The 70377-nt window shown below is 42.1% G+C and overlaps 1 protein-coding gene and 1 long non-coding RNA gene across 2 annotated transcripts; both read right to left on the bottom strand.

Annotated features, from left to right (window-relative positions):
• Positions 1 to 13512: 13512 nt before the first annotated feature.
• On the bottom strand, positions 13513 to 36352 carry LOC136374708 (uncharacterized). Its single transcript, XR_010745962.1, has 4 exons — positions 36260 to 36352; positions 33703 to 33822; positions 13994 to 14070; positions 13513 to 13583 (listed from the first exon to the last, which is right to left on the bottom strand). It is a non-coding gene; the product is annotated as an uncharacterized lncRNA (long non-coding RNA).
• Positions 36353 to 47681: 11329 nt separating this feature from the next.
• ICOSLG (inducible T cell costimulator ligand) lies at positions 47682 to 61223 on the bottom strand. The gene is made up of 7 exons (XM_066314094.1): positions 61162 to 61223; positions 58018 to 58058; positions 55738 to 56106; positions 54967 to 55251; positions 53199 to 53375; positions 52107 to 52142; positions 47682 to 49833 (listed from the first exon to the last, which is right to left on the bottom strand). Exons 1-7 carry the CDS (start codon positions 61173 to 61175, stop codon positions 49823 to 49825), a joined length of 933 nt encoding a protein of 310 aa, XP_066170191.1. The 5' UTR covers positions 61176 to 61223; the 3' UTR covers positions 47682 to 49822.
• Between the last annotated feature and the right edge of the window lie 9154 nt (positions 61224 to 70377).

The following is a 70377-nucleotide window of genomic DNA, read 5'->3' as shown; positions in this document are numbered from 1 at the left end:
AATATTTATTATTATTAATTATTACAGATGGATGATTCAACAAGGAAATAAATGCTATTTTCCCAACAACAGCACAGTATGTGGACTCAAGTATAAAAAGTTTTTGCTACATGAAGCATTTTAAAAAACTTGAAAACATCAGTCTTCTTCATATAATGGCTTTACAAACAAGTTTCAATGGGCTTGATTTAAAGGTGATAATCCATTACCACAAATTTTTTCAGTAATTTACACAGCAGCCATAAAAACTTAGTTCTATTTTTTGGGGTAAAGTTGGTAGAAATTAAATAGTATATTATCTAGCTCATATGTTTATACTGGGCCTATTACTAAAACCTTTTAGTTCCATATGCAATACACTGGATGTGTCTGTGTTCTTGTGCAGTTATTACAAGGGTTTTATTTTCAAAATACACTCTGAGAATGAATACATTAGTCCATTTATATGACTAGTCTTCTAATATTTTTCAGGTTAAGACCAAGAAATTATGAAGCTGATAGAATAAATGCCCAATTCTGTGTAAAGCAGTAGCTAGAAAGTTTCTCCTGCTGCACAAAGCAAACCCCAAACAAAGTGAGAAATCTTGACTCAGGTTTTTGATCTCAGTGATGTCAGGTAGAAAAAACTGCCCTGCTTCAACTTTCTTCCCCTAAACCAGGAATGACTCTGTTCCACCACTGTGCAGGGATGGTGTTGGGGAGCTCCCTAAATTTATAAAAATGCTTTGAGCTGCCTGAATCAAAAGGGCTTTGTATGGCTTGGCTCTGGGAAAATACTACCACCGAGATTTCTGCATCAGTGTCTTCTGGGTTTAAAGCAATTGGGAAGTTTTCCTCCCTTTTGTGCTGTAAAGGGATTCCTGTAAAAGACCCTGGTTTGGGGCTGAAATTGCAAGGTTACTTTATCCATGCAGGTGTTACTGAAATGGATTTCCTCGTGTTTTAGTTTTCTTCTTTGTACGAGGGTACTGTGGAAAAAAGGCAACAGAAGTCCTCTCTTTATCCCAGCAACAAAGGTGCATCTGGGCTGGGAGCTGTGCTACCACACTGGATTCCTTAAATACAATTTTAACACGATTTGCATATTTGGTTTTGCAATTTACATAACCTATTTACACAACAGTTTACATTACAACCCTATTTGCATTACATCTTCAGTGACTTATCACTACCTGGTGGGCAGGGATGCCAATGGAGCAGGGCAGGTGAGAAGCAGCTTCCTGCAGTGTCCTGGGGGAATTACTTGGAGGAGGGCTGGAGGCTGGGGGAGGCTGCTGCAGGTGGCTCTTGGGGTTGCTTCTGTCCTTTAGCACTGAGCACAGCCCTGCCAGGGCTCCTCTGGGTCCTTGCAGCTCAGTTCCTGCTACTGCCTTTGCACCACTCGTGCCCTGGCTGTGTCTCTCTTTCCCATTTCTGGCTAAGAAACCCAGCACAGCAATTTTTGGTAGGCAAAACAAATTGGCATCAGGAAGTGTAATCATTTGGAAAACGCCATGAACCTCTTCACCTCCTCCCTTTCATCTTCATTTGTTTGCTCCAGATCCTCATTCTTAAAATTCTTGCTCTTAAGGAAAGAGGAACTGCTTAGGCTGTGTTCTTATGCCATATCCTGAGTGTATCGTATGTAGTGATACATTACTGATAGTCCTTTCTTCTCAAAAGGTGAGACAGAAAAAGAATTTAGAAAAAAAGAAGAGAAAAAGTAATTATAAACTAGGTGTGGGGATATTTTTGTTTTGGTTGGAGGTTGTTTGTTTTTTACTGTTTCAGCTTCCTTTTGTGACTCTTGTCAAGTGTCTTTTTGTACTCAAAAGCATGGAAACACCTTCTTAATTCATGTAAAAGTGGAGAAAAATGCTGTTCTTAATATGTAATTAGTATAGGCTAAATCATCTACACAGTGCCTATTGATCTAAGGGATAAAGGGCAGAGCTGTGTGAGTGATGTGGGGAGGAGAAAGGGAGGAATTGGAGGAGAACAAAAGGTTTTAGATGTCTTATGTACAGTGGAACTGGAAGACACCTGGGATGAGATATAAACCCAAAATCTGGCCATAGTTTAGAAAAGAAAGGCTAAGAGAAAAGGTTTAAGGAAAAGGCTGAAGGGAAAGGAGAAGAGAAGGGAAAGTAGGGGAGGATATCATTAAAGGAAGAAGAAGAACAGCCAAGTTGCACCTGCACCTCCGAAACAAAAAGGCTAAAAGATGTGAACTTGTCTTTTTTGATGTGGCTGTCAATGCTATGATCAAGGAATTTTATAATTCCAGTCTGGAGTGTTGCTACATACAGCACCATGTGGGAAGGCAATTAGCCTTCCCACATAGTGGAACAGCCTAGAGCAAATTATTTCAGGATGTGCTGTTTCAACATCCTTTTGCCTTGTGGCACCATTTGCAAAGAGAAAAATTTGATCCTAAGCTGCACTGGCTCCTGGTCCTGGTTTGTTTTCAAGTGTGATGCAAAACTTTGGCTTATAAATTAAATATGGTTTGAAGTCCTTGCTTCTTACAGACTTTTTTTTTTTTTTTTTTTTTTTTTTTTTTTTTTTTTTTTTTTTTTTTTTTTTTTCTGGCAGCCCTCTGGACAGGGGAACTGCTGTCAAGGGAATTTGTCTCTAATCTCTCTCTGCCTGCTGATCCATCAGAGCCATATCCAGACGTGAGCGAGGGGCCATGTCCTCACACACAACTGGCACCAAAATGTTGAGATTCTTTAACTGAACTGCAACCCCTGGGGGGATTTAAAAGATGTGAAGATGTGACGCTGAGGGACATGGTTTAATGGTGGACTTGGCAGTGCTAAGTGTTGGACTCAATGATCTTTTCCAGCCTCAATTATTCTGGGATTCTAGACTTCCTGAGAAATGATGGGCTGCTTACGTGGCTATTAGATTTTTAGAAGTCATAGAGTTCTTGAGATGAGGGCAGGCAGCCCAGACTTTTAGGGCCAACAAAACTACACAGATGTTACATTTTAAGCCTGCCGATGGCAGAGGAACCTCTCTAACCGTAGGAACAACCAGAATACAAATAGAGAACTCTTATAAACCAAGAGATTGCTCTCATCAGGGTTGTTGGTTTTATTTCAGGTTTTTATTTGTAACCAAATTGTATCTTGAAAAATACACAAAATCTGAGACAAGCATTTGAAGGGTGGGACACAAAAAGACAGTCACAGTATGTACAATTCTTATAGTCGAATCTCTCTGTGCAGTTGGACCCCAGCTGTTGCACTGAGCTGCTCTGTATACACAGGGTAGCAAAATATCAGCTGAGCTTCACTGCAGCACCAGCACAGGCCCTGTGTGGGATTTTGTTTCTCTTCCCCACTATGAGGAAAGGGCCTTTAGTTAAGAAATTCAAAGGCAACTGTCTCCTTTAAGTCCATTTTAAGCTCTGATTTATTCTGTCCCTTCATCGCAAAAACAATCTTGTCTCTCCGTTGGAAACAAAGGTGCAACTGTTCCTAATCAAAGTCACTTTGTGTGCATCCTCCTCCTCCTGAGTCATTCCCTGTGCCCGAGGGCTCAGGAGAGGTGTGTTCAATCACTGCTCATCACCACTTCTGTTCTCTGGATGTTTTTTTTGGTTGTGTAACGGGGTAGTTTCAGTTCTGAAAATACCTTCTGCACTTCCTCGGCATTGTTTGTATGCAGGATCCTTTTGACTCAAGTTTTGCACAGGACATCTCTGCTACCCAAATTGAACATTTGTAGTAATAAACCTATTTTACCTTGCATAGGTATCAGTTACAATGATTCTGATGAGGTTTTAATTTTTTTTTCCCTCCAAAGGTACTGTTTTTAAAGAAGTAACATTGTCACAGTAACGATTTCTCATGGCACGGTTCCAGCTTAAGAATCAAACTTTGCCATATTTAATGACCAAAAAAAAAAAAAAAAAAAAAAGAAAATACTGAATTCAGCCTTCTGAATTTTTTTCTGCTTATTTAGCACTGGATTTTGTAGTAGTACATCACTTCCTTCCTCTATGTGGATATTTTATGAACTTATACCCTCTTTCTCAGTAAGTTTCACCCTTCTGCTAAAGAAATACTACATTTGTTAATGGAAAAAAAGGGGCCATGACACTTTGGAGTGAAAACAGAAGCTAAAGTTCCACAGAATCAAGTTTCACATGATTTCCATCCTTACATTTCACAAAATGAGAGTGTCTTCCTACTTCCACATTTTGTCTGACACAGAGGGTAGTTACCCCCACTCCTCCTTTTGGCTATCTTGAAGGACAGCAGATGAGAGGCAAAAAATCTCACCAGGATCAACCATAATCTGATCCTGTGGTTTCTGTGAGCCTTTTATACTGTCATTAAAACAAACCCACACAACCCAAATTAAAATGTATATCCTGGCAGCATCAAAACTGGACTCTAAGAAACAAATGCAAAAGCAGATTTGCCACCTCAGAGTTTTGCCGCCCTTGGTTTTGTGGAACACCAGAATGTGGGACATAAACACCTAATGCTTGGTCTGTTCTCAGCTCTTGGTGCTTGTTTCCCCACGGGAAAGCAGGTGTCACACTGACCACACAGACCTGTCCTGCCCAGAAAGGTCCTTTGGTGAGGAGAACTTCCCAAAGACAAGGTTGGCTTCCCCTGTTACAAGTGCCAAAGCCCCAGGGGGACCAAGAGGAGGAAAGTGAGGGGAAGCATAGCCAGAGATGGCACATCCGTGGGACTTCTGGAGGGAATCTGATTCTGCTCTGAAAAATTAAAAAAAAAAGAAAGTCAGAATGGAAGCGGTGGCTTGACCAAAAAAGTGTATTAGAAGTTTGCATGACACATTTTACATGAATGCATTGATGGAGGATTGTTTTTAAAACAATGGACTTCGGTTTATTTTCAGAATTCTCCTTTTGTGTGTCTATAGAGAGTTCACACAAAACTGTCTCAAGGTACTCGGACGAATAATACTTTCTTTTTCACAGAAAAGGGGCAGAAATTCAGCAACAATGAAAACAACTTTTCTGGATGACTGAGAATCCTTGTCTAAAATCCTGACAGAAAAGCAACCACCAGCCAGCTGTTTAGTGGCAGCTGTCCCTGCCCATGGCAGGGGGCTGGGAACTGGGTGACCTTTGAGATGCCTTCCAACCCAAGCCATTCTATGATTTTAGGATGAAAATACATTTTCATTCTTCCTACTCAGGGCCTGAGACAGGTGTTTTGATTAAGAGTCCATAAGTAATGGTAATAAATATTAAAAAATCTAGGTCACACACAGTTTAGGTGTAGCAGCATTGTGTGCCACTCTTGATACAAAACTCACAATGGGTCACAGTTCACAAATTACCCTTGGCACACAACCTACAGCACACACAGAACAGTCACCCCAGGACCTTCCTTCAGCTTGTGCTGGATGTAGTACACAAGTGAAAAAAGATTTTCAACCCCTGACTTAAAAAGAAGAGAATTTTTTTCCTGTAAGTGTTCCAAGTCCCTCTCTGTGAAGAACAGGCTGTATATTGATTGGCTTTTATATACCTGAGAGCTGTTCCTATTGCTGATACCTATTGGTATCAGCTGTCACTATCTCACTGTAGTTGATTTATTTCTAGCCAGGGTGCTTTCCCCCTGTTCCTGGAAGGAGTTTGTGATATTAATGTGTAGAGAGCAAGTAAACATCAGGTAGTCCTCAGTAATACTTTGAAATAAATGCAGGATTATGACAACAAGCCTCTTGGCCTTTTGTGTCTTTTTCCAGGCTCAGGCCCTTTCATTTTTTCATTTTTTCATTTTTTCATTCAGAAAAACTGTTAAACTAGTTTTGTTGACCTAGAAGGAGTCTTGCAAGACACTCAGAGTGAAAGCAAAATTTGACTCTTTAAAGTAGCTGGGAAAAAACATCCATGCAGCAAACAAACAGATATGTAGCCATAGTGAAGCAGATGAAAATTATTACTGTTATATGTAAAACCAGTGTTTGTTGATTTGGTTGATTGTGTAATGTGAGAACTGTTTCTGTATATAATGTCTAGTTCCCAGGAAGTCATTTTTTAATTTTCCCAAGTCCTTTCTGTAATAACAGCTAATATAAAACAGATCCCCTTTCTCTCTAAAGAAATTGCTGAAAATAAATTTAAAAAAAAAAAAAAAAAAAAGAAAAAAAAGGAGGGAGCTGTGGCTGATGATTTTTCTTAAAAGAAGTTGACAACAGGAAATATATTTTTCCTTTTTGCAAAAAATTACACGGAAAAAGCTAGTCTTTTGTTCTTTCCTCATCCCCAAGTCCCTCAAAGTCCTGCAGTATAAGAACCATCAGGTGTCAAAGGTGTGTGATTCAGTTTGTATTCCTGTAGCAAAGTGAAATACTCTCCTTTGTCCAAATAATTTGTTTGTCTTTTCCTCAATGAAAATGCCTTTTCATTATAAGAAATTGTTTATATTCAGGGGTAGTTGTCAGGAAGTTGTGGCTGAGTTAAACATATATACAATTATCTCGTTTAAATACAACCCACTTACATTTGTTTTTGAGAATCTTCCACTGCTTCTGCATTAAGAAGTTTGACTCTCAATAATTTCTAATTTCTTGCAGAAGGTTACAGCTGGAGATATTCTAATTCCTGTTCTATTTGCTTTTATAAAGTAATGTGAAAGCACATAACACCAACTTGAATTTAACTTCATGTTTTTTAAAGATCTTCAGGCCAGCTAGACTACCCATCAAAGGTCTAAAAATGGATATTTCTTGTATATTTAAAGTTGTTTTTTGCTCACCAGGCACAAGAACTGGTGGGGGTTTTTTGATTTTTTTTCCTTCTGTGTGACCATGAGATAAAGCACTGGAAAATTTCTCTCTCTTAGTTTCTATTTGAGTTTATTGCAGCCTAATCTGTCTGTAACGACATAATGTGGCTGAACTTATCTTGTTAAATGTAATATAATAATTGCTATGTCAAGGATCATACTTTCCAGCCCCACTGAGTAAAATAAAAACTGCAGCTGTTGATTTTATATGGCAAAGTGTTATAGGTTTAATGACAATTTAAGGTTTTATAGCACTAATAAGAATCATTTGGCTGGCAAGGAGGATTTTTAGGGGAGAATTTTTTGACAATGGTATCTAGAAGCTGGACATCCCTTCTGCATTGAATTCACTCCAGAAGTGTTTACAAATGACCTTATTCGTTACTTCTCTGGAATGTATAAGCCTAGATAATAACATCTGCACTATGTTGCAATATTGCCTTTGGATGAAATCTACCTTAATTTCCCAGAAGAGCTTAAGTGGAGACTCTTTTTTAAAAAATATTTATTAGCAAAAGAACCCCCAGATCTCTTGACCTGGTAGTTTAACTTTAGAACTACCTGACAGAAAATTGTAGTTAGGTGGGAGTTGGTCTCTTCTGCCATATCTCAAATGAAAGGATGAGAGGAAAAGGCCTTAAATTATGTCAGGGGATATTCAGATCAGATATTAGGGGAAAAAAATAAGTTTTCCAAGGGGATGGTGAAATCACTGTCTCTGGTAGTGCTCAAGAGGCACCTGGATGTGGCACCTGGGGACAAGGTTTAGGGTTGATGGTGGTGGTGCTGTGCTGATGGTGGGGCTGGATGATCCTGCACGTGTCTCACAGCCTGATGAGCCTGTGATTTATTCATTCCAAGGTAATTAACACAGGCCTTAACTCCCAGACTCGAGTGGCTTCTGTGTTACTTGTTTTTTTAGTGATTTTTATGATGCCCACACTGGTGAGTGTCTTTATGGACTTGAGGCTCCTGGCACTTCAGCATTCTTCTCTCTGCAGTAGGTCTATCTCAGGGGTGGAGATGTTTTTCCCTGTCTGGGAGAGCTGTATTTTGCCAGGTTTAGTGAGAGAGAGAACAAGTACCCCAAGTTTATTTGACTTCCTCTATTCAGCATATTTTGCCAATCTTGTGAATACAAAATAAAGCACAGGATAATCACTCAGACACTTAGCAAGTTAAGGAGTGTTGCCTTACCAGAAGGGGAAGGTGGATCCTCCTTCCTAGGTGACTCTGGGAAAAAAACACGCAAAAATCAAAGTTAATTGTTTGAACCTAGAACTTTTTCTATTTTTCTGGTAATTGACCTAAGGGTTAATGTTATTTTTTGTTCTACATTTGTCAAACAAACTGCAAGTTTAGGTATGATCACAGAATTATATCAAAGACACCTTACTGCTCCCAAAATTTAGATGGAAACATTTTGATTCTGCATTTTTAAAAGATCTCTTTTTTTTTTTTTTCATTTTGGAAACATTTATATTTGAAATTTTTTTGAACAAATGTTATTTCACTTTACATTTTGAAAGCACTTTTCTATTGGGAATTATATGCATTAAGAGAAAGATAATAAAATGGTTATATTATTTGAAAACATTTTTTTTTCTATTTTAAGCAGAAGTAAATCTATGTGGCTGAGCATAATGGAAGTTTCCAGCTGATTTATTCAAGCAAGACACCTTAAAAATGTATGATTTGTTTTGACATGTCTCCCTTATTTTTTCGATTTTCTTTTTCAGTTGGTCACCTGGTCAAACTCAATGCCTCATCCTTCTGGTGGCTATGCATGTAGGTAGTTCAAACATGTTATGCCAGATGTTGGGCATTGTTCAAACATGTGTTATGGTCTCATTCATTTTCCTAAGGAGGAAAAATAATAATTCTTATTGCATCTGTCCAGCCATGCCAGCAGATCCACATCTTCCAGCTGCAAGGGAAAAGGAGAGTAGCAACTGGCTGTCATTCCTCTGGAAGGGTCTGTAACCTGGACATTGGATCCAATTGCCAGAGATTAAACTTCTGCTTCACAGACCCACATGCAAACATGTGAAATTAGCTCTCCAGTTCCTCTGGGGCAAAGTGGATCAAGGACAGTACAAACCCATAAATAACCAAATACTTAAATTTGGCGATATTACTCCTTAATGTATCCTCAAAGGGAGGATGAAGTGGAAGGTGCCTTGCCTTTAAGAGTCCTGAAGGGCTGAAGCTTAACAAAGAGAATTTATCTTTTCTCTCTCACATATTCTTCCAACTAAACCAAGGAGCAGAATGAAACTGAGTGAAAAATTGCTTTAAAAATTGAAGAAATCCCTCTTAATGGCTGCATATGGCTTATCAACAAGAAATGGTGCCCTCAGCTCGCTCCTCTGTAGTAAAAAAAATCTTACCTGAGACATTGAGTTTAATTATAGATTTCTTTATTTCATTGCTCTCACTCGGTCTGTAGATGCAGGAATATTCAGCCTTATCCTGTAACTGAACATTGGAGATCTTTAAGGAAAGGTTGCCATGCTCCATCTGGTCCAGAAAAAGGCTGGTTCTGTTGTGGAATGTTTTGTCCTGGCCCTCCAGTGAATCCTGCCCATTCTGAAAGAAGTGCACCAACTTCTTGGTGTCAATCTGCCAGTAGAGCATTGACTTGGAAAGGTCTCCAGGAGAAGTGGTGGTGCAAGGCAAAACCACAGTTTCTCCAACAAATGCATGGCACGTGGCGTCCAGCTGACCTGGAATAAAACCCAGACAATCCTATCAGTGTGCAGCACAGACAGGGCACCAGGTTTCCTGTAATTTGGCTTCACCACATCATTATTGCCACTCTCCCTCCCAAGTCCCCGTGTTTCCAGGCACGAGGGCCATGTGTGCTCAGAGCCCAGCCAGCTGTGCAGCAGGACAGATGTTGATATGTGTAAGTTGTCTCCGCTTTGTAAGTGGGGGTTTTGCTTGAGCTTGTTTCCACTTGTCCCCTTAGCTGGTGACTTTTCTTCCAGCTTTTGGGGATCTCAGTCTTTGGGATTAGTTGTCTGATTTGACTTTGATTAATAGGTGAGTTCACAAGAGGAAAAGGAGATGCAGGGAAGTGGGGGTGGGCAGACATGATTAAACAAGTTCTGATTTTGTAGGAAGTCTGTCTGAAAAAAAAGGAGAAGTGTGAAAACAGTGCTAGACCAGGAGAAAAATCCTGGATGAGTTTGGTCTCCCACAACTCCCCTTATTTGGCTAGCAGATCATGATTCCTAACTTGTAAACAATGTGCTGGGGGCTCCCATCCCCCTTCAACTGCAAAATCTTGCAGAGGGTCAGAGAGAAAAGGGCTTTTTTTTTGCAGGTCTGGCTTGGTGCACTCTTGCTGATCCTTGTCTGGAGGTCTCTCAGACTCTTTGGCGTTAATCTCCAGCAGCCAGAAAGAAGATTCTAAAGTGTCATTCCCATTTCACATAAATGGTTTTTCCAAGACCTTGGAGAGACTTGGTGGGTCTCCCTGACATCAGACAGAGGTGTTACCAACCTTCCTAACATTCCAATTGTAGCACCTGCAAGAGCCAGGTGAAGGTATCCTGCAGGTGGGGAAACAGGAGCACAGGCAGGGTGGGCAGCCAGCTGCATCCCACTTACACACACTGTTCATACAATTACTTTGATGCCAATTATTTCTATTAATCCTTTTGAGTTAGCTCAAAGCATACTAAGACATGCAAAAAATGGGTGAATCTGCCACTATCATGTAGGACAATCCCTATCAGACTGTAGTGCTACATTTTCTAGGGGAAAACTGGGTTATGGAAAATCTTTATGTATTTATAAAGCATGAACAACTAGTTATTTCCAGCACAGAATGGGGGCTTAAATTAGCACTCTGACCAAATCTGTTGCATAAAATATTAAAAATTAAAATGCAGATTAATTAATTTGGAAGAAAAAGTTATTCCCATCACGGAGCAGAACAAAAGCAGGGTGAGTCTGTGACTGCACCAAAAAGAAAAGCTAAAATGCACTGTGAAACAACTCAATCTGCTTCCATGGCCAAAGTTCTGTGAAACATAAGGGGCCAAGTAATCAGACTCAATATTGAAATAAATCTTCTTGGTTGCAGTGGGGTCATTTCTGTGTTCCTGGCCTGCATCAGCTCTCCACATATGTCAGGCTGAAGACCAAAGAGAGTTCCAGTTTCCCCTCTAAGTCAGGGACATCAGCCACGGCTCAGCTTGTCACACGCTCAGGCCTGTTTCCATATCAATCAGCCTTCTTTGATGTCACACTGTGTTTATCCAGACGTGAAAGCAGAAGGAAATGCATGATCCAGACAGCTGAATCTCAGAGCCAAGTAAATGTCTTAGGTTGTAACTCTTATCACCACACATCTGCTTTTCTTTGGTTTTCAGCTGAAAATCCCAGTCCAATTTGCCCAACAATGTCAACTTGTAGCAGAAAAAACCCACATATCTCAAGAGTTTTTTCTGGTTAATGGTGAAATGAGAATCTCCTTGCTGTGTGGAGAGCTGAGCCATTCGGTCATTGTGCTTTGGCCATGACAAAAAATTCTCCACAGGGTGATTTGACTTGGGAACAGGCTACCCAGGGAGGTGGAATCATCACCCCTGGAGGTGTTTAAGGGAAGTCTAGATGTGGCACTCAGTGCCATGATCTGGTTGACAAGGTGGTCTTTGGTCATAGGTTGGACTTGATGATCTCAGATTACTTTTCCAACCTAATTGATTCAGTGGTTCTGTAATTTTCAGAATGTATCAGTTTCTGACCAGGTTTTGCTTTTCAAAGGACACTTGAATTATTACAAAGCTCAGCCTCCACTTTACTGTGCCCTTACTGCTCCAGCATGTCTCACCCTACAATCCCCAGCCCCTGCAATTGGTGACACAGCCAGGCAGGGCCATCAGCTGTCCCCAGCCACAACTCAAGGGGCCACCACTGGATGAAGGAGGGGAGGAAGCAGCCTTTGCCTCTTCCCTGAACTGTTTGGGCCTGGGGAAAAGCTGTGCTCAGCAGTGACCCTGAGGCAAGGCCACGTGTGGAATCAGATTGTGGTTCTGGTTGACCGTGGTCAGGAAACCACAGAGGGAGATGAGTGTGCCTGAGGCTGCTGCAGGGGAGTGGAGGGCAGGGGAAGAAAGGAGCCTCCAGAAGATGAGAGAGTGAGACTTTTCTGGTGGGGAAAAGCCCTGTTTGCAGGGTGCTGTTAGGAGAGAGAGTGTTTGCAATGCATGGTGTTGCTCTTGGGTGAAGAGCAGACCATAAGCAGAACTTGTAGCTCTATTTAGAAAAATGGACAAGAAGGATTTTCTTGATGAGCAAATGAGGGAGAAAGGATGTGGGTCCTGTCTTCTGACTCTGGACATCTGTACATTTGATACTGGTTTTGGAAGTGATTTGCTCTTGATTCTCTTCCTAAAGATGGAGGGCACCAATATTTATTGTATCTGAGGTGACCCATACCCATTCCCTCTCCTCCATGACACGCTGTACAGACCTTGTAACACTTGGGAGGACTCTAAAAACACCCACAGGGTTCAGCCCACCCTGTCCTCACTGCTTCCAGTGGTAAAACCAGGGCAGAAGGAGGCAAAAAATGAGGCACTGCTGAAGCTGGCTGGGATAAGAGCAGGTGGCTGAAATCTGCTTTAATATGTTATTTAATCAGCTCACATCTGCATGAGGGCTTTTGTAGATGGGGAGAACAGACTTCTGGGGGTAAGTTGAGTATGTGTCCTTACAGAAGTCAGTCTTGAGAAGAAGAGTAAAGTTGTGCTGAAGGTTGGTGAAGCTGGTAAGCTTTGCACTGAGGCTGCTGCTGCAGCAGGAGATGTGGAAGCAGGAAGCTTCCTGGCCAGAAAACTGAGGCAGCCTTGTGGTGGCAGCTGCTGCTGAGGTATACAATAGTGATTAATAGTGCTCATCTTACCTACCAAGTAAGCTTTGCACATGGAAGGGGCAATTCTCCATCTTGGAGAAGATGAATGTTGCCACACAGCTTTCACTTGCAGTTGTGAGGCTTGAGTGGAAAGTGGGAGTAGTTTGTATTGTGGATTTTTTTAACTATATGTTTTAAATATTGCTGAAATGTTTAGGCCTGTTAAGATGAAGTTGAATGTGACAATTTAACCAATCTGTAATGAGAAAACACTCCTGCTTCAGCAATCAGAGTGTGATGCAGGGAAGCTCATGAAGATTGGGCTTTTTTTGTTCCCCCTTGTTTTCTAGATGAAGTGTAACATCCTTAACCATGACAGTGTCTGGCAAATGAGAGGCACTTGTGGGCAAACAGAGAAGTCCTGACCACACACAGAAGCTTTACTTCTGCTGACTTTAAATGTCACTAAGAAAACTGCACCTTGTATAAAATTCTTTCAACATGTACTAGTTTGTCCTTTTCATAGGGAGGATGGTATCTGATTCATATAATGCCAGAAAGTCAACTCTCAGAACTAAGAAGATGGTTGGGGGTTGTAAAGGATGAGATTCCAAATCATCTTTAATATAATGAAAATGGTGGGGTACTTTTAAGGATGTCAGGATATACTTTATAGGTAAAGGTTATGAATCTGAAACACCTTAAATTTGAAAATCACTTCCTTTGGATACAGACGTTTATCTGAGGGTTACGACCTGTACTTGCAAACCTTGGACTGTGATGAAATATATGCAAAGCAATGCATTCATTTGTTCAGTTTTGCTCCAAGATTCTGCTTGCAGCTTGTGTGTTAGCATGTAAATGCTTCTGCAAATTTCTAGGTGTGCACTGTAGTATATTTACCTCTGGGCAGAAAGGCAAGCAGTAAGCAGGCAACCATCCAGAGAGCAGCCTCCCTAATGAGAAGGAGAGAAAGGTCAAATGCTTTGTTAGAATGCTAGAGCAGAGATTAAAGACCTTTTCTCTGGTGTAATTTATGCCATTTCCCCCAGCTCCCTCATCTCTGAAGGTAATTTGGATATGAAGCTGGATGGGTTAGAAACCCTGGCTTGTTTTGCCATCAAGCTTTGGTGTGGTTTTATCTCCTGCCTGTAGAACTGAGGTTTCTCAGTGTTCATGATGGAACAAGGCTTCATTTGCCAACATCAGGCCTGTACTTCCCTCCTGCCTTCTCATATGGACAATGTTGATTGCATCTATATAGTGATAGTTTGATCTTGAGATTATTTTCTGTTAGCAATTAAATGAAATTCCTTCTACTCCCAAACTTCATCTCCTTCACAGCCCAAGGAAAAGCATAGCTTACCATTTCATTTTTGTGCCTCCCAGCCCTTGGGAATTCTGTCCCTGTCAGGAGCTTCACTTCAGCTGCTACTTGTGTCTCTGCAAAAGAGTGAAAGGCTCTTAATTTTTGTTGTTAGAAGTGTTCCTTATAAGAGAGAATAGGTTATTTATTGGTGCTTCAATTGCTGTTTTCTTTTACTTAGTGTATGTAAAACGTGGTGTATTATGATTTAATTTCTGGGTATATATAATTTATGCTCTGTGTATGTAGATTCACTGCGTGTTTGCATTCTGCATATGCTCTTGCAATACAAAGAATGTATTTTTTGTGTGCAGGACGGATGTGAGTCACAAGCCCTGCACTGACTAGCCCTCAGCTGTCAGCCCAGTGAAGGGATTCTTGTTCTGCAGCCAGCTGAGAACAAAGAAATTGGGGAAACCTAATGGGTGTTGTGTTTATCAGGAGGTGTAGGCACCATCCTATAAACTGCCAAATACCACCGAAGCTGCACATCTACCAACAAAATAATAAGCCTGTAAGGAAAATGAAGAGAAAAGAGTTTCTTTGAGGAGGCTTTTAAATCAGGTAGTTTCTTAGGAAAAAAGATCCAAAATGGAGCAGGAGAGTAGATGGGAATGAATGTGGTGTTTGGGCTTCCTTTTGCCATCGTCATAGGATCTCACAGATTAGGGAAAGTTTTACATAAATGAATGCTTAGCAGAAGGCTCTTTAGAAATTAAAACTAGTTTTGATATAGAAGAATAAAGAAGCTTCAAGCTAGAAACTGCTGAAGTAACAGGCACTGGATAACCTAAGAAAGCAAAGGTTAAGTTGAAGTGAAAGGAGGTTTTTTGGCTAAAGCAAAGATATGTTTGACCACAAGGAAAGAAAGATGTTTTTATAAGATAAAGACAATTCCCAAGAGATACCATAGGTAAACAGACATACTGATGTAGCAAGTAGAGAAAAGATTTAGGAATTTTCCACTGCAAGAAAACAGAAAAACAACTTTAAGCTTAAACTGTAACATACTAACTTTTGTGATTGTACATAAACAGTATTAACTAGTAGTAGTAGTAGTACTAACTATTGTATGGTAATGGTAATAGCTAGGATAGGTTAGAAAGGATGGTAAAGGTATTGTGTATTACACTGGTTGTATGTATTAACATGCTCTGTAAAGAAAAATATATAATGCATTGTAACGAGAACTAAGGTGGCTTCATGTGTCCCCTATGAGCTGATGCTGACAGCTCTAGGCTTGGCTCTGTTACCCATGACCCAGGGCTGCTGTTACACCATCTGTGCAATAAACAGCATTTGAAAGAGCTGCCTGATGTTCCAACATCCTTCTGAGACCGTCATCATCTACATTAGGGACTACAAATATCTGAGTGAATGTTCCTCTCTGTGGGCTCCAGAGATAATCCTGATGGTGTGTGGAGTCCCTTGTGCCCTTAAAGGAATTTCCAAGTACCTTGCCCTGGAAAAGCAAATATTAAAGATACCCCGGGTGTAAGAAAGGCTTCCCCCCCATGGTTTCTTGCAAACATTGTGCAATCTTCTCTCTGGGTTTTGCAAGTCCATCACTCTTCCCATGGTATCCCCTTTCCCTTTTTTTTTTCCTATTGGCATTGGGGCCTGGTGTCCTGTTCCTCTCTTCCCTATGGTCACCTGCCTCTGCCCTGCCCCTTGTACCACCCACAAACATGAGACACTATACAACTGAGAAAATTCACATGATCCCCCTCTTTTGGCCTCTGGATTCCACCTTTGGCACATTGAATAAACATTTGCTGGAATTGATCTGGGGCTGGGAGCCTTCTGCCCCTCTGCTGAGCCAGCCTGGGAACATGTGTGGTTTATGTGAGCTTAATTGTGCCTGAATTCTTCTCAAGCAGTTTCTCCACTGGGGAGGCTGACTGAGATCTCTTAGGCTGTAGCTGCACACCGAGAAAGGCACACTTAGGATGGTGGAAGCAGTGGTTCAGCCAAGGTTTTCTTCCCACTGAGAAATCTCTGTGTGGGGAAGTTGATGGTGCTGTTCTCCTGCCTGTTGCTCCTGGCATAATGTGGTTTCCTGGGGTAAGCAAGACCTGGATTTCTGTGTTCTTCCCTCTCTCTTTATGGCCAAGCCCTGGTTATGAATTGTTCAGCAGCCCCTTCCTGATGCTCAGTGCAAACCATCTGCCCTCCTTGGCTTCTTTGACATCAACAGCGTGTCCTGCCTGTCTCTGCTGGACTCCTGTGGTTGCCTCCCTCCTCGCTGGAGGAGGTTGATGTTAAAGGCAGGAGTATACATTTATGGAAGCTTATTCCATATTTGTTTCCTTCCTGCCTAGCTGTTGTCAGCGAAACTGAGGCACTGGTGGTCATTCCTATCACAGAATCATTTAGGTTGGAAGACACCTCTGAGATGGTCAAACCTTTGTCTAATCACCACTTTGTCAGCCAGACCAGAGTGCCATGTCCAGTTGTTTCTTGAACACCTCCAGGAGTGCTAACTCTGCCACCTCCCTGTGCAGCCCACCCTAATGCTTTACAACCCTTTCTGTGGAGAAATTCTTCCTGATGTCCAGCCTGAACCTCCCCATGTGCAGTTTGAGGCTGTGTCCTCTCATCGTGGCTGTCTGTGACAAGAGAAGAGTTTATCTGCCCTCTCATCCTTGTGCAGATGTCCCAGTCCACAGAAGGCTGCAAAAATACTAGGAACAAACTTGTTCTGCTGGGCCAGGGTTCCACACTAACCTCTCCTGTTAGGCAGGAGCAAGGTCTGTGGCCATGCTGAAGGTGTCTGGCCTGGCAGCTGCTGCTCTGTGGTACTGTGGCTCTGCCCACCCTCTCTGTACATACAGGTGGTCCTCATGATAATCTCCTTATTCAGAAACAACTAAAAATTTTGGCACATGTTGCCATCTAACAGGCCTTTCTAAAGGTGTGGTGGCAGCAGACAGATATGACCCACAAGTCAGAGCTCCTGAAAGTTGTATCATTCTTCTGGAGGGTCAGTCATTTTCTGACTCAGGAAAATATGAGGGTGGTGGTTGTTCCAGCAGAGCTGGTTGTTCATGTCCCTGCCTTTGCCTGGATTACTCCCACGGAGTCCCTGTGGAGTTTCTCGTTCTCACAAATGCCTCTTTGGGAGTTTTGGACTGGGGAGTGTCTGAGATTAGAGATGAAATACCAGACTGTGTCTGAATTGCATGAGAATGCTGAGCTCTTGCCATGCACATGCTGATGCTACTTCCCTACTCAAGTTAAGCTTGTGCATTAGAAGAGAGCAATGCTGGTCTTTTTTAAGGAAGTAGAATTGAACTACAGAAATGTTTCAGATGGGTCTAGCTGGAGCACTTGACCCTTAATTTAGCTTAATTCAGTGCTGTTTAGTTGAAATAACATTTCTTTCTGGTTTGAGCTGACTTAAGTTGATATTCCCAGCACCCTAAAGGAGAGATCTCTTCCTGTCTGTTCAGTTGAGCTGGTTTAAGATGTTTCATGCACCATGTGGATAAGCACTTAAAACAGTTTCTATTTAATATTTCATTTTTATATTTTCCATTTCTGGTTTAACTTGGAAAGTTTGGAAGTTTGGAAACTAACAGTCTTTACTTTGTAATTTTTTTCAAATTTAAAATTTGACCTATTTATTGTTCATTTAAATCAGCTGGGGGAAATAATTATTTAGGACTTTTTTTTTTTTCCCCAGAGGTTAAAATAATTAACTGAGTAAGGCTTTGCAATGAATAATCACTTCCTGAAGAATTCAAATGCTAATTAATAATTCTTTAACACGCTAACCTACCTGAAATAACTAATGCATTGGGTGCGATTAAAATATATTATTAAATTGTAAAATGTATGATTAAATAGTAAAGCATATTATTAAATTGTAAAATTATTATCTCCTTGACAGTCTTTGTCATCCAACTTTTGCATCATATGGGCAAGGCCATTCATTGAGCACACTAGCTCAGCCTGCAATAAAATTAAATTAAGCAGTGAAGTAACCACATATTCCAAGCAGAGTAGCAGAGCTTTGTGTCCCAAAGCAAATGGATTCCAATTGTCCCTTTCCAATGCAGGAGGGATGAGATAAGAAAGGGTCTAAATGCTGCTGTCCAAGGCTTAATGCTCTTAAACTCTCCCTGTGTGGTGACCACAGTGTGTGACACTGATATCAAAGTCGTTGTGAACCAAGTGGGCAGGACAAACTGAAGGAACTCATTTGTTTCTTCAGCTCTTCCACTTCATCTGGCACCATCCAGCACTGGGCACTGACTGAAGGGTCATACAAGGTGGATGGAGAAGGCAGCAGTAATTCTGAAAGGATGAGCCAAAATCATGTAGCACATGAATGAAGGCTGCTGCCAAGGTGGAAGCTTCTCGTTGTGCACCTGGCAAAGCTTAGTAGCTTAGTCATTGATAAGATTTTCAAGTATGTATTTGATTCCCCTCCCTCCCTTGCATGCCTTTGGCTTTAGAAAACAGATTTATGCAAAGTGACTGTTGTTACTGGCACATGTAGGAGGATGGGGGACATGCCTTTCTCCACAGCTTTGTGAAATTCTGAGTGTACCCTGAGCTGAAAAATGCCACCTTGCTATTCCTTACCCACATCAAGGCAATTTTCTGTCATTTCTTTGAGTGCTCCCCTCTCATGTAACCACAGTAACAGTCCTTTTACCTTTGGGTAAAAGCCATTAGTTAATAGAAAGCTAATGAGTGAGTCTGCAAGTGGAAATTACACTTCGGTTTCTTAGAGAAAGTTTTATGATGTAACAGCCTGCACCGAAACCAGGCAATTACTTCTGGTCTTTTCTGAGAGCAACTTATAAACAACATGAGGCATCATGTACAAGCCTGTCCTGTAATTAGCTCAAGGAGAGATATTTAAGACACCTTGGAGAAGACTACATGCTGATATGTAGTAAAAAACAACAGTGGTTTCCTCTTCAAGGGTTCTAGGTTTTGAAATTACCCTAATTTGAAAGCAATCTTTTGGAAGTTTGTGAGTGGTGGCAGTGAGTGTTTCTGTAGCCACTCTTGTGGTTCAAGACAGTGGAAAGGAGTGTCCTCTGCTTCCTTGGGGGACTGCCTGGGGCTTCAGGCTGCAAAATGTGCCCTGGTGACAGCTGAGCCTGGGATTGGGATCCTTCAGCCCTGCTGTGGGTGGCTGGCTTGGTTTTCACGTCTGTTTGTTTTAGCAAACTTTATACGGTTGTAAATATCTGAATTTGCCCTTATCTACCATGTGCCCTGGGGTTCTGTGTGCTCTGTCCAGGCTCCTTCCTTGTGCTCCAGTCACAGCAGCCCAGCTGTGGAGGTGGTGGGTGGGGTGCTGCCTTTGGGCTTTCCGGCATTTCCCCATCCTGCTGGAATTTCCCATCGCCTGTTTAAGGCTTGTTGCGGCCCACAGACAGGCTCTGGGGACTGAAAGATTATCAAAGGCATCTCTGATCTGAAAAGGTTTTCCTGACTGGGGATAAGGAAAGAATGAGTGACGGTGCATGGTTTGGTCCTGGTGGAAAGCTGTAGCATCAAAGAATCATTGAAACTGGAAAAGACCTTTAAGATCACCAAGTCCAGCTGTCAACCCATCACCACCATGGTGTTCACCCCTAAACCATGTCCTCAAGTGCCACCTCTACATGTTTTCTGAACACTCCCACAGATGGTGACTCCACCATTTCCCTGGGTTTACAACCAATGCTTTACAACCCATAAATTTTTTCCTGATATCAAATCTAGACCTCCCCTGGTGCAACTTGAGGCCACTTCTGGTCCTGTCACTTGTTGTCTGGGAGAAGAGGCTGGCCCTCACCTGACTACAGCCTCCTTCAAATAATTGTAGAGAGTAATAAGATTTTCCCTGAGCCTTCTTTTCTTCAGGCTGAACATCCTCAGCTCCCACAGCTGCTCCTCACCAGACCTGTAGTCCAGACCTTTTCCTACCCCTGTTTCCCCTTGTTTGCTCCACTCTACCACATCCAGGTATTGCAGCAGGAACTTTGAGCCTCCCTGGTTTTTAAACAAATAGCTTTGGTAAGGAGGAATTTATCTCTGTATCTGAAAATAAAATGTCTAGGGAAAATAGGAGTTTCAGTTTATAATGGATCAGGTTCCAGAATTCAAACACAGACATCTTCGCAAGGGTTTGAAGGAAAATAGCAAAAAGTCTAGAGGTGCCTGGCTGAAAATGGACTGTGTATGACCTTACACACTTTGCAGACTGTGCCTTTCCTGTGCCTCAGGAAACTGAACAGTGTTTTTGAACAGCTATTCTAAATAGCTGTCAGACTAAACCGAAGTAGTCTGTGGCTTTGTGAAATGGGAAGGGTTTGGTGGCTCAGGGGACTGATGCTAAAAGTGACATGTTTCATTTCAAGTTTCAGGGGGAAGGAAGCACGATCTTGGTATGCAAGTGAACAGAATTCAACCCTGAGCAAATGATGCTTCAGTCTCGTGGGTATTTGGTGGTTTCACCTTAAGTCTGGTCTGACTGAATTCTCAGATGGTCAAGATCCATGGCATCTGTAATTACAGCTGTTGTTTCTGAAAAATTTTGTGTCTGCCATGTGCTCGATTCCCTTGTGTGAAGGCAAATGTAAGAAGGAGAAGGATTTTTGTACTCAGATTCAAAATGGATGGATGGATGTTGTGTCACTGCTGCTTATGGGGTCAGAGTTTGGCAGTTTGACATGACATCTGTCTGTAATATTCAGTAGTGGGCCTTCAACCCTTTCTCTTAAAACCTGCTTTATTCTCTGTGTGAGATAAGTGCCACGTTGAGCATTTAGCTGCTCAAGAGAACACTGCTGCTCTACATCAGGGCAGTGCCTTTCATTTGCTTTCTTCCTGTTGGAAAGACTCCTGGAATAGGAAGGAAATTTTACCCTCTAAATCCCTAGCAAGTGTTCCCAGCCCCACCTATCCCTGTCTTGCCAGTGCTAAGCCCTCCTGGCATTGAGTTCTGCTGATCTGGCATCTCAGGAGGCACAGCCTAAGCAGCAGGAGCTGTATCCCCTCCTTTGCCTGACCTCGTGCCCATGGCTGAGACTTATTCCTTGTGACTAGTGCTGTGTGGTGGCCTCATGCCCTTTGATGAAGCTTCTGGAATGAGACCAAAAAAGCCAGTTCCTTTTTGTAAAGTCCTCCTGACAGCTCCCATGAAAGTTCTTCTTTTTCTCAATTCCTTTTTGCTTTTCTGAGAGTTTCCACTGCTCTTTATCTTCCAGTTCCAACAAAATGGTTTTTTTTTCCTCTTTTGGTGAATAAATGATTCTTCTCAAAAATTAAGATATCTTCTTTCAAGATATTACAGTTGTGTGAAAAGGCATAGGTGTGTGAGGCTCTGCCTTTTAGGAAACTGTAGCCTTAAAAGCAGCTCCCAAGTGACAATGCAGAAAGAGACAAGGATTCATTCAACTGAATCTGTTTTATGTACTTTTTTCTTATTGGAGGCAGTTTCTTATTTGGAGGCAGTTGCTGCCTGAACATCTGCTTCTAGTTCTCTCTGTACAATGATTTATTTTACTGTTGTTTAGCCAACAGTGGTATTGTAGGCTAGAATGTTAACATGGAAATAAGTATTTAATTACTTTTTTCTTCAATGGGGGCTTTGTTTTTTCCTCTGGCATCTGCTCAAACTAACCCTAAAAATCAGTGGTGTTGCCTGACTCTGGAGTACTCAACAACCAAGGAGCTATGATGATCCTTAGATTAAATTATATCAAAAGTCCAGGAGGCATTATTGCTTTAACTGATATGACTGAAAATGTTTGGATTAATACAACAATGAGAAATATTAATACTAATTCTAAAGTGGATGATCTGGAGGAAAAAACTTTATGAGACAAGACAAGTGTTTTAAATGTTTTATTCTAATTATTATTATTTTTTTCCTCTCTTGTAGTTTTGTTAATAAACCTGCCTTTAAATCCTTTTATATTTTAAACCTGCTTTACTTTTCCTCTAATCCTATCTCACAGAAAAAAAAAAAGTAAATAATTCTAGTAAACACTCAAACCACTACACATAATTCAAGAAACTAAAATAAACATAAAACCACTACACAAATTAGTGTTTCCACCTGGTTTCAACCTGAAACCATCACAAGATGTTAAAATGAGAGCTGGTTTTGAGGAGTGATGATCCAGTTTGGGTTACTGGCAGCATTTTGGAGCAGAGAACTCAACTTCTTTGCAAATGTGCCATAATCTCTGAAATGATTACTTAGGCTTCATACTGACTGGGATGTGTGTGAGGTTTTTACATGAAACAAACTGGGGAGAAACTGGAATAAGAGAGAAGAATGGGTGAAATAAAAATACCTCACTACCCTTCCTCTGGCCCTCTGCACATGAATTATGTATTAATTATATTGAGTGGTAGAAATTCCTGAATACAGCTCCTCGTAAAACAGATACAGGCAAGAAGGACCAAAATGGATTGAAATATGTGGGAAATTTTTGCGTGGTATGGGTGTGGCTGGCAGGTATTTCTCCTTGCTCTTTGTCCCATGCCTTTCCCTCCCATTGTAGTTATTACTTGCCTTAAAGGGCTTCGTGCCACCTGGATTAGAGATTCCCTGTGTGAAATAATTCTGTCTTGTCAGTGATGAAGATGGAAGCCTAATCCTGTTGGTAGTTTGTTACTTGCAGAAACCTCCCTACACCAAAATGTTTTCACCTAATTTAAATTTCTGCAAATAGTTTTTGCAGCTCCATCGTTCAATGGGCTGAGCTCCTCTGCTTGCATTGGAAATATCATGATTATTTGAGCTCTTCCTCAAGGTAAAGGAGTCGCTGGTATATGCAAGGTACACATGTACAAGGATGGTTCAGGTTTCTTGGTAAAGCAGAGTAGAAAGGGTATTGCTGCCTGAAATGATGGAAAGGGCAGAGTAGAGCTTGTGGCTGCCAGAGAGGTGACACAGGATGCTGCCTCTTGCTAAAGAGGGATGAGCATCACAGCAGCAGCAGCTGCCTCTTGCTTCCCAAGTCCAGGCAGGCTCCAGCCCTCTTGTTCAGCCAGCCTCTGTGATTTAAGTGGGAGTATGTTTTGGCTGCACTTCCAGCTGGAGCCTGAAAATGCTGAAATAAGGCATGCTGTCTGGCCTCAGCTCTCTGCCTGGCATCTGGGATGTCTGAACAGCCTCAATTTCTTCCACTGCTTACAGCTGCTAAGTGTCTAAAAGCTCATAAATGTTTTGCTCTCCATTCTGACTGTCCAGTGTTTTGACAGAATGCAGCTGAAGCACCATAAAACTTAGAGAGGATGTAACTTGACAATAATTGAGTTATTGAGCACTAACTAAGAACCCAAGGGCAGGATGGATGGGGCTCTGAGCAACCCAGTCTAGTGGAAGATGTTCCTGCCTGTGGAGAGGGATTGGAATGAGAAGATCTTTAAGACCCATTAAAACTCAGACCATTCTGTGAACAGTATTGAGCTGTTAAGATTGTAAAGTTCCAAAATGATCCATTTGAAAGGTGGTGTTTTTTTCCTGTCCAGTTTGCAGTTATCTTTCACACTGAGCCAGGATTATAAAAGCCCCTTGGTAAATGTTATTGGCCCAAGGAAGGAGAGAGGAAAACTCCCTCCTTTGGAAGTTTTGAATGCAGGTAGCAGATATAGCCTAATCACAAGGGGGAGGGAGAAGGGGAAATTTGGGGGGAATTTCTTAGGGAGCAGAAGGGAAACTCTTTCAGGCTCAAGAAACTGCTTTGAACTGACAGAATAGTCAATAAAATGCCTTTATTACTTTTGTTTGCTGCTTATCTAGGAGGAAGTGTAACACACTAATGCCAGAGAGTTTCTAATCTCCAAAATGACTTTTCCAGCCCAATACTGTGAAAGAGGGAAAATCCTGACTTGCAGATGTTTATTTTTGCAAGCAACAAGCTTCAGGATTACCAGTTTCTTTTCCTTACTGTGATTCCTCTCTTCCCTTAGCTATTTTTACTTGCAAAATGTCTCGAAAAGAGCTTCTTTCTATAAGATGTGGCTGTTAGTCATGTATATAACAATCCCAAGGCTCAGCAGTCAGTTTATTATTTCCTCTATCAGATCTCTTAGGACACTATATCTCACCCCTCAATTGTAATGCCAGTATCAGTAGGATTTATATTTCCTACCAGGCGAGAAGAGGAAGGAAGTTGGACCAAGTTCAGAAGATGTATTTGTTCTGTAGGAGGGAGTTAAGTATTCATTACCAAATTGATGAGCCTGACAGTTAAATGAGACTAATTAGCAGTTTATGCTGTTGAAACTGCTGCATTGGATGTGGAAATGCTGTGAATGGTGGAAAATGGAAGTTCAGGGTGCCAGGGTGAGAGGAGAGAAAGAAACTGAGATTAATCAAGGCTCTTGTAACTTCGCTTGGCTCTTCCCTGGAGGATAGTTTTCACTTGGGACTGAACTGACAGAGTCCCTTGCTGAAGGTTTATACAGGTATAAGATAAACCTGGGAAACAGCTCCTCTGAGCAAGAGAAAACCACCTGAGTCACATCCAGTGTTCTTCTACTCAGATACAAAATACAGTTGTTTGAACATGTTTATAAGCAAGCATTCATCATAAAGCTTTTATAGACCTGGAACAAATCCTGGGGCAAATCAATGATCATAATCATTTCACTGATGTCAGAGCTACTGAACCAAAAGCAGCTGGTCTTTGCCTGAGCTGGTCTCTTGAGGAGCATTGCTCACTTAAAGCAAAAGTGAAGGTATCTGGGTTTTATTTGAAGTTTGTTTTCTCACAGTTCTTGTAAACAAACCTGCAACTGCAGTTTGTGAGAACTTTTTGAGGAGGGAGGAGCTGTTTACAGAATAACTTTTGCCCAAGTAATTCATAGCATGTACCCAGTACCACTGGTGTGCTGATGAATTATCTCTGGTATTTCTGCAGGCTCTGATGGCACCTTTTTTATGCAAGGAAAAAAAAAACCAGATGAGTAAATAATGAAGAAATGGAAAAGCTGTTCTGTTCCATGGATGCCCATTGTAAAGCACAAAGTACTCATGGAGTACTTTGTACTAGCAAAAAGAAGGAGCCCGAGTGGTTCAAGGACTCTTGAACCAGTGACAAAAATAAGACAGGAAAAAAAAATAAATTGCAGGCTTAAACCTGGCCGCCTCTTCCCCATGGAATTGCTTTCCCAACCCCTGCTTTTTAAAAATATTTATGAAGCTGAAGCCTACAAGTTGTTTTAAACCTGGCTGCTCTGGCGTTGGAGCAGAAAGCTTTCAGTAGTATGTCTGTGTTGCAACCATGGGAATATTAATGTACAATTAACTTCTGTTTCTCCAAGAAAGATATGAAGGGCCAAGCACAGGCCCTTAAAAATGCCTCTAAGCACTGCATGCCTCTTTTGCTAACACATAAATAATTGTTCCAAGTGCAGAACAGTCATGCAGAGATATTTTGCCCTGGTGCTGAAGGACTGTAGACTTTTGGCTTCGTAGTTGAGGTGGATGCATTTTTTTGTGTGTGTGAAGAAATATCTGTACCAGTCAATTTGTGTAACTAGGAGAAGGAAGAGTGGAGATCATAAGCACTTCCCACAAGCCCCATGCTCTGGAATGTTTCTCAATGTTCTTAAAGCTTTCAGATCTTTTTAATGCCTGGTTCAGATTTAGTTCAGCCAAGTGATTTTCTATCTGGAGCACCCATCTCTCAAGCATTGTGTAAGCACGATCAGATCTTGTCTCATTCTTGTCCCACCAGCAAAAGAGCAATTTCTGTTATTAGTGCAATAGTACTAATAGCATTTTTTTATCCCTGACTGTAATCACAACCACACAGGGAGTTGCTGGCTGCTTTTCAAAGTAAAAGGCTTTGGGTTTGGAAACAAAGAAGGGAATGCCTCCTTTCTTTAGAACCTCTCTGAAACACCACTCAAACCATTTATGTTTGCTTCCTACTTATGGGTTTCTGTTCAGAACCATTGCATGAAAAAGAGGTGGCATCTTCCCCCTACCCTTTTCTGACAAGTGACCTGTTCTTCCTATGGCTCTGAGCATGCGAATGAATCTTCATGTTGCCTGCTCTCTCTTTAGGTAAATGTGGGGACCTATTGCAAGTTGTTTAATTATTGTTATCTCTGTGGATGTCTTGGTGGGGAAAGGCTGTTATTTTTTCTTTTTCTGTGGTAGTTCAGTGCCTCACATTTCCTATTGGAGACTGTAGGACTTCAGCAGGATTTTTATTGTGAACGATCTTTTAAATGAAAGCTGTACTTAGTTGAGGTGTTGCCCTTCTAGAACTGGAAGTGACCAACAGCTCTGGTTTCAAAAGGCTCCTCCCATTCCTGCTCTCCCCTTTCCCTCAGAGGACAGTAAAAGGTCTCTTCTCCCAGGAGAAAGCAAAGGAATGGTGTAAGATGGAAGCCACAATTTCTTATGCTGTTGGATTTCTCATTGCGATCTCTTTCTGTGACTTCCCTTTCCTATTGCAAATCAGCTCTGGCAGCCTTGCAAGTCCTGGGATAACTAGGACAGAGAATAGGAAATCCAGCTACAGCAGCATTACGCCTGGTTTTACAAAGGATGAATTTAGAACTGAGAGAAGATAGCAGCAGTTTGACATGGAAATGTTTTGCATTGGATGTTGCATTCCTTGACAGACTGGCTGTGTCAAGGGAAGATGAACTGTTGTTCAATAACTGCTGTGAGAAAAGTGCAAGAGAGCCATATAAATTCTGGCATGGATTCTCTGAGGTCTCTTGATGGTAATGCTTTTGCTCTCTAACACAAATTCCCTGGACTCAAGAGCTAACTTTACAGGGCTGTCTTAGTTTTGTCTTTTCTCTTGCCTTGAAAAGAGAATACCTTTGGAGGGTTTTTTTTATTTTCTTATTTTTGCAAGATTTGTCAAAGGTCTACAAGGGGTAGTCGGGGGGAAGAGGGAGGAATTAAGCAGGTGGGTTTTTTTGACCCTACAAACTTTGCCTTTCTTAAGAAACCAGGTGGTGAACTGTTATTTGAATCTTTGTGCAATTGGCTGGTACTGATCTTTGAATTGTGATAGAACAGGAAAAGTTAAGCTGGTCCTTGAACTTAACTAAAGATGACAACCCAATATGTAAATTTATTTTAGCTTCCAAGAACTAAGGGGGGGATATGAATCCTAAAAGTTATTGACTTTTTAAATAGTTATTAGTTTGCTCTTCTATGGTGAAATGGTTTAGTGAGAAGGGAGCTGTGGTAATGAACTGTCTCATTACTTCAGAGGATGCTTATTTTGGTTGTAGCCACATAACTCTTTCACCAGTGAGTATGTTTAGTACTAGAGAGAACAGTACTTGTCATCTGAAAGTAGGACACAGCTGGAAGTAGGCTGGAGAATGAATGTCTGAAAGCAACCAAATGGTATCAGGCTAATAAATTCTGCCCAGATGTCTCATGTTGCAATAGCATCCGGCAGTCACTTGGTAGTGGATGGTAGGGTCCTCCTGAGGGACCATGGGGTCATCCTGTGGGACCATGGGGTCATCCTGTGGGCTGTGGAGGAGGTGTCATTGCATATGGCCCTGGGCCCAAACAAAGTACCTTAGCAATGAGTCACTGGACCAATTGTGTGAGATTCTTTTATTCAGGAAACTTGCTGGCTGTGCGGGCAGCTGCGTCTACAGCAGGGGAGTAGCATGTGGGTCACTGCTGGTATGTTTTTTATGTAGTCTGGAGTGCACCAAACTAGACCTTTCTCAGTGTCAGAAAGCCCAAGCAGCATTTCTTTTAGATGCTTGTGCTGTTTGGAGCACGCTGGTAAACAATGACTTGAAAAGAAAGAGCAGCAGTTTGTGCAGAACCACAAGGTTTCATGCTGTGAAAGATCAGCCCAACTTCTTTGTGGTTCTACACTTTCAATGTAGGAAATCCCCCTGTGAAAGTTTTAGGTGAACTTAGTTTTGCAGCCTATCTTCACTGAAGTAGAACTTGAAGGTGTGAAATGCACAGACCAGATAAGGCTTGAAAACTCAGCAGAGCGTTGCACTGACCCACAGTTGGGTCTTCAGAACTTGCCTTCCCCCAGATTACTGAGCCCTTTCCTTATCTTTCCAAAACAGCAACATTTACCTTCACCAGTGTTCTTGAGAGGTCTTGACAGTGCTCTGGCTGAAGCACTACTTGTGTGACATCTCCCTGCTCCCAACACTCCTCCTTACTTCCCTTGAACTCATGCTCTTTCCTTTCCATTGGTTAACACACCGTGAAATATCTCCTCATGCCAACTCAGACGAGATTTTTTTTTTTCCCTAGGATAATGCAGTACCTGCTTCTGCAAGGGCAGGAACAGGTTGCAGCCCCACGGTTGTGATCTGGTATCCCTGGGTATCTGCAGGAGCTGTTTCAGTCTCCGCAGTGCCACAGACACAAAGCTCCTCTGGGCAGCAGCAAGTGCCAGTGGCACATCTGCTTTAGCACCCTCTGAGCTCTTGGCTGGAGTTGTGCACAAGTGATGGGGTTTTGCATCACCTAGATAACAAGTGTTCTTTGGAAATCCAGGAAAATGTGGGTTGGAGCACTACAGAGATTGTCTGTGCCAGTGATTTTGGAAACACTGTTAAATATGTGTATTATGTGGCGGCTAAGTGGTGGTTGGATGCATGATGTGCCTGGGAATATAAAGGGCAGAAAGATCCACTGGTTGTTCCAGCCATGTCAAAAATCAAGGGGATGTGTGAGTGGAAATCTCTAATATCACCTAAGAACTCTGAATCCTTTGATATCTGGTGTCATTTGAGGCCATCCATAACTGAGCAGATGGTTATGGCTATGTGGTGTAAGGTCCAGCCTTCTCAAATGTTTCTGCGTTCAGATTTCCTAGAGTCATGACATAAATGTTGAGCAGCCAAGCTGTGGTAACTTTTAAACTGGTCACTCTCAAACTCCTCTGATAGTCTCTGCTTCAGTGATCTCTTAAGGTTCAAGTAGACCTAAATCAGAGACAGGACCTGAGCCTTCTCTCATATCATACATATTGAGAACTGTAAACAGTAGTGAAAAACCCTGCTTTCTGTGAAAGCAGGGCATGTAAACTATCAGCTGAGGAAATGTGTTTCTATATATGTGACAGATCATCCTTTATCTCTGGGTTTCTCTAGTTATGAATGCCTGCTGCGTTTTCCTTAGCAAGGACTTCCTTTATCCTGTTCTTGCACAAAATGTTTAAAATCCTAGGCCAAATACTTTATTATTTCTGCATGTGCAGGGTAGAGGCAGGACTATATCTGGCTGGGTAGTTCTGGCATCTCATAGTATGCTGTGGTGTTTGGATGGAAGAGATGTCCTTATGTGTATGTCTTGAAGTACTTATCACTGTGTTTCCACTACAGACAAACTCTCCTAAAACACAGTATTATTCAATGCACAGCTGTTGCTACCAAAGTAAACAATTGATTTTTCTGCTATGCCATCAGATTCTAAGGAAGTAGACACTTCCAGGGAGATGTCTAACAAAGCTGTATCCGGGAGGATTTTTGTCATTGCAATGTACTTTTACCCTAGACAGATGTAGCAACCGAGAGGGTCTTCCTATGTCTGGGAAGAGATGTTTTCCCTGAGCCAGCCCTGTTCCCATATCTGGATTGTCTGAACTCACAGCCTCTCTTGTCCCCAGCTCTTAATGAAAACCCATCTTTTTGATGTGCCCAAAGCTCGAGTTCTGAGTATTTGTGGCAAGAGGTGGCCAGACTTGGGCCTTCAGAAATGAATAAACTTGGAGTGAAAACTGCACAGAAACTTTAATTTGGCAAAGCAGGTTTCCTTCTCCAAATTGTCTTTGCTTATTGGTAAAAAGAACTGATGCCTTCAATAGGAACTTGATCCTTGATGGGAATGTGACAATCACCTACTTCTTATCCAAACTGTGTCTTGTAACTTCAGCTGAGGCATTGGGGAGGAATGTTGGGTGGGACTTCTGTGCAACCTACTGCATCCCTAACTCTCAAAGGAAAAGGGATGTGGTGTCTTCAGAAGAGAAAGTATCAAGTACTAATTGATTAGGTATGGCATTGTGCATATTTTGCAGGTGGCTGCCAAACATCTGGAGGCCTCATTGTAATGCAGGCAAACAAAGTATTGTATTTGGATCTTTAGAGCACTATGGAATGACATTAAACATTACAGCTGCCCTTTCTGCAGACACAAATGTCCATTTGTGAGAATATGTCATGGAACAAGTTTGGGTTTTTTTCCCTTCCCCTTGCTGACACATTTGTGGAAGGTTAAGTAGTAGTTATGTGGTGTGATTTGTCCTGTGCTTTTCCTGACAGCTTTTAAACAAAATAGTAGCTTTCGGGTTCATCCCAAGAGAGGAATTATTATTAGTTGGAAGCACTCAAGGTATATGAAGTTTACATAACCTAGTGTTGAAGCACTTCCTCAGAGCACTCATGGACATCTTCTCTAGATGTTAACATGCTGATCTCATGTTCAAAGCCCTTAAATTCCTGTCCTGATACCGGATGGGATTTGAAGAGCCTTGTTAAGTTTTTGTCTTTCAATGCCCCAGACTCTGAGGAACTCAAAGCTGACCTCGGTACTTCTAGGACTGTTTATTTAGAGGACTGAACTAAGAGTGTTGCATGCTGGCTTTTTTACAATCACTCAAGCTGTAAACCATCATTTGAGAGGTTGAATTGGCAGTCGAAGGACAGTGAAACACCTCATAGCAGCTCTAAAACAGAACATAGGTTTCAGAAATTGAAACAATCCTATTTCTATGCAGTTGTTCAGGGATGGCAAGATGTCTGGGCCTTTCAGCCCCCATTCTAGAGCCACCCAAGATGAAATACGTGCCCTTGCCTAACCAGAGCAAGACATGGGGTGTCTCTGATCCACATCTTGCTGGTAGGAAGTCAGTGGTGGCCTTGCCATGATTTGTGTTACCTCCCTGAGCTGTGCTTCATCCCCAGATCCCTGCATTATGGCCTGCAAATGCAAGGTACATTGGAGCTGTAGTTTCCATTTGCATCCCCTGGAGATAACCCTTGACATGAAGACTATTTCTGAGTGGGAACTTGTTCATGCATCTCTCAACACAGAAGAGTGGAGAGAAGATAGGAACCAAGCTAATCAAAGTGGATTTTAACCAAGGATATACTAAGTTAGATGCTTCTCTCCCTCCTGGGGAGTGGGACACATCTGTAGCTGAGTTGAGCAGGGACATGCTCATGTCAAGCATGTCAAGCCAGCAAAGCTGCACTGCTCAGATCAGCTTGTGCTGGTCACTCTGTATCTGAATTGAGCTTTCAGCTTCAGTGAAAGCACTACTTGGAAAACACCTGTAATAAAATGGCTTTGCTCCATGACCACCATGAAAACTGTAGCCACAGTGAGGTTCTCAAAAGGCGATATTAAGTGTGTGGAGGGTAACCTTTGAGGGCAGAAGTTTCCCATGAGGAAATTCAAAGATCCCCTAGACAGACCTACCATGCAGCCCTGATATCTCTTTAATTAGGTGTTTTGCTTTTTGGTTTGAGACTCTGAAGGTTTCATCCAGGCACTCGTACAGCTCTATCCTGGTGTCATAAAAGGAGTTTGTGCTCAGCAATGCACTGCTGGTTTCCTTGGCATTAAAAGATCCCAGTTGAGGGCCCAAGCAATGTTTATGGAATTAGGCCTCCTCAGAGTACACTTATTGGATGGATGACAACACTAGTACAGATCAACACACGCTTTTCTGCTTCATTCCTCTGTGGTGAGTGAAGAAATGGGGGAGGATGTAGTAAAACATGTCACAGCACAGGGACTTACCATAAATATTATCGATGATCTGAAATAAAATTCTGACCCCTGACTCTCTAGCTTGACACAGCTATCTTGTAGAGTGGGCCTTTCCAGCGAAACCTTTTAGCCTTAAAGCTTTTAATATCGTGGCTGTGCTCCCTTTTCCAGCAGAGAGTTTAAAAAGCACAAGAAGTGCAACACAACACAGGGACCCCAGGGAGTCCCATCCTCATGTGTTGTTGCAGATTTTCTTGTGAAGAAAAAAAAATCCTTCCTCATCTTAGATCATTCTGTAAAAGAATACTGGTTTTGGTATAGGAGACAGTAGAAGCTCTGATAGATTCTACTTTTTAAATCTTATCACTACGGGCCTTTAGTTTCATACAGGATCATGCTGCCATGGTTTAGTTGAGGTGTTAGGGCTGGGTTGGATTTGATGATCTTGAAGGTCTCTTCCAACCTAGTCATTCTGTGATTCTAAGCTTTGCTTTCAAAGATGTCTGAGAAGTATAAGTACAGTGCTACCTCTAGTCCTGCCAGCTACCAGGAGAACTTGGCTTGCAACTCTGAAGCTGTGTCTTCAGAAGCATTTCTGTGGGTGACTGAGTGAGGAGTGTCTGGGTGTGAATTAATCATGGCATGGCCCTTGCTGGATCTGTGGTAGAGCTGGAAAAGTGGTGACACTCCTGTCTCCATTTCTTCTCACCTTGTGGGTTTCTCAAATGCTTCTGGGCATCTCAGTTTTTCCCTTTGTCATTGCTATTGCTCTCTAAAGAAAATCCCATCCTCTGGATAATAAATTGCATTTGGGTAAGAAGAAAAGCAAGTTTAAGCTGGTCTACCTCAAGGAGGTAGTATACGGAGTTTTGTATGCGCTTCCCTTTCCTGATGTCAAAATAAATCAGTCCTCTTTGGAGATACAATGGGAAGGATCTGCTTGGCTCTAGATTTGATATGTCTCTGTGGTGACAGCAATCATTGTCCTGGCAAGACTCTTGATAAAGGAGCTGAAAGCAATTTTGGTTTTGCAAAAAAACTTCTGGTTCAGAGCTTAAGCACATGCCAGTGTTGAACATGGGGTTCTCAGATGTTAGAAGAGAAGCCAAAGTTGGAGATTACACTTGAATGCACTTAGTTGAGGAATGTGTTTGGACTGTACAACTAATTGACTAATTTATATTCAAAAACTGATGGGAGGCAGAAAAATATCAAGCAAATAGCAATCTCCTTCTTCTTATTTAGCCAGCTCTTTTCAGCAGCCTTGCAAGGAAATTGTAAGTGGAATAAAATAATATGGAAAATGGCATGGTAACATATGCTCAAGGTGGTGTGAGAGGAAAATACATGCAAAACTAAGTTGCAGAAATAATTTTAAACATTAGAACCCTATAGATTATAACCCATCATAGTTATCTAGATGAATTATTTGACTGTTTTCTCCATCCTTTCCATTCTGTAATAAAGTTGCATTCTTCGACTACACCAAGCAAATGCGGGATTACAACACTCACCAGTGTTTTTTGACAGAACAGAAGTGATTTCAGAGTGAAACTTTGGGTACTGGAGTGGTGCAATTAATAACTCCCCTTTCAGCATATGGAACTCATGCCCATGCAGTGCTACAGTATGACAGTGGCACTTCTCCAGCTCCTGTTAGCACAGGCACCTCTGCCCCACACCTTCCTCTGGGGTTAGGATTTGCCTCAAGGTGTTGAGGTGCTGTTTTTAAAACATATGAGCAGTTGCCGACTGAAATCAATCAATGGGAGTCTCTGAGGCTCAGGCTGCTTTGAAGCACATGACTGCAGGTACATTCACAATGTATACCCACCCTCAAATGCCCCTGAAAATTGTCGGCGTTCAATGAGATACACTCAGTGAAGTAAGTTCACGTTCAGTGTATGTGTGTATATATTTAATGGACTGTAGCAGAAAAGCACCTCATTGCTCAAAGGACGGTTTATATGCATTTTTCCTCTCCTCCCCTTATTCCTCTCACCTGTTGAACCAAAGCTCAGTCATGGGCATGTCCTGGCACCTTTGGTGGCTGTTTAGGGGTGCTCAGCTTCCATAGGAGGCAGTGGCTCTATAGGCTCCTTGTCCTGAGAGGGAGGGAAGGCTGTAACACAGTCCAGAGGAGGAAAGTGAGAGGGGTGTGGAAGACAAACCAGATAAACTCTTTCAAAGGGTTCTTAAGTATTCACCATAGAAGCATAGAATGAGTTCGATTTGACCCTGAAAGACCATCTTGTTCCAACCCCCCCTGCCAGGGCAAAGACATCTTGTACTAGGCCAGCTTGCTCAGAGATACATCCAGCCTGGCCTGGATGCTTCCAAGGATGGGACATCCACAACTTCTCTGGGCAACCCATTTTAGTGCCTCACCACTCTCACAGTAGAGATTTTTTTCCTGATGTGCAACCAACATCTACCTTTTTCCAGCTAAAAATTGTCTTTTGTCTTGTCACTACAGGCCCTAGTAAAAGTCTCTTTCTTACCACCCCTGAAATCCCCTCTGAAATCTCCATGGAGCCTTCTCCAGGCTGAACAATCTCAACTCTCTCAGCCTGTGTTCAGAGGAGAGATGTTCCAGCACTGACCATTTTTGTAGACTTCTTTGGATGTCCTCCAACAGGTCTCTGTTTTATGTTAGCAGAAAACTGTAGGTGCCATTTACCATGATAGGATGGGAAAATCCAAGAAGCCCCCTAAGGAGTTGTCTGCACCTGTAGGTGTGGGAATGGTGTTGATTGGCTTTTTATTTTCTGATGTTGTTTTGTTTTGTTTTAGAAATATATATGTTTTTTTCATTTGCAGAGTGTTCTTCTCCCATCTATCCCCTCACACACCCCCAACAACTGAGTGGCTTCTCTGGAGAAAAAATGTCCAGAACTGGTGACTGTTCTACCAAAAGATCAGTCTCTTGAACATAGTATACACCCATGCAATCTCTTTTTAGGGTTTTCCCAGCTGGGGAAAGTGTATCAGAGACTAATTTGTAATACTTATCTTGGTAAATATTCTGATAACCTGGTCTGTATTACAAGAAGAGCCCTTGGAGCTGAAAATTTCTTATTATCTCTTCTTCCTTTCCAGAAAGAGATAAATAATTTCTCTAGAATGAAAAATCTGTGTTGGTCTCCACCTTTGCACTACTCACACTTGTGTTACCAAGATTAAGCTCCAAGTAATGGCAAGTTTTTTTTATTTAATAAGAACTGAAATCAATAGCTAAGTTATTTCACTTCTTTCTCAGGATTCACTTTTAGTCAAATGGTGAAACACTTCTATTTAGCTTTTAAAAAAGCAAAATTATCTGGCTTGAGCAGGCTTTTGAGGGGTCTGAGGCAGGTTCACAGGGAGGAGGTGTGAGAAATTGGACTTTGTGGTATCTGTTACTCTGTACTTTCCCCAGGTGTTTCTTTCCTACCTTCCTCTGTCCCTGCATTAATTTGGTGGATATGGTCTCCTCTCAAGGAGGAGTCAAAGTATCAAGAAGAAAATTAGGTTTTAAGATAAGAAAGTTGTTTTAAATGCCCTTTTATAGCGACTGGCATGTACATCTATTGCTGCGTAGTTTTTGTGGTTTGTTTTCTCATTAATCTAATATAAATCTGTCAAAACCAAGGCACTGAGTTTGTCTACTTGTGCAACAGAAGTTGTTTCCCTTTTGTGGGTTTTTTTTTTTTTTTCTTTTTTTTTTTTTTTTCTTTTTTTCCAAAGTCCACCACCACTTATAACAGCAACCACAGTGACTCAGAGATTGGGAAACCCCTCCTGTGCAGTTCTTTGCCCTCCTCCTTGTTTTGTTAATCTTACACTTGTCTTCTTCACTATATGCAGGCTGGAACTTGGGTTCTGTGGCTCTGTGTGTGCTGCTGAGTACCCTGGGACCTCTTGCCATCCTTTCCAGCTGCAGTAACTCTCTGCCAGTTTGTGAACAGAAATCATTCAGAACCTGAGAAGTCACCTGGAGCTCCCTTTTTGGTGTGGCTAAGATGCTGAATGTCCTGAGCCTTTGCTCTTGCTCAGATGACATTTTGAGGCAGTAAGTGTGATTTGATTGTTTTCAGCCTAATGTTTTGTCCTCTGAATTTCACGAAACTGAGGCTCCCTGTTCAGTCCCTTCTGTCAGTGTGTCACCTTAATGACTGAGCAAAAGCAAAAATATAAGAGCAGAAACAAAGGTGCAGCAGTACTCAGCGAGAAAATTAGTTAGAAATGCCTTTTGTTTTAGTGGTGGTGACACTTTCCATTTTGCAGTCTAAGCTCACCCCAGCTGGGAGCCAGCACAGGGGAGAGCAGTTACACAACTGGGAACCCCCTCAACCTGCAGCTTTTCCTCTCAAACTGCCACCTCTTCCTGACAAACTGTCGCTTCTAACAAAGGAAAAGAAAACAAACCCTAAGGCAAATCCACACTGTTTCTTTTTAATTTTTTTCCCCATGGTTGCATCATCTGAAGCATATGTTAAACACATCAGCCAAACCCCATAGCCCAAATATTGCAATTTTAGCACGTTCTCATTCAAGACAGAAAACTTGATCTTGCTCACCTTTCTGGAATCTCCCTGTGTTCCCTCTACACGTGCTGAAATCCAAATGTGCTACTGCAAGGAGCTTCTCCTGTGAATGAGGAAGTGCTGGAGTGGGGCAGGACGTGACTCAGAAACCAGGGGCTGCTTCTGCAGCTAAGCTGAGGAATAAATGGAATTATTCTTGGCTCTCACTGCAGCACATTCAGATGACGTAAGGGCATACAAGTTACCACTTTACCAATAGAAAAAGCTCAAGAATATCCACCTTTGATCTCTTCCCAGAATTTAGCTATTTACAATAATCCAGCCTTAAGATATTGCACTTCTATCTAGGAGGGCTGCCCCTATCTTTTGTCCTGTAATAAAACATTTCTTTGCATGAATGTGCTGTTAGGAAATGTTCAGAACAAGGATTTTGCCAGTGTTTCTGGGACAGCCCTTATCTCTCAGCTTAAGCAGGCACTTAAAACTTTGCTTAGTTTTTTCTACTGAGAGAAGAAAATAATTAAAAACCTCCTCTCTTACAATTAGTTTTGACTGATGTTCGGATATTTGTTTTCCTGTACAGCTGAGCACAGAGGCTACCCCTTGCAGGTTCTAGGCATGCCTTTCCAAACTCTACAGTGCCAAAAAAAGCTGTTTCTTTTATTTGCTCTGCAATCAAGCATAGCTTTTTCCCTGGGTCTCTGCTTCTGATGTGCAGGTACTGAGCAACATTTACCCCTTTCTTTTTCTCCTTGAGAGCTCTTGCATCTCACTGAGCTGTGGGCTCAGCTGTGGTCTAGCATGGTCTACTGTTGCATTTCATAAGGTAATTTATGTTTTTCTTTCAATGGGAATTTGCTGCCAAGGACATTTCTTCAGTAGAGTGAGGGGTTTTTTTGCATGTAGTTGCATAATTGCACAATTCAGCAATTGTAAAAAATGTATTTGGTGGATTCTGTTCAACACTTATTCTAACTGCCAGTTTCTGGGTAATCTCTCTTGCATTGAACTGAATCCTTCTGACATCTCCCTTTATTTACTTTACAGATGTACACACACACTTCTAAATGCACTGTTAGTGTTGAATTTTACATTATATAAGCATGCCATAAAAGGCATACCCATTGATTTGAATTATTATTAAAAAGTATTAAATAATAATTACTCTTAAAAATAAATAACAGTAATATGACCACTGTTCTCATTCATCTCAGCTCCTCCTCTGCTTGAATTGAGTAAAGAGCTTGCTATTTAATAATGCTGGATGAATTTATATGTTAATAATTAATTATTTTTAACTCTCATACAAAAGAAATTACTTAAACTTCAGAATAAGCCTATTTGGTTTTTTGTTGGATTTTTTTTTTTATTAAGTTAGAAGTTAAATAATTGAAGAAAGCCTAGAAAATCATCTTTCACTGTACTAGAAAACAAACAGAGCCACTCATACTCCACTTGTTTTAAAAGTAAGACTTGATAGATCAGTCAACTTCATGGTGGTACTTCAGTAATAAGTAATTTCTCACTCAAATAGGGTTGTGATGGAGTTGCTCATTCTCTCCTGTGGCAGTGATAATCCAGAGTATTTCCTGAGGCACTTCACTTTTGGAAAGCTTTGAATGTCTGATGTAACTCATATTTAGATGAGTGTAAGACAGAACAGAAAAAAAAGCTTCTGAGTTTGTAAAAATTATTTACTCTCTAGTACTGAAACACAAAAGTGGAAGGCTTCCAAGGCTAGAATTCCGGATGAAGTACCAAAACCATCTATGGCTGCATAATGTCAAGAGAAAGTCATATTGGGTTTCTTACACTTAACCATATTGGGGTTTTTTTCCCTCATGATCTTCTGAGAGCTACTCTTCAGGAAGATCCTGATCCTGCTCTGAGAGCTCCTCTCACAACAACCTAAGTATTGTCCAAGTTAACTCGGTTGCTGGAATCTGACTCATGGAATACTGCCATGTCCTGCTCCAGACAAAAGAAAATCACTCCAAAACAAAGTCTAAGGATGTGACAGTGTTTCTTTAACCCTTCATAGGCTAATTCCTTCTTTGTGTACTTTGAACAAGCCGAAATTTAAACCACCAGCTGAAGTAATTCCCCTGTGTATCCAGTGATTTCAATAGCCTTTTCCACTTCACCCCTTTAAAGTTATATTTCTTTAAATACAAGTTTTTCTTGCATTTTGTCTTCCAAGTGCCCTGGCTTGGTGATTAAGTATCACCTAGCAAAAAAAAAAAATCTTGAGGGTGGAAACCTACTGTGTTCCATGTCTGTATCTTCCATTCTTTTCTCATATTATTGCTGTCCTCTCATCTTGCAGGAGGAAGGAGAAGTTATGGATCCCTGATGCATTCTTTCAAAACGTCTCAGTGTATAAAAATACAGGAGCCACAGACACCTGGAGTGGTCTTTAATGGTCTGGAGTGAAGGCTGTGGGTCTGGCAGGCATGGCTGTGCTTTTTTTACTCAGTTTGATTTTCAGTGATAAATACAAAGAAGTCATACTGATCTCTGGTGACTGCTCACGAGGAAAAACCTTTCCAGTGTGTTGTTGAACTTTGGGTTGGAGTTGTTTTTTGCTGTGAGGTGTTGTGATTGATCCGTGTTCCACTGTGCTACAATGAGCATAGTCAAACTTGAAAGAAAATTAAGATCTGGCAGCAGTGCAATGTTATCTTATAATTGTTTATCTTAACAGAAAGAAAAGACTGAAAGAAATATATATTTTTTTCTTCCTACTCTTACTATTCTTTCAACATCATCCTGCTAAACTTAGCATGGGTTGAGTGACCTGAAAGAGAGTGCTGTTATGGCTGTAGGCTTTCAAAATCCAGTCATAACTTCTCCACAGTCCCAGAGTGCTTGACCTTGGAAGGGACCTCTGGAAGTGATCTGATTCTGCTCCCCTGCTCAAGCCAGGCCACCTACTTGATCTTCAGACAGAGCCTGCTGTGTGTGCCCTCTCCCTGTGCTCTTGCCACTGGGCACTGCTGAAGAGAGCCTGGCTCTGTCCTCTTTGCACCCTCCCTGGAGGTATTTTCATACACTGATGAAATCCCACCTGAGCCTTCTCTGCCCCAGCTCCCTCAGCCTTTCCTCACAGAAGATAAACTCCAACCTCTTTATCATCCTTGGGGCCCTTCACTCTCTCTCCTTCAGATTAAGATATTTATTGTATGGGGAGCCCAGAACTCCAGAAGTGGCCTCATTAGTGCTGGGGAGAGGGAAGGGATCACCTCCCTCAGCCTGCAGGCAATATTTTGCCTAGTGCAGCTCAGGACACCTTTAACCTTCTTTGCCACAAGGATGCAATGATGGCTTGTGTTCAACATGGATCCTTTTTCTTTCTCTCCTTGAAGACGGGGTGATGTTTGCTCTCTACTTCTCTGGCACTGCTCAAAATTGCCATTATCCATCAAGGATTATCAGAGTGGCCTTGCAAAGATATCTGCCAGCTCCCTCAGCGTTCATCGGTGCACCCCATCAAAACCTTGAATTTGATCAAATTCCAGATGGATTTTGTTTTTCTTAACCATGTTTCTGCATGCTCAGACAGTGTCTCTGTTCCTTCAATGTTACCCATCCCTGCTCCACCCTCTGCATGCTTTCTTTTGTGCCCGAGTTTTGCCAGTATCTCCTTGTTCATCCATCCAGGCCTCTTGGTATGTTTTGAATTTTATTTTTTTTTTTCTTCCTACACATCGCAATGAAGCAAGCATAGAACAAAACTTTGTTGAGACAAGCTACCAAGCCAACACAAATCCTTAAGCTGAGTCATGTACTACCATCTTGTTGGTTTTCAGTCCCTGGGGCTCCTCACTTCAGTGTTTGGAGATGTTCACATGAGCAGTACTTTTCTGGTGCTGCTTTTCGGGTGAAAAAATGTACTTTCTCCCTTCTGTTTGCTATATCTTTCATATTTGCCAAAAGGTTTCCAACTGAAGCAAAATACAGCTTGCTTTTCCACAGAACTCGACTCCCTTGCTTTGTTATCAAACACAGTTGCCCACACATCTGCTAATTCAAACACTGTGAATCAGATGCTTTCAAAGTCAGAGCCAGACTGTTTTCATCACCTATAAATGAATTGGTGGAAGGATGAGTGGTTTTTACATTTCAATTTTCTGTATCTGGGATGCAAACTTGCATTCAGCTAAGTCCTGGTGCAGACTGGTCAAGGAACATGTGTATTTTCATTTGGTGAAAACGGACTATAATAAAGCTATAAAAACTTCAATAGCATGTTGTATCCTTGCAATATTCCTTCCTCTAGTTTATATTTCCACTCTACTTGTGTTTGTTATCCAACTGGCTTCTAAGCCTGCTGGCAGAGTACTCCAAGAAAGTATTTTTTTTGGCTGTTATGCATCACGTCAGTGATCATACTTGGTATTGCTAATAAGTGTGAATTTTTCTCTTTGCCCTGCCCCGAATTTGTTACCTGATGAAACAAATAATACAGACAGTCCAAACCAAGCTCTCTTCAGAAGGAAAATGCAAATTCCATTTCTCATTCTGAGCAGAAGACAGCAAGATTTTTTGGGTAAGGCAGTACAGACCAGCAGTAGCTATATCATGTCATGCTCATCTTCTCTACTTCCTGTTGCTAAACCTTAATCCTTCTCCAGTTCAGGTGGAAACAAAAAGACTGTTTATATGAGGTTGGTGAGCACCTGAAGCTGTGTACTTTATTTGTCATTTTGGATTTGGCTACAGAATGAGGCTTTCCAGCCTGTAGGAAACTATCCTGGTTGTGGCTGGTTTCCCTTGTTTCCACATATTTAGCTAATACCTTATGTGGTTAGAACTATCCCAGGGTGCAGAGGTATGAAGAAATAATGGGTTTTCATGCTGGCTTTTGAACCACTTGAGCAACAGTGGAAGACCTTTCATGGTGCAGCCATATTAGCAAAAATTGAAGCAGTATGTTCAATAGCAAAGGAAGAGGTGACAGCCAGCATTACTGTCCAAGAGATGGCCTAAGCCCTGGCAACAGGAGATGCTTAGCAAGAAATATGTATTTAGTTCTGAGGCCTAATGACCTGAACATGCCAGTGGGAATGGGAACAATTATTCATCTTGACTGTGAGAAAGGAATGGATGTGAAGTTGATTTTTGCTGCTACTTTTGTCAGTCTGATCCCGTAAATGGTAAATTTAAGGGCCAAATTAAATTTTGGGCCAATCAATTAGTTGTTTTTTTCTCTCTGAAGTCAATTCCCCCTGCAGTGGGTGGCTGCACGAGGGCTCAGGATCTCAGGCACTCAAGGGGGAGGATTTGTACTTTTTCAGTAAAGGTGTTGATGGTTGTATTTGCCACAAGGCTTCTGGATTTTCCTAGAGAATCACAGCAAGCACTGGGAGGTGTTGGAAATGTAATTTGCTCAATGTGTGGTTGCTTTCCTCCCAGCATAAGCAAGACATAAAATAAGACTATTTCAGATTGGAGGGACCTGCTTTGCCTAGAAATGTGTGGGGAGCACACCCACCTTTTGAAAGGTGTTTAACATTCCAACCAGCTTATTTGCAACTATAATAGTATTTGGGGGTGCAGCTGGATTCCTCTCTGGGCCTGTGAATTGTGTAAGGCAGGCACTGAGCAGAGGTACCTGGGGGAGGTCCAGCACAGTCCCAGCAATGCCATCTGCAATCCTTTGGTGATGCAACTGCTCAGGCTAAGCTTAATTATAGGAAAGGTTCTTCCATTTGGATATGGCAGGGATACCCTGAAATCCAGGAGCAAAACCACCCTACAACTTGATTTTTGTATCCCCAAGTGTGCCCTGTGCTATCCTGTGTGAGTTTTGTCAAACCTAATGTGTTCATTTCTGAACATGAACATTTTCTGAACATTTATTTCTGAACATGACTGCAGATCCAGCCACTATATTTTGTTGAGGGGTTTTTGTCTCTGAAGGGTTATGTGTTAATGTAAATGTCATCAGCAGTTAAACTGCCCATTCTGCAGTTGTCATCTGCAGTCCTCTACCCCTGGCCTATCAGATTTTGGTCTAATAGTGGGGAACTGTTTAGCTGAGCAACACCTGCTGTGCTGTGAGTGTCCAAGGGCCCTTAAGGCAGCACCTTCCCTGTGGCTGTGACCCACAGGGACAGCAAGGTGAGCGGGGACTTTGTGATGGGTGAAGTACACAGCAGCAACTCTTCAGATCTGGGATCTCACTTTAGTTAAAAATCAATATTTATTTCTAAATTTCATGAAAGAAAGCACAAATTTTTTTTTCTAGTGTGAAAGTTCAGGCAGGCTCTAATAACTGTCTGTGTCATGAAATTGCTGGTGTTCTGCCAACCTGTGGGGAGCAGCACCTCAAGAGGGCAAAAAATCATCTGAGCTGTCTTGGCAGTTAACAGGGACACGAGCTTTGACTTGTTGGAGTGTGGGGGAGAAAGGAGTATCAATCTTCACTCCCCGAAAAATAAACTTGTGTTTGTATCCGGTCTGTGACAATCCTGCCTCTCAGACCAGGACCTCGTGGGATCCATGTGCTTTCTTTCATACCTCCTAGCAAAATGTGACCAGCATTTGGCAGGCTGCTAAATTGCACTTTATCTCTGTTCAAACACACTTCTGCGTGCAGCTGCTTTGTGCTCACCTCTGCAACTGTGCCGACTGCTTTATGGAGCTTCCAGCTGAGATAGGATTTGTGTTATATGAGATGTGATATAGATCAGAGATGTGTTATACAAATGTTTATTGCCAGGCTGGGTGCTCTATCCCATCACCTGGGAGTGCAGAGATTAAGATTATAGCTTGCTTTGTAAAACGTGTAGTGAGAGATTAGTAAAATTGCTGAGCTGTAGAGCCACGTGTGTTTAGGAGGGGTTTAGGATCCGTCGGCAGCTTCACAGCCAGTTTCTTACCTGGCTTCTGCCTGGGGGCAAAAGTTCAGTGGTTGTCTCCTTGCTGTTAGCAGCAGCATTGCCTGGAGACTAAACCAAACAATTCCTCTCCTTTCCTGCTCTTCAACCACACCCCAAAACTTCTGAAAAATATGCAGGCAGGGACACACCTCTTGTGCCCGGGATCCCTCGTGTCTGTGGGGTGCTCAAGCCTAAGCACCTTTAACCTTGGAATTAAAACCAGATTTAATGTAAAAAATGCTGTGGTATAAAGTACTAGTGGAGGTATTTGACACATGGGTTACCTCCTACTGTTTCCCATGACTCGAAGGTCTATCAGTGCAATAAATGCAGCCACAGGATCTGGTGGATTCCTTTGGCCAAGTTTTCTGATTTTGAGCAACCATTGCTTGACTTTGTTTAGAAATAATTTTCTACTCAGATTATGTTGTGGTGCAGTAGGGATTGCTCAAAATTTAAGCTAAAACACATTATATGAAGCTGGTCAGCAGTTGCCACATTGCCAAAAATGCTGATGAAAGGCGCTGGCTCACTCTGTGCATGCCTGTTGGTTTTGTGGTTAATCATTCCAGCTGGACAGAGTATATGTTTGTCAATGGGAGCTCTTCTTTAAGGGCTACTTTAAATGAAAATAAATTAAAAACCAATCAATTTCCCCTACAAACCTTTGTATCCTGAGGACTGGCGAATTCTCACTGGGCCAGACCAGCTTAAAAGACTTAATTTTTTTCTCCTCTAGTTCCTCCTCTAGACTGGATAAAACTGTCCCATACAAAGCAGCGTGGGAAGGCAGCTGTTTGCTTCATGGTAGTCATGAAAAACACAACTGCAAATAATAAACAGATAATCTGAATTTAAACAGAACAGTTGCGCAAAGTTTGGGGGTTATTTATTAATTGACGTGCTTAATTATGTATCCTTTTAATTTTTTCCTGCTCAAAAGCAGGACTGGGGTGTGCCCTGGACTCCTGATAGGATCCCCCACCTGCTGAGAAGAAACCTGGCACCAAGGCTCACCCTGTCAGGGATCCCTGGAGACATCCCTGTCTCCAAAGCCACTTCCTTCAGCTTCTCCAGTCCTTCAGCTTCTGGGCATGCTTTTGATGCCTTGGGAAAGCTGACCTGAAACAGAGACTGGACAGAGCTAGAAAATAAGATATTTATTAAAAAGCCTCCAGGATCCACCTTGGGCAGGACAAGAGCCCTGACTAGGGTTACCCCCAGGATAGACTTAGAATGGTCCCAAAATGGATCAGAGATCTTACATTTTGACAAGTTTTGGTCCATTTGTGTATTGAGGTTTAATTGTCCAATTACAGCGCCAGGTTGTGAGATCCCATGCTTCTTGTTCTCTCCCTTCAGTCCACCCTTGTTTGTGCTTTTGGGCCTGAAAGTTGTCCTTGGTCCTCAGCAGGAAAAGGATTTGTTTTGTCTCCCTACCCTGTGAAGAGAGCTCATTAACACTTAATATGAGGCTCAGAACTACATCCTTAGGCAGCACAGAATCTGAAAATATGAAAGCTAAAAGTTAAAGCATTACTTTCTGTGTCAGCTGGTGCCAGGAGTGCAGGAGACCTTCCTGGGGTGGTGCCCTCACCTCCCTGCCTCACCCTGTGTGGAATCAGTCAATGAATTCTCCTGGAATGTGTGATCATTACCTGGCCAGCCCTCCTTGCCTTGTTCAGTAGGTCAGGAACCAACACAGGGCTGGGTTTTTCTCATGGTTTTGGTAAGAGAATTCAATAAAGTATCTTGAATAAGATAGCAGCCCTCTGTGCTGCAGATACAGCCAGATGGAACTAGGAGCATACACAGACTTAGGTCATGGGAGCAGAGAAAACCAAACTAAAGGCTTTTAAAGACCAGGTTTATGATGGAACTTGTAGTGCTTTGCTGACGCAGAGTTTAATCACACTGATCTGAGCTGGTTAATAAGACTTCCAATGAGGTGATAAAGACATTTCATGTTTGCTTGCTGTTATAAAATTAGCTGCAGTTCAGGCATTTTGCACCTTTATTCCTTGACCTATTTTTAGTTACAGTAACTGTGATAAGTGCAGTGGTGATGCATTTTACAAGTTAGGTAACACAATAATGGTGAGTCTGAGAGATAGAGAAATGAATTGAAAGGTGTAGAGTTGCTTCTAGTCCAGCACGATGCTGTGGAAAAGTTTTTTTTACAAGCAAATCCGATCTTGTTTCAAAACTGCAGTCTCAGCCCTGTAACAGGCTTGACATGTGACAGCACAGGTCTGGCAGAAGAAATGCAGAAAAAAACATTTGCAGTCACTCCCTGACCACATTATGGCTGTGTTAGTGTTGCTTCTTTCTGGCAGATTCTTAAAAGATTTCCAGTTTGAATGAGAGATATCTTATATTTTTCCTCCTTCTAAAATTTTTTAGAGGTGATCTTTTTTTGTGCAGTGTAATCCCATTTAAAATTAGCAAATGTCTTCTGTTGACTTATGATGTCTCCTCCTGCAAAAAAGCAGCCTTTCCAGTCCAGCAGGTGGAAAAAGGTCTCTGCAAGCTGGAGACAGGAGTGTAAGCACCAAGTCATCTGCAGGCGGCCTTGTGTGACTCTGAGCACAACTCTGTGTCCAAGTTTGTCAATTATACAATTGTCCTAAGCAGCTCTTCTTGGAATTACAGAAAATCAAACAAGTAATTTATTAGTAAATTGTTGGGGACCTATTTTGGGCAAGTTCAAAAGCCAGCCTAAGCATCCTTGATATATGAGGATCTGTCTCTACTCAGCAGTTTTCTGTGCCAGACAAATGGGAGACAGATTCTTTCCTAACAATACGCAAAAAAAGAATTGTTTGTGATTAATGGTAACATCACATGTAGCTGCCAAGGACTTGCATTTGACAGCAGGGAGCATGGTTCAGATGCAGTAATTGTGCTAAGTGGTGCTGATAACACAGGAAATGTTGGAAGCATTTTTCCTGTGTTGGAAGGTAATTGTACAAACTGTCACAGAAGTGTATCCTGAAAGATGAATGGTATAGAAGCTACTGCACTGCAATCCCCTGGGATGCCAGATGCAGAGGAGATCACCTCAAAGAATATGTGGGGTGCCTTTACAGAGAATGGGTAAGTTGGGAAGGGGTCACAGTTGGTCATCCAGTTCAACCTCCCTGCTCACACAGAGTCCACTGGAACGTGTTACCCAGGATTGTGTCCAGAGAGATTTTTGAGCATCTCCAGGGAAGACCTCCACAATCTCTCTGGGCCTTCTGTTCCAGTGCTCAGCCACTCTCAAAAAAAAAAGTTCTTCCTCATTTTCAGGTGGAACTTTGTGTCCACCAGTTTCTGCCCATTTGTCTTGTGCCATTGCTCAGCACCAGGGAGCAGAGCCTGCTCCACGCTCTGACCCTTCCCTGCAGACAGTGACAGACATGGTGTCATTGCCCCTCTCAGCTGTCTGTTTTTGAGGCTGAACAGGCCCACCTCCCTCAGCATTTCCTCATCACTGAGGTGTGCTCCAGTCCCCCAGTCACATTGGTACCCTTGTTCCAGACTTGCTCCTGGAGCTCCACAATAATCCTCCAGTGGGGATTATATCAGATGACAACTATTCCTTCCCATATCATATCATGAAGGTGGTGAAGGTCCTAATGCCCACCACATATTGAGAGGAAAAATCCCAAAAGCTTAACAGCTATGAGGGTGGGGGTGTTTTCTCACTGTGGAGTTAGGCTGCACTTAATTGTTCTTTAGAGCAGTTTCTCTTCCTCTGGAAAAGAGAGATGTTAGAGAAATTACGCTTGGGGGTAATGTGACATTTTGTGCATGTTTGCTACAAATATGAGAAAGATTCACTTTGCACATTAGGAAAGCAACAAATAAATTTTCTTTGGCAAAGCACAATGGCTACTGAGGACAGACTGGAAAAAAGGGAATGCTTTTTTTGAGCAAAAGAGATGTTTCAGCTCCCACAGGTAAAAAGATTTAAACAGTGAATTTGACAACAGGACAGATGGATTCAGATCACTAAGTAGCAACACGTGTTTTCTCTTGGGGCTTTCCATTTGTGGTTTACCAGCCATGCCACAACAAAAGTCTCTTGTTATTCTGTGAAAGTGAGTCCATTTATTAATCCTCCTCCAAAGCTGCATCAACTGTTGCTTTCCTTTGCATGTGTTTAAGTGAGCTGCTGTCTTTAATGAAGGCAAACAGAGGGATGCAAGACTGGTCTGGGGGAGAGCAATGAGCCCGTTCCAGTTCTGGAAGCAGGAGATTGTGCTGTTAACTTTGCTCTTCTTGGAGTTGTAAAGTTGGGTGAGAAATGGATGAATCAACCCAGGCTTTGTGCTGCTTTCAGGCTACTGCCTGGCTTTTGTGGAGTTTGTTGTGTTTTTTGAGGGATATTATTTGTGTTATTCAAGAATGTTATTTGTGTGAGCCAAAATAAAGCAAAAGTGGTCAGCTCTGTGCTGTGTTTGTCTCCCGTTATCTGAGGGATTTGAAAAGGAGCACTGAGGGATGTGGCTAAAAGTAAAACTGCCACTTTGAGTGGGGGAATGGCTTGGATTGACTTGTCTCCATGTGTTAGATTTAGTCAAACATCCAGAAGAACGAATAGATTTTATTTACAATATAAACATGGCATGTGGAGACAAAAGCTGTTATTATTAAATTCCCAAGGCCTTTGAATGGTAACAACAGTCATCTGGGATTTATATCCTCCAACAATAGCTGGAACATGACCTTTTGTGCATGTTTGCTACAAATATGAGAAAGAGTCACTTTGCAAGTTGGCAAAGCAACAAATAAATTTTCTTTGACATAGCACAACAGCTACTGAGAACAGACTTTGGAGCCAGGGTAGCTGGAAAAAGAATAGCTGGAACCCTAAGCACAGATTTTGAAAGAGAAGGATTTTGTATTTAGGTGTATCCATGAAGTAGCCCAGAAGTAAGAAAATCTAACCAGTCTAAATTTTGTTTTAATATCATATTGCAGAGTGACTGCTAGGTCACTTCTTACATCTCTGACCCATTACAGTTGCAGAATATAAAAGTGGAAAACTACTTGTAGGAAAGGTTTCTGTCAGGTACAGCAGCACCAGAGGCTGCACAAAACAACTTCATGTGACAGAAAAGGAGGAAATATCTGCAGGACTTTTTACTGAACCACTAGGAAATGGTTACCCTGCAGATCTGCACAGATGTCGTTCACATTTTTGAGGTATCTGCAAGCTTTCCTCAAGCAAGTTCCCTTCAGGGTACTCTGAAGACTAGATTTGGACTCAGAATTGGATTCTAGATTTGGGTTTATGGACATGAGAAAAGCACAGCTACTCAGCTGGGAGCCAGCCTGAGGGCATTGCTTGGACAAAAGATAACTGCTGCACTATTGTCAAATGGTCCTGGTTCCACGTGATGTGAGTACAGCAGAGTTTTCATTTGGCTGGGTTCTTGATATGAAAAATCAGTGTCTGAGCTCAGAGTTGACACTGGAGAGCCTCTCGCATACACAGCAAGAATAAACACAAGGCTATGACTTAGTCACAAAAATGATGCAATTTAGTTTAGCAACTGGTGCAGGAAAGGTCAAGTGTTTCCAGAGCTCAGTTTAAAATTGATCTCCAGCCCCCTCATGCCAAGATGGGAAAACTGTCCCATCTGGGCAAGAGACCCAGTAAAAATTCCTCCTCCTTCAAAATTTCAGATCATCAGCAAAGTTTATTGTTTTGCTATTTTCAGCCAGTCAGTTTGGCTGACTTGGAGCTGAAAGAACAAAGGCAGATGCACTGGCACAAGGAAAATACAGTTCTTGGCTTTCTGAACATTCATGGACAACTGATAGAAATTGCTCTTTCTTTTTCATTTTGTTGAGTGTATGTAAGGATGAGACACAAGCACAAATTCAGTTTAAAACCTTCAGATTAAAATCCTCCCAGGAAGCCACAGAAAAGTGCTTAAATAAAGATTCAGTTGAATCAAGCAGAGCTCAACCACAGTTTTTGTTCCATCCTGAGAAGGGTAAGTCCAGGTAACATGACATTAACATAGCAGAGAGCACTATTTTTAATTGGTCAGATTTCCACAGCTTGTTTTTTTCTCACAGCTGGCTCCTGTTGAAAGTGGAAGTCCCCTTTTTGGTGGAATATTTGGTGAAAACCAAAATGTTGGTATCAAGGCTTAAAGAAGGCACCTTCCCTTATGATAACACATTCAGAATTTGACCCCATTAGAGCAACTCCTGTTTTTGGAGGACTGAGTCAAATTCTGCCTGGTTCTGTACACAGCAGCAGCTGGTGAAAACAGACAGTGAGAGGATTGTACTCTAGAGAGAGAAACATGGAAGAGGTCACAAATCACACTCTGCAGAGTCCTTCAGTTTTCTTTCTTTGTTTTAGCTGCCTTTCTTCACATGCAGTAGTCATCCTCAGGGTAAGGTGACAGCAAGAACATCTCATGCCCCTGAAACTGCTGCTTCTGCTTGTGACAGTCCTCAAGGATCATGATGGGAGACTGGGCAGTCTTTCAGTGATCTGGCGCAGAGCAGCTGAGTCCCAGGCTTTCTGCTTTCCCCAGTGCCCAAATCACTGACAATCACAGTGATTTTTTTGTTTTGGGTTTTTTTTTTTGCCATCTCTCTTGGCAGAAATCTGTCACTTGCATTACAAACAATGCTGCCACTGAGGGAGTGACGCTTCTCTTGACACATCTCCAGCTGCCCAAATTGTAGGCAGACCTTCCATTTAGGCAGGTGCTGTAAAAAAACAAAATAACTTCTTTTAATAAAAAAGTAGACAAAAAAAAACTTCCCAAGAAATCCTCATTCCTAGCATGGCTTTTACTACATAACCAGAGGAACAAGCTGCACGGCTATGGAAAAGAGATATTCATGCTGCTGAGAGAGAACTGACTGTGGAGAAGTCCTGCCTGCATACCCAAGACACTGGGGGCCTTCTGTCCTCATGCCACAGTCTGAAAGTGCCTCTCTGTGCAAATGGAAAAAAGTGTCCTATCTTGTGAAGGGATGTCAGTGTCACCTGACATCCCTTTGTTTAATACTATTTCAGAGAATTGGATGCACAAAACCTCTCTGTGGCCAAGAGAAAACGGTTTCCCCAGGCTCCACTCAGGAAATGAAAGGATTCCTTCAGATAATAGCTCAGAATTGCTCCAGCTCTGAATTTTTCCTCACCAGAGCATCCTGCCCCACTGACTGTAATGAGTGTCTGCAGAGACTTTTCTTTACAATCTGCCTTCCTCCCAGTTTCCAATCTCTTTTTTGCCTTTGTAACAGCAAAGTTAGTTTCAGTATTATCACTGCCATGAAACAACTTGACCTTCTTCATAAGGTGCCAGAAGTGCATTTACAGCAGTATTGAAAAGCAAAACGCTGTGGCAGAGCATTCCCCTGGATGCACCTCCCCAGGGCCTTACCCACATCCACCACACACAAGAGGATTGAAAATACCAAATAATGATTGAATTAGGCTAGAATTTGTCCTAGAGCCCATCTTTTGTACTAAGGTAGTACCAGCTTTATTTCTAAATAATTTCTGACAGGTTTTCTCTTTTGTTCAGAACACACAAAGCAACAAACCTCGACTGATGGAGACTTGACAATCTGGACAAACTCTGCCTCAGTGCTCAATTACCATTACCCTTAGACAATTTCTTCTAACATCTGGCTTAAATTTCCTTTGTTTAAGTCTGTTGTGCCTGAAGTGCAGTGTCAGCTGGGTTAGCACAATAAATAACTTGTCTCATCCTCTCAAAAGACACTGTGAAGAGGGTTGTTATTGTGTCCTTAATCAGCCTGGCCTTCTCCAGCCTACAGACACAACCAGTCTCTCACCAGAGATCACATTCCCTGGGCCATTTCCATTTCTCTGGTATTGATCCAAGTTGCCTTAAATTTACCCTTGGAGGAGGACAGATTCTGCCATCAGAGAGCCACCAAAGCTGCTCTCCCACCTCCTCATCCGCAGGTGGAATGGAGAAAGGACAAGAAAAAGACAACATCTGGAAGGTGCCTTTGCTTTGTTCCTAATGAACAAATCATGCTACAGCAGTCTTCAATAAAAGATAAATATTTACTCTTATTTATGTCACAGAGGGATTTTTACTAATGGGCTAAGTTCAGAGGTCTAACCAAGAAAGACCTCATGTGAGTAAATCTGGAGAAAAAAAAGTTGACCTTAAATGAACTGTTTGTTTTATGATAATGCAGTTTCCAGGAGCAAAAGGAGAAAATGTCTCTTCATTTTAAGGAGATTATTACCTCCTCCACAGATTATGCTCTGCAGGAGGGAGTGCAATGCCTCTTTATGTTTAGCAAACACAAATGTTGGGGATCAGGCTGCAGTCTGGGAAATAACTGACCATTAACCCAGTTTACATGACTGTCAAAGAAGCTCCACAAAAAGTTTTTTAATTTAAGGATTATTTTCCTTCTGCTTGATACTATGAACTGGGTACATTCACAGCATCTGCTACAGCAAACTATGCTTTAACTATTACAGTTTTAGTGAAAACACAGTATTTTCTGCCTGTTCTGCAGACACACAGGCAACAGTCATTAGCTTCAGTAGAAACTACCAAATGAGGTATCAAATAGGCAGATATTTCACCCTGTACTCTTGCCAGTCCTCTGTTCAATTTCTTTTCCAAATCTGCCTTCATTTTTTCACCCAATTTTCATTTTCCCTCTACTATAAACAACAAATGAATCTGTAAACCAGCTGGCCTGCAATATTGCATTCTTGCTAATAAAAATATGAACACGGTGAAGGTGTCTGAAGAGCATGTTTTTTCTAGGAAAGGAGAGTTTTTTTTTAAATTGGGTGTATATAGGCTCAGGTTCACAGACATGATGCAAAAGATGTCCCTATATCCCAGTTAAAGACCAGCTAAAAAAATCCTTCAGTTTTATCATCCAGCAAGTCTAAAGGCTTGTGCTGAACTTGAGTACTGAAGCTATAAAGTTAAGTCACTCAAGACAAACAAAAAAAATATATTTTTATTACTTACAGTTGAGTCCTCCTTGGTCTTCTCTGGGTTGGACATCTGTTGAAACAAAGGCATGGGTTTCAGCATGTAGGATAGATAAATTCAGTCTTCAGAAAAATGAGATTAATATTGAGCAACATCCACCAAAGCTGAGTGTTCAATGTGCTAAAGGTTCTGTAAAATGCAGTCCAATATTGTATTTGCTTACAGCCCAGGCTACCATTTCAGAAAGGAGAGATTTTGGGATTGAAGCAATAGCCCTGCTCCACGTTTTGGGACAGAGTCCTGCCTCACTCTCGGGTTGTTTCTGAAGGAAGGATGTGAGTTCTACAGGAGCTGCTGCAGACCCTGGACAAGGTCACTACCCTCCTTTCCCCTGATCTTTTCTGAGGCACCCAGGCCTGCTAACATTGAGGGAGAGGGCATGGACAGAAAACATGGATTGTCCTCATCCATGGAAAGTGTGGTTGTCCCTGCTCTGTCCCTTAGATGTTAGCTCCTGTATGCTGCAAAGGGGCTTAGTGCAAGTGCTCAGCTACATTGGCAGACTCAGCCTGGTCCACAAGAGGTCTTTTAGAGCTTGTTTAGAGTCACACATGTGGGCAAATCCAGCTAAACAAGGATACACACGTGACAATGAGATCAGCTACATTTCTACTTGACCCCAGCAGGATCTTGACCCTTAATCATCCAGCCAGTGACTAAAGCTCTCAGGATTGAATTATGCTCTGATTTCTGCTTCAAAGTGTGCTAAGCTGAGTGACCTACTGACCCCAGCCCTTTTTTGTGCTGTCTCTCCAGAAAGACCCTAAAGGGATCACAGCTGACAAACCATGGCCTGAACAGACACAAATCTTAGCTACTCTCACATCCAGAAATTAATTCCTGTGAGGCTCAGACACAGGAAGAGCAAACCATGAAGAGTAACTTATCCTGGGGCACTAAATTTCCTCCCCAGGGGCACCCCAAGTTTTTGATAAGGGCATGATTTCCTGCTGCCATGTGCAGGTAGCTTAGTCATACTTTCTCTCTTCCTGTTGGATAACATTAAGTATTTTGGCAAGTGAAAAAGATTCCTTATAATCTGGTCATGCAAATGAAGTGTCTCATTACCTCTATAGGACACAAGCTTAGAGGACTTCCTTTTCCACAGCCAGCAGATTAAAGCAGTTAGAACACCTATCACAAAGACAACGGCAATGATGCCAGCTGCTTGAGCACCTCGTCCTTTTTTTCCTAGGTTTTCATCACTTTCTGTCGCAGAATCACTGCTTTTCTTCTGCTGTGTGTCTGAAATAAAATAGAAAAGGATGCCATAAGGTGCAAATTCTCACATTTCTTACCAGGCAAATATTTCACCATGTTTTACATGAGTAAAAAGTTCTGAAGAGCTAAAGATTTGTGGTATTCGTATCACTGTGATTCGTATTGGTGATTCGTTCTGAGCAAGACACATCTCTAACTAATTATGTCTAAATAACCAGTTTGCTCTTCCCTGTCATCATCATGTATCCATCCTTCTTTCTGCCTTTTTCTTCTTTACCTCCAGCTTTCAGAGACTGTATGTTTGGGCTTGTATCTAGATTCAGTTGAAAATAAATCTATACAGAATCTATAATGTAAATCTGATGGTATTCAGAAAAATGGGTAAAAACCTGTTTCCCTGAAGCTAGTCAAGAATCTTCACTCATTGCTGCAAACTGAAGGTTTCAAATCACATCTCTTACTCTTTCAAGGGCAATTGTGAGACTTTAAAAAAAAAAAAAAACCAACCAAAAATAATAATGAAGATCTTTTCCCTCAGAAAACACGACAACACCATTAGGAAACTAATGATGAGGTTACTTAGTTTTCCTTTAATTTGGGATGATAGCACAGTGTATTGTCACATAAAAAGTCTACTGTGCAACATCTACTCATGTGTTCAATTTTTGCTCCTGGAAATCGTTTGTATCACTTGCCTACATTCATGGGATCAGTGTTTGGGGTGTTCAGGTAAATTAGCAGTGAATTTCCAGCTACAGTCATGCAAACATTCCAACCTCCCTGCACCAGGGTTCAGAGACCTGTGAGAGAAAAGTGTGGCTGGAGGCAGGACCAGGAACAGCAATGAGATCAAAAATCCATCCCCAGATCAGCCTTCCCACTCCGGACAGATTCTCCACACAGCTTTTTGGGAATAATGAACTGCAGCAGTCGTACTGCAACTATAACTTCTTAATACCTTTCTTTTTAAAAGAGCTTTCTGGTTTTGTAAAGAGTTGAGTGACTAAATACTTGCTTTTACTATCAATCATCACATCAGCAATAAATAGCACATTATACTTTGTGCTGTCAGGTACATTGTTCTATTGAGCTCATATTGCCCATTTGCTGCAGACCCAGTTTAAGTCATGCACTGCATTCAGTTGAGGTTTGGAAACTGAAAGCTGAACTTTGGAACAAGGCAGAGTAAAAAGCAAATGTGACTGCTGCAAGGCCGTTGGGTAAGGGGTCAGAAATCATGGATCTGCTGTATGGTGGCCCCTAAAACACAACCTGACTCCCCAAACCATCATGTTCCTGAGGAACTAAAAGGTTAAGCTCAGCAACTGCCTTGGATGCAGGAGCTTCTCAGTGCTGTTGTCATAACACACTTGGTGAGTTATTCATTTCAATGTGGAAGAATTAAACATCAAGCCCAAGGCTAAGCATAACTGGAGCTTGAAACAAAGCCTGAGATGATCTCAGAACTGCTGAATTTTGGAATTTTGGAGACTTTTGAGAATTTGGGAACTGCTGAATTAATACACAGCCCTCGTTAGTTTGCATCTACAGACAGAGACATGCTGGTTGATATTCCTGCTACCTAGAAAACGTGAGGCAGCATGAAGGAACTTACAGTTGGCTGACAGATTTTCCTGCAGCATCTCATTTTCTATGGAGCACTCTATTTGCATGTTAGAAGTGGCTTTCACCTTCAGTGTGCTGAAAACACTGAAAGTGCCATCGTCATGGGCTATGATCTCTGTTTCTGATGGAGACAGGCGACTGTTGTTCACTTTATTAATCCAGTAAACGTTGGGCTTTGGGTACCCATTGCCAGACCTGCAGTTGAAGGTCACCTCCTCTCCAGTGCTGTCACTGTTTCTTATTGGTCCACTGAGTATTGGCTGGCTGTAACTGGCTGGAGAACAAGAGAAAAGAGAAATAGTTGTTGACATTTTGAAACATACTGGAAAGGCAAAATTTTGAGATGGATTCTGAAGCCAAACTGCTGGATTTCACACCACCTTCATGACTTGAAAGAGAAATGCCTGCAGGTTTAGTCTCTAAGCCAGAGAGCTGAGAGAATCACTGGGAGGGCAGAAAGCTAAAGCCAAGCCCAAAGGAAGAAAGGACCAACTTAAGCTGCTGTCACCCAGTCACATGCAAGAGCCCTGATATCCATGAAAAACAAGAAGAAAAGAAACACACACTGGGCAAACAGTTTTTACATGGATTCTCCCAGATTTACATTCCCTGTCCGTAACATTTAAATTAAGCACACTTCATTTCAGCAAAGGGCAGAAGCCTGTTTCAAAAATCAAAGACGTGCTTAAATATAACATTGAAAGAGCACAAATTTGAAAAGCAGAAACGAGAATTTGGGGAAAGTGACACAAGTTCTTACCTGCTAAACTGAGAACCACTTTTGCCTGGTGAATCACTTCGGAAAATTCAGTTTTCTCCATTACTACACATTTGTATGTATGTCCATCACTCTGGCTGACATTTAGCAATAGCAGAGAAAAATCACCATCTTTCAACCTATCCCAGAATAACTGAGTCCTGTTTTTAAAGTGAATACACTGATTTATGTTATCATCTTGGCCAGAGATCAGTGCATGTACAACTGAACACTTTTCTTGATAGGAATCATCAGCTATTTGCCAATATACCCGTAGATTTTTTAATTGCAAGTTTTTTTTGTTATAAATGCAACTTAGTGTGGCATTGTCTCCAAGTTTACTGATGATGTTCTTCTCCTCCAGTGCAATAACTACAAAATTAAAAGAGAGAGAGAGAAAAAAGTGAGGTTATGTGGGGGAAAAAGTAATTATTTTCAAGTCCATTCTACCATATAGACTCCAGTATTAGTTTAATAGCTAGTGGGTGATTGTGCTCACTTCATAGTCATTCCTATCCCCCAAATTTCCAGTGGCTAATTCTCTCCATGTCCATTTGTCTGTGCATTGTCCAAAGGGATGTTTTCTCTTAGAGCCAATGGTTTTGATCATTCCTAGCCCCATGGATACCCACATTTCACTTTGTGCACTGACTGCAGACACATATTCAAGTCCTCATGCTTTAAGAATCGCTTCTTTCTATTTTTTTTAATTAAGAAAAATGCCAAACAACTCCACTTAAATCACAAGAATTGGAAACACTGATAAGAAAGGGTGCTGCCATTATTTTGAGACCCAAAAAATTAAGAAGGGGAATAAAAGCAGTGTTTCTCAACCACATTTTACTACTACTCTCAGTGACACCCTCTCAACAAATACACTCAGCTGGCAAACCAGCACACCCAGATACCTCCATCCATTAAACATTTACATCTTGAATGTCACTTGAGGTAAAATCAGGACTGTATTTGGCTTCCAGAACAATTTTCCTGCCTTCCAGATATGGGAAAAGGTGGCCTCAGCTCCATGTGAGTAAAGCAAAGGTACAAGGGGGCTGACAGCTGATGCAGAAAGCACAGCTCAGTGAGTCCCACAGGGCTGGGCAGCTCTGCCCACAGCCTCCTTGCTGGGTCACCTCCAGGGCAGCAGCCAAAAGCAGCTGGTGCAACTGGTTGGTGGCACTAAAGCAGTGTTGTGTGGTGAGTGCCAGGAAAGAGGGGGTCAGGCATGGGGCTGGATGGGAGAGATTACAGCAGGGGGAAGGGATTATGTGGGTGGATGGTTGAGGGAAAGGAAGATGACAGGAGTGGAGGTTTGGAAATGGAGAATCAGCACGTGGTGAGGTAGGAGGGAGGTGGCAATGTTAAAGGGAGGTCTGTCTTTGTGAGGGTGGACTGGACTCAGAAACAGCTCATCTACACATCTGAGTTGGACACCCTGGTCTAAAAATACCACTGAGGCAGACATAATGCTTGCAGAGAGAAAAGCAAGATGTTTACCAGGCACTTCCACAGGGACTGGAAGTAACAGGCTTGAACTGCAATGCAATTCCCTGACTCTGATTTTTGGGAAACCCATTGGAACAGTAGGAAAAGTAATGCCCTGGCAAGATGGATCCAACTCCATCACTGGCCAGAAACAGGCCAGCCAGCATCTATTGAGACTGAATCTGGTACAGTTTGTCCTGTACCAAGGAATTTCCTTGGTGCCTTTGTTGAAGTCCTTTTCAGTGATTAAGCAAGAACAGAAAAGAGAACTCTAAAAAACATTTAAATATCACCAGGTGGTGTGATTTAATTCTACCTTTGTTTTGCAAGGGATATTTTAGAACCACAATAAAAGTAAAATTACTAATAGTAGGAGTAAATTTACTACTAATAAGTAGTAGTAAAATTACTAATATTGGCTAGTTGACACTGTGATGTATAAGTCTACTCTTGAGTATACAGGCATGTTAGATCTGCTTATCAGCAGTTCTTATTACTCCACTTCCAAGCCCTTGTTGACAGAGATAAGTGCACAGGGAGGTCTCTGAAGCAAGCAAAGCAATCTGAGCAGGCGCATCCATAAGGTCCCTTGCTGTTCTCTGCAATGAAACTGATAGAAATTGATTGTCTTCTTTCCCTGATGCATGTCAGAGAAACCTTTCACACTGAGGAATTTTTCAGTATCTTGTAGAAAACACAGAAACACTCATATTGTACATTTTACAACCACTTTGTGCATTTGGACAACTGTATTAAAGGGAGGGCAGTTAATCATTTACTGAGTTTTTCTGAACTTACCGGCTTTCAGGATAGGAAGGAGCAGTAACAGAAATTCATACCTAAACCAAAAAACAAACGAGTGTTACAGCTGACTTTGCATCTCTGTTGTTTAAATAACCAACAAACCCGATTTTGATTGTTTTAATATAGTGGCAGAAGTAGGTAAATTAGGTACTGCTCCTTAATGCCCCATTAAGTATTTGCATTTTTTCACAGCTGCAAAACTTCTGTTTATACAACTCAGCAGTGGTTTGGTGGCCAAGGCCACGAATAGCAGCAAAATGCACTAATATTGGAATCAGAGCAGAGGTCATGAAGCTGGTGTTGGGCCTGTCTTCTCTTCTGAAAGGATGGATTGGCTTGCTGGACAAACAGACTCTGGAGCCTGTGTGGGTCACTGGGAAGGACAGTGGCCGCACAGGTAAAAACCCAGTTTTTCCAATTTTTTCCTGAAACTCAAGGAGTTGTGGTTTTGTCTGATTAAAGGGCAAACAGCAGATGACCATGCTGCCCAGGTTGTGCACTCAGTAAAAAATGTGTAAACAGGAAACCTGCTGATAGTGGAGAGCTGTGCAAAGGTTTTCGCTGGGAAGAATTTGGTGTGTTTGATTACTCAGGAGGGGCAAATCTGTGCAGGAGTCTCCCCAAAGGAAAGGATGCCATAGGGAACCCAGTTTAACCCATCTATAAAGTCCAAGTGGTTTAACTCTCATCCCATAGGAAGGAGGAAGTCTTAGGAAGATAAAAGGACAGCATTTCCCTTTGAGTTACTTTAAAACAGCCTTTCACCACTGCACCTAATTACACATTGTGCTCTCCTTCCTTCAGACTGCTGTAGGGAGGGAAAGAAAGGTGATGGAAAGGTTTTGGAATGAGAGCTGTGTGGCTGCAGTTGCCCACCTTGATGCTGCCCCAGGTGCAATAGGGTTGCAAAGCTGAGCCGACAGGCAGAGTGACAGTGGCACTGGGCTGTCACCAGCGTACCCAGCTCCCCTTTGCAGGCAGGACTGAGGGGCCTCACTACCCAGGGACAGCTGGCTCCCTTCCCCTGGTGTTCTCAGCCCTCAGGCACTGAGCCCTGGGCTGGGGCAAAGGGACAGCAGCTTCCAGCAGACCAATTCTATCCAGGATTGAGCTCCAGAGTCTCCCACCCAGACCAGTCACTGCCTTCCCTCCAAACCAACCCTGCCCTGCCCTCCTCCCTCTAACCGAAGCTCACACTCCAGCAGCCATTTCTCACTTTGCTGTACTTTACAAAATCCCCTCTCCTTCCAGGCTTCCTGCCCTTTCCTCACAGGTGCTGCTCCTTTGTCCAGCCAAGCACAGGAATTCATGCATCACTTCCCAGGCACAGCTTTGCTTCTGCCCAGCTTTACTCTCACCACCTGCCAGGGCACAGCTCGGGGCTCCTCTGCTGTGGAGGAGTGTCTCTAATTCCCACCCGCCCCCCAAGAAAATAAACATCTTCCCAAACATATTCAGCTTCCCATGCAGAAAGCTGAGGACATTCCTGACACAAAATCCACCTCTACTTAAAGCCCCATTTCCAGAGACTGAGGTGGAGAAATTTTAGGGGAGAACCAGCCTGAACTATGATTTTTTTGTATAAAGAAAACAATTTTTCTTTTCCTGTGTCCTTTGAAATTATTTGATAGATGAGGCTTGAAAAGTTTAAGTGGATGCCCAGTGTGGAAAATTTCAGCTCTATTACTTCAAAAATCAGTCCGCAAAGGAAGTCTCCCAAGGAAGCACACCCAAACATTCTGTTCTGTCTCTGACAGTGGCTTTTACACGTGGATTTCTATTTTATTCCTGTTGTATTTTTTACACTGTGCAGAGTCATCACTTTTGTGCCAGGCTTGTCTGCCTTGGCAAGCTCAGCTCACGCAGTCCTCAATCTTTCTTAATCTCATACCTGTGTTTGTTTAATTATTCTCCACCCAAGTAAGAAGCTATGGATATAGCAACTCATTTGAATAGAACGATAACAATAACTGACTGATCTTTTTGGGACTCTCTAGGGAATTTCCCATGGTAGTAGACATTTGCTGATGCTCAGGGACATTTAGATATTCAGCCAGAACTGATTCTCATAGGTGTATATACAAAGTGGATCTTGATTTCTTATTTTAGTAAGTAATGCCACAGTCAAGGTTGGACAGATCCAGAGAGGACTCATCCTCCTGCTTGGAGGAAGCTGCTGCTGTGGTTTGTTGGGGCAGTGTCCCCATGATTTTCTCCCGGAATAGCTTTTTTACAAGCTTCAATTGGAAAAAGGGAGAAATGCTCTGTCTGCAGAGAAACCTCCCTTTTGCCCTCTACATTCACTCAGCTCCTGCGCCCATCACACTAGCAGTGAACTTAGCAAATTGCTGCCATAGCTTCACTACCTTCTTTGTCTCTTGCTCTCCTAATTTTTAAATTTTTTTTTAATTTTTTTAACTGTTTCAATTCTTTCCCACACCTTCCTCTTCTGCAAGTTTTTTAAAATGCCATGTGAAACAGGAGAAAGTCGCACTTCCTCTCATAAATTCTTGCTGATGATTCACTCATCTTGGAGATGATCCTTCCTACCAGCACTTCAGCTTTTTCATCCTAAAGCCATGGGATGTGGCTGCTGTGGCACTCTTCACCCAGGCAAGAGATACCCTAATACTTGTAATAACAATTTTGGGGGCTTGGCTCCACTGCTGAGACCCATTTTGTCCGCTAACCTTGTGGCGACACGGCTCTTGTCGATCAGCAGGTGCCCTAAGCTGGTCACTTTTCTAACATCTGCTGTAAAGCAGCGCTACCCTGGGCAATATATCCCAAGTGATATCCAATATATCCCATCGCAACCCTTCAGCTGAAAATATCCAGAAAAGGCCCGTTAATTGCCTGGAGCCCTCGATGGCTGTGCACGGACCGGGGACCGCAGCCCGGGCTGAGGAGGAGCTCTGACAACGCCCGGCTCCGCTCCCGCGGCTCCGGCAGCGCTGTCCCTCAGCCTGTCCCTGCTCCGAGGGTCACCCTGACTCCAGCCAAGCAGCCCAGCCCCTGCCAGCGCTTTCCCCGCCCGCTGCAGCAGCAAAACTCGCTTTTCCCTGAGGGGAACGCTCATCCCCTCAGCGTCCCCTCAGCGCGCACCGAGCGGCAGCGGCGCCCCTTCCTTCCACTCACCGCCGCGGCTCCATCGCGCCCCAGCCGTGCCGGACCAGCCGCGCTGAGCCGAGGCGAGCAGCAGCTGCCGGTTTTGGGCCGTTCCCTTTTCCCTCCCCCGCCTCCCCCGGCGGGGATTTCCGCCGGGCCGGCGCCCGGTGCGCGGAGCGGAGCGGAGCGGAGCGGAGACCCGGCACGGCCCGCCCCGGCACTGTGGTGACCTCAGCGCCCGCCCAGCCCACCCATCCCATTCCAGAGCCTCTCGGTGCCGCGGGATGGGCGATTCCTGGCTCCCGAAAGTCCTTTTTCTCCTCTAATCCATGTCCCCTGCGGGCAGCATTGTCCCCGTCAGGAGGGACACCCCTCACCGTGCTGGGGAGCGCTGGGGAGGCAAAGCCGGGCAGCTTTTGTCACAGCAAGGGGACAGCGGTGTCCCCTTGGATTTGCGAGGGGTCATGATCGGTCCCCGAGCCCCGGGCGAGGGCACGGACTGCGCCCGGTGCGCTCCGGGATCTCGAAGAATCCTGCGTGGGAACCGGGAAAGTTGTGTTTCAAAGTGCACGAGGTGTATGTTTGCATAAGTAGCGTGTTTATTCTGTATTTGTGTTTTGTAAATAGCTGAAGCGGGTTTGATAGAGAGCAGAGCGGCACCTGGAGCTGTCGTAGGTGTGTCGGTGAGGGGGTTTTAGCACCACGCGGGTGTTTGAAAGCTGCGGTTCTCAGTGTCGACAGTTTCATTTTTGGCTCCCCATCAGGAGCTGTGTTTGTCTTGTTTGTTGTCGGGAGCTTCGGCCCAGCTGGGACCTCTTTGCCAACGTGAGCGTTTGTGAAACACAGCACGAAACTGTCACAGCAGCAATGGTTAGCTCCTGCCACTCTCATGTTTTATTTTTTTCTTGCTTTTAGTCACCCTGGGAATGATTACGCTGTGCACAATGAAATGAAACTGGGGTTGTGCAAGACCCGCGGATCTCAACGCCATTTCCGCTGCCAGCCAGCAGCAAGAAGGGGGATTTCAGTTCTGCTCTTAAAGCTGACACTGCTTGAGCCTTTCTGCAAATCAGTGATCAGTTTGGCAGGGCAGGCTTTAATTTGTGCTAAATTTAAAGGAAGATAATCATTCCTATGGAATTATGGCTGAATCACAACATGTTCGCATCAGCCAGTTCATGTTCTTTCACTGAAATATTTCCTGATGGGATTATCTTTGTTTGGGAACCATTCTTTTGCTATTTTAGGGGTTGATTTTTAATAACAGGCATTTGGAGAATGGGGATGCACATGGAGTTAGTTCTTTGTGGCTAAAGCCTTCCTAACTTTAAAAGCCTGTGTGTTTGTATGTGACTTTTTACAGTTCTCAATATAAATTTTTTTCTTTGTAAGATGCATAATTTGAAAAAAAACTTCTTCTGATGTTCTTTGCAATGGTTTCTATCTGGCCTTTTTTCATACATATGGACCAGTTTTGGTGAAAAGAAATTTCCCAATAAGCAAGAAAGGCAAATGTGTCTCCATAGCCAGGAATCTCTTTAGAATTTGGAAAAATCAGGTTGCAAACCTCCTTACTGCCTGCATCAGACTTTTGAATATGGATTGCCTGATGAGTTTTTAATCTGTAAGGCAACCTTATCTTCTATTCCCCTTCTAAATGGTGTTTATCAAGGATCAGCCGTAGGTAGGTCCTAACTTGCCTCTACCTGCAGAATTCCTCAGGGGACATAAAATATAAGGATGTTCTTCTGCCAATGACTCCATTGCTGTGGCACACTCTGAACAGCCCCGTGGTTAATAAAAGTGTCTTCTCACTGCCAAATCATTGCCATTACGTATAAGATGATTTTTTACCACGCAAGCAAAAAAAGAGAAGCAACTGCAGCTGATATGGTTCCTCGTGTTTACGCTGAATAACATACCAAGAAAATGTATTTTTATTCTTTTGAACACAAATTTGTTAATATGACATTTGATAGCAATAGGTCAGGTTATTTGAATCAAGGTCGAAAGAGACACCTCAGTGACATGGTCTTTGCCCTACAAGTATCCCATCAAAAATAAGATGAGCAATAACAGACAGAGGTGTTTGAAAATCCTGTGTGAAGTTTTCATCAAAGATGTGTCTCCTCATTCCTCTTACCATACATTTATAGAAAAATTCGGACAGAGACATGAGTTCCTACAATGATTTAAAAACACTCTAGTTGTTGACAGCTAATTGGTCTTCTCTTTAGTGTGGACACACAACCTGACAAAAAATCATCTAAGGCTGTCAGGAAAAGAAAGTAACTCCTATAGCTTGTGTGTGGCAAATATGTTGCCTATGGACCCTGAAACTAGAAACACCGGGAAGATTTGGGGGGGAAAAGAGAGGAAATAATAGCCCAGATTTTTTGGGCTCTTAGAGAAGCGAGAGAGCTGTTTGCTTTCCAATGTGTGTCATGCAAAGAGAGCTGGTGGATCTGCAAAACACCCATCTCATTAATACACTTACTGAGAATCCAGAGTGACTTGGTTTTGTGAAATAGTGACATACCTCTCTACATACAAAGAAGAAAAGAAGATCTCAGACAGACTGAACCCCTCTGGGGACAGGAAAAAGGGGTGACATGGCTGTGTGTGGTGTGGAGAACTTCAACTGTATTTGGAGTCAGACAGCCATGAAAGAAATGTACACCTGAAATGTATCACATCCTTCTGGAATGGTGTCCACAAATCCCTGGCTTTTGCACTGTGAAGGTTTCAGTGTGTGACACTGAAGCTTTACTGAAGTAAAGTATGACTTGCAGCTGATTAAAAAGTCAAGTGAGAAATCACAGGAGCTTTGGCCACTTGTGCAATTTTATGTAGGAGTAAAGAACACAAGAAGGTACAAGGCATGAATGATTTTGCAATACTTTTCCAGCACTTTTTCTCTGCCTACAGAGAAGCTGGTAGGATTAGCACATGGAAGAGGGACACTTAATAGAGGATGAGAGGAGGACAGTGCACAAACACGATTTTTTTCCTTGACTAGTGGAGACAGTGGAGTAAGACAGCAATGCTGACTGCTAAGAACAGTCTGGTGACGAGAGAAAAGATGCAATTGCAATTGAAGTATCCTGTGATTCTGAGAAAATAATTTGTGAGAAGTGAGTGAACAAAGAGGAAACATCGGTCTGTCCGTTTGCTCTCTAGCTTACATTTTGTTGTCACACCAAGTACTCAGGAAATCGGCAAAAAATATCAGTTTTAACACCCCATTTCCAAGGTTGTTCCATGCAAAAGAGGAAACCTGTAGCCTTGTAAAACACATGCTTTGGGCAAAATGTGCTCTGTGTGTGTGGCAGCAATGGCAACCCATTTATTTGTACCCAGAGAGGGAAAGTACTGTGTTATACTCAGTTATGTTGTTAAAAGAGAGCATTGGTATTCACAGTTCTTTATTAGTTGTGCGTGTTGAGATAGTTGATTTCCTGTTGTTTTAGGAATAGCAAGGGAATAATCTCCTGGCAATACTTTTCCCAGCTCACTGTGTGTGGCCATGTTAAAAAAAAAAAAAAAATAAAAAATATGCACCATGGTATGTCATTGCTGAAAAAGTCTCTTGAGCCTCTTGTATTCAGGCCATATTATCCTGTGTGGAATGATTCCAAAGAGGAGAGTGCTCTTGCAGTCTGAATTGCCCTCTGCTCCTTTGCTCTGTTTCATTTCTGCCAGATATCCTTGGCTCTGATCATGTGCTCAGGACACTAAGGTAATGCATCAAAGAATCTGTCTGGGAATAGAGTTCACAGATTTTTGAGTGTGAAATGCCTTCTGGAGAAGGGTTACTTTCTTTTGCCCAGGTTCACTACATTGACTGTAAGAATGACGAGAGAGAGCACAGCTGAATAAACTCAACCTCAAGCCAGATGCAGGTTCCTTTAGCTGAGGAAGAGAAGGACCAGATTGTCTGAAACCATCCAGCAGAAGTTTTCCTTCTCCAACAGGAAGTTTTTAGGACAACTTCTTCAGCATGGCATTTCTGTTCCGACATTGCACACAGAGGATTGGAAATCCTCTGAGGAATTAAAAAAAACCCATCACAGCTAAGCCTGACAAACTCTCAACAGAGAGCATGAAGAGGAAGCCCATGGTGCATACATTGGTTACTCTCTGGTTAAAACTAAATCATAAAGGTATTTAGAACCTACCAAAACTGATTTCAAACCTCAGACTTCCCAAACTGTGGTAACACTAAGTCCATAAAATGCCCTATAATTAAGGTCTCTTTTTGTTTGTGGTCATGGTGATCTTTTGTGAGGAGAGCTAATGAAATGTTCAGAGAAAATGCTTAAGAGCCATTGTGGAAATATCTGAGCAGTGAAACATTTTTCAAATGTAAACAAAATTATGTAAAGTCTCAAGACTAATACTTAGTCTAAGGAGATAAAATGCAGCACAGATATTTGCTGTACAAATGAAAGATTTTGGTTTCATATCTCACTGAACCTCAAGAGTTTTTAAGAAGCAGATTAAAAGAAAAATATTATTCATAATTTTATAGATATAATTGTAACTTGCTTATGATTATCATTATGTCAACATAACTGTTTAAAAAATGAGCTCTGATTTGAAATTATAAAATGTATTAAGCACAGGTTTGAAAGCTGATAGTGTTGCAAATCTAAATGGACCTTATAGAAAGCTCTTTTAAGAACAGGTATAGTAAAAAAAGATCTTAACACTAAGTTAGAAAGCAAATATATATCTGTCCTGCTCTAAGCCATTGCCATGAAGTAAAGACTCTAGCAAATTTTGGAACTCAATCTCTGGTATGAAAATATTCCTTCTTGAAGAAAAACAGCTCTATTCCCGGAAACATTAGTGTCAGAGCAAAACAGTGCCCATTACATACCAAAAATAACGCTTTAATATTGTCTTTAGAAATAAAAAGAAAAATAGAAAAGTTTTTATTTCTCCTCGTAGCACAGTCAAATAGGAAAGCATGTAACACAACAGGATGTGATACGGGTGCCAATTAGTGAGAAATGGGAACTGAAATCTGTGTGACTTAATGTTGTTTATTGAATTATTTGATAAAATATGGTGCTACTACTAGGATTTGATGAGAACTGTAGTTTCATTTTATTCCAAAAAGCCGGTTTGACCCTAAAATAACTCGAAAAATCCCCTCTGATGCCACTTGCAATACAAAGTGTAGATAAAGTGTGGTGTGGCATTTGGGTTTTTGAAAATGTGCTTGCAGGACAGATGAGGGGTTGAGCTGAATTCCCCTAAAAACCCTGTCTTTCAGGAGGTGTAGTGGTCGGGACATTAAGCCTGATTCCATAATGGGTTAGAGGCAGGTCACTAGCTGTCAGTACAATGAGTACTGGTGGGGATCTCCCTGTGGATGCTGCCTGGTTTTCTGTGTGTGCTGCCATACCATGAAATGCAACCTCTTTCTTCTGTTCACAGCAGGACAAGGCTCACCCCAGGAAGTTAAAAAGCAGCAATATTGCATGGCTCATCAGCTGGTGATCAGCTGTCCAACATCTTCCTCCAGCCCTTGGTGCTCAACTTCTTGCATCATTGATTGCGTAAATGTAATATTTTTTTAATGTTTTAATTCTGACTTTCCTGATCTCTTTACTTCTTTTTTTTCTGGGTGCTTGTCCCCAGCTGATATTGCAATATGGCCTCTTTGTCCTTTACTCATCACTGGTGTTAGTGTGATGCAATACAGGCATTCACTGCTGTACCAGTTACAACTCAGAGAGGGAGAAGTGGGTTTTATTTCTCCGTTTGGTTTGTTAGATCATTGATTACCATTTCATTTTGCAGAAAGGGAGAGAGGAAGGAAGGAAGGAAAAAAAAGAAAGAGAAAGAGAGAGAGAAAGAAAAAGAAGGAAAGGAAGAAAGAAAGGAAGAAAGAAAGAAAGGAAGGAAGGAAGGAAGGAAGGAAGGAAGGAAGGAAGGAAGAAAGAAAGAAAGAAAGAAAGAAAGAAAGAAAGAAAGAAAGAAAGAAAGAAAGAAAGAAAGAAAGAAAGAAAGAAAGAAAGAAAGAAAGAAAGAAAGAAAGAAAGAAAAGGAAAAGGAAAAGGAAAAGGAAAAGGAAAAGGGAAAGGAAAGAAAAGGAAAGAAAAGAAAAGAAAAGAAAAGAAAAGAAAAGAAAAGAAAAGAAAAGAAAAGAAAAGAAAAGAAAAGAAAAGAAAGAAAAGAAAAGAGAAAAGAGATCTATCTCCCAGAGTTGTAGGTGCTCTTGTGACAGGTGAAGGCAATAATGAGATCTTTGTCCAGATACATTCCAGAGATTATACACTCATTTTCATTTCTGAAGGGGAAAATTTGAAGACTCTCCTCTTTTCTATGAAAAGAAGTCATGATCAGTCGTAACTTGATATTTACGTGAGTTTTTGCCTTTAATGAGGCAGAAATCATTTTTCCTGGGGTAAAGAAGGATGTGATCTGGCAGGGTGTCAGCTGCTTGGCCAACGCTGCCCATTCTGGTGTTACTTCCCTGAAATACTCCAGAAAGCTGTGAAAAGGAGATGAACATTGCCATTCATTCATCCTACACACATTTGGGTGATCGTGCTGCACAGCCAGCACTGTGAAGCAAACATTCACCCCTCACTTTGTGACAGCTGAGGGGACCTTGCCCCAGAGAAGGCTGGACACTCCTGCTCTGCCATCTGGCCCCAGCCCTTCAGCTTCCCCAGGCATCAGCAATTCTGGGACCTGTTCCTGGGTTGCTTTCAGCCACAACACTCCCTTTGCTTCAAAAAACAAAGAAAAGAAACCCAATTTGCTTTTTCAACATGCTGTACCAGAGTGATAAGAAAGCTGGCTGGCCCCCAAGGCTGACAGACATCCCTGCCACCTCCACCCACTCTCCCTTCAGACTTCACCCTTCTGATCCCAAAGGCAGTAGCAGAGAAAAGAGCAGCTGGAGACTCCAGCATATTTGCTTCCACAGGTTCCTCACTCATCTCCTGTCTTGTTTGGGATCTGTGGTTTTTTTGGTGACTTGGCGGAGACTGAAGGACCATTAAACCTTCTATTTTGGCTCCTCTAAACCACTAGAATCAAAGGGCCCTGAGCTCTCCAACAAATGCTTGGCTAGAGTATCACCTCCTGAAAGATCTCCAGGTTTAACCTACAACCTCAAGATAAGGTAACATCCACATGGATCTGTTGTGTCAGTCAGTGGCTCATTTCCAGAGCTCATTGTTCTTACTCTTTACAACTTACTCTTCACTCCCCTATGGCAGTGGCCTGAATTTGCTTCCAGCCTTTGGTTTCCCTTCTCATTTCTGTGCTGAAGTGAAGAGCTTTGCTAGAGTGACTGGATCCTCTCTCCTCTCCTTCAGCCAGCCTTTTGATGGGCTTTGTGCCACAGCATTGACTGAAATACATTTCTGTTTTTTTGTGAACATTGGCCTTTCAATGCATTTCTTGAATTTTGCATTTTCTGCAGCTTGAGGAATTATTGACAGGCCTGTGCACTGTACAGCAGTGCAGCTAAGGGTGGAATAGAACCCAAATTCAAAGGCAGTTTGAACAGGAGTCATGTGCTTTAAACGTGCAGAATCAGGTCCTTTGCCTCTTCTCCATCAGAGGAGTAACATATCAGACAAATTTAAAGTCTATAAACACTTGTGTCTATTCTTATCAGGGCACTGAAAGTGCTGTCTTCACTGCACCGTTAGCAGACTGGCTCTTCCCAAAATGCTAAGTGGAAAATGGAAAAAGAAGAACAGAAAGGCAGGCAGACGTACATAATCTTGATAACCTCACTTTTAAGAGCAGATGACTTGCATAAATAAGCTCAAATTAAACTCTGAGTTAAATGTTGTAAAAACTGACTTTGTGAGGACAGGCCAGAGTTCAGCTTTTCTTCCATCATCTTTATAGTTTTGCTGTGCCTCAGGAAAAATAGGTCCCCAGTTTTGTTATTTTAAAAATGGAAATTATTTGCTCTTGTGATGAGTAGACAATTTTTTAAAAGAGCCTTGCTTAAGTGCATGCATTCAAAACGTTTTTGGTTATACAGGAAGGTTTTTTTGGGTTTTTTTGTTTGTTTTTGGTTTTTAAAGTGTGCTAATTCATGCTCTAAGTGGAAACAAAATGTTGCCCTTGTAAAGACAAATATTTTTTTCATCATTGAAAGCACAGGGCAGCTGTTCAGCCTTTGAGGTCTGAGATTGCTAAGAGATGTTTTAAGATCCTATTCTGAATGTTTAAGAGATTGCAGGCTTAGTTTTCTAGAGCACTTGTGAAGGTTTCTCTGTCGTGTGAACGAGTTGTAATCCCTTTCATTCTCCTCTTTGAGTGTGTTTATATTAGCAAGATCTGTTTAAGTCTGCTATTCTGCAACAAATAAGATTCACAGGCTGTCTGCTCCTGCTGTACCTCAGCTGGGGTGCAGAAATGTGCATTTCTCTTCTCCTCATGAGCATGTTTGTGTGTATTTGGCACACAGGTGAAGGACTGCTGATGGATGTGCAGCTGTGTCCCTCCTCCATCCTCCCTCTCAAATCCTCAGGAGATTTTTTAGGGGCAAAAAAGCTGCCGAGCAATGTTTGGACCTTCTCTGAGTGACTGTTTTAGTGACTGACTCATCTCAGCAGTGGTTGTTTCCCTTGTTCCCATCAGTTTTATTTAATGTCCCAAAGTAGGTCACCTCGGACTTGTGCTGTCACACATCTCCCTCAAAAGTTGTTTGTTTAATGTCTCTTGTCAGGATCAAGTGTATTTTGGCTGTGGGAGAGGAAGCAACAGATGATTTGGACTTTCCACGAGGACTTTGCAAGAGAACTTGTCTATGAACTAAAGAAAGTTTGGGATTATTTTTCTTGCCCTAATAGATTTCACTCCCACTCAGGGTACAATATATCAACCTCAATAAAAAGGAGTATTGCCCTTAGAGCTCATAAGATTGCCCTAGAGAAAGTATTTGGGTTTCTAAGGTTTTTTGTGGTGGGCTTTATGCTTTATTTTGGTCAGGTGTGGCTTTTTTTTTTTTTTTTTTTTTTTTTTTTCCTTTTTAAATGGACCAGATTGGGCATTCACTTAATTTTAGGGGAGGAAAGGAATCCCAGTCCTCTTGCATGCTACTCACATATCTTCACAGCAGATGCAATCCATACTGTGCTCTGCTTTCAGAATATCAGGACCATGGCAAGGGATATGCATCTATGTACTCACATGTGCATGGATCCACAGGAAATATGACATTTTGACATTGTTAAATATAAGACATTGTTAAAAAGCTGT

The sequence above is a fragment of the Sylvia atricapilla genome, chromosome 2 (genome assembly GCF_009819655.1).
Source record: "Sylvia atricapilla isolate bSylAtr1 chromosome 2, bSylAtr1.pri, whole genome shotgun sequence".
NCBI classification, from domain to species: domain Eukaryota; kingdom Metazoa; phylum Chordata; class Aves; order Passeriformes; family Sylviidae; genus Sylvia; species Sylvia atricapilla.
The sequence above is the reverse complement of the archived record's forward strand: the minus strand, read 5'-3'. Positions and strand labels throughout refer to the sequence as shown.

Excerpts from the sequence above, each read along its gene's own strand:
- ICOSLG (XM_066314094.1), bottom strand. Across the intron at positions 56,107-58,017 it reads CCTTCCTATCCTGAAAGCCG|TTATTGCACTGGAGGAGAAG; the intron begins GTAAGTTCAGAA and ends TTAATTTTGTAG. Across the intron at positions 53,376-54,966 it reads GGAAAATCTGTCAGCCAACT|ACACACAGCAGAAGAAAAGC; the intron begins GTAAGTTCCTTC and ends ATTTTATTTCAG.